Here is a 72,089-nt window from a genome sequence, read left to right as displayed (position 1 = left end):
GAGGTCGTCGTGCAAATTGGTGACAACGTGTCTGAATCTTTTTTTTAATAATTTCGGAGTTCCTCATGGTAGTACACTAGGTCCGTTACTGTTTTCATTATTCGTAAATGATGAGGTTTTCGTTCTAATACGTGGAGGGAAACTTTTTCGCTGATGACTTGAAAATATTTCTTGTCATAAGGAATGAAGCCGATTGCCGTGAGTGAGTGTCTCATCGATACATTTTTCAACTGATGTCAAAAGAAATATGTTGATTCTTAGTGTTTCGAAATGTTTTGTCATCAGTTTTCATCGTACAAGTGGCATGCTTAATTTCAACTACAATATTGCTGGAACTCAGTTACAACGCGTTGACCATGTAAAGGACCTAGGCGTTATTCTTGATGACAAAGCGATACGATTGCTGGGTTTTATGTTTAAAATTTTCAACGAATTCCGAGATCCTTTGTGTTTCAAGGCTTATATTGCTCACTTGTGCGCTCGTAGTTGGAATTTGCAAACATTGTCTGGTGTCCTTATCATGCAACGTGGAGTGAAACAATGGCGGATCCAGGGGGAGGATCCTGGGGGTCCGGACCACCCCCCCCCTGAAATTTTTTAACTTCTTGAGAAATTTTAAAATTGTTTCTATTTTAAATTCGTTCTAAACTCAAAACCATTACAAACCAGATTAGACCACCAAAACTAATGTTAATTAAATGAGGGTATTACATGTTACGTATTGTATAATGAACATTTCAAAATCGCAATTTCGGACCCCCTCCGAAATTTTTTTCTGGATCCGCTCCTGGAGTGAAAGGATTCAAATTGTCCAGCGCAAATTTATACGATATGCATTACGTCAATTGCCCTCAATGACCCGCTGAACCTGCCACCATATGAAAACCGTTGCAGGTTATTACATTCTTTGCAAGAGCGCAGACTCACTTCCCAGGCCATTTTCATAGTAAAGTTCATAGTTGGCTGAGTACGATGTACCCGTTCTTCTTGGACAAATCTACCTCTACGCTTTAACCCGAGTTCTTCGCCCTCGGACATAGCTACACATCGAAATGTGTAACACTAACTATGCTGCCAATAGTCCGATTATAGCGATGGCTCGTCGCTTCCATGAGTTTGCCGGGCACTTCGACTTCGATACGAATTCATCACCGTTTGCTGTTAGGTTAATTATTTTTAGTTTAGTTTTTAGTTGAGAAATGTTGCCACATCTACTATAATGTATTGACATCCCTGTGTGAACTTAAAAAAATCAAAATTCAATTGATGCCCGCCACGATGGATGATAAGTTTGGTTCGATCCCCTCGTCATTCGTTCTCCCGACACAGCGCATTAAGGTTTGGACATGTTCGGTTTCAGAAGCAAACTGAATTTTGTTTCCATTCTACCTATGAGAGGGATTATTGAGCAAAAGTGCACCAGATATATATTACGCAGTTCACTTATGCTCGAAAATGATAAAACGGTACTACTGGCGATAATACTAATTTAGTATTCTGTATCTACTTTTTGAATTTTCAGGACGAGTAGTCTGCAAATGCTTTAGAGCCTCAAAAAAACTACAAAAACTTCCTTCAATCAAAAGTTCCATCTCACCATTTTCACCCTAATATAACTATACAAATATGTTCTGAATTGAAACCATTAAATATTTATCTTTTTTTAGATTATAGTTGTTTCATTGCAGTCCAAGAAGGACTGCATTATTTTAATTAGGAAAAATAAGACGATCGGTATACTATAAATACCATAATTTTGGAGTACATCCGAAAACAATCAGTCCAGATTCATATAAATATTACGTGGAAAAAGCTCTCTATCAAAATAACTAACATTTTTTATAGATTTAATAAACCATCATATGGTTTAATAAGTTAAACATTCCCTATACATTTAACAAAGTGCCTTATACATTTCATTGGACCACCTAATGTTTTAATATGATATTTATCAGATAGTTATTATATAGTGCGCTGATAGATTTGGGTCTAACACTAGAATTTAAATGTTATATGGAAATCTGATAGAATTGAATTTGTGAGGAATGCAACATTCAACATGATAACCATATAAGTTTGATATACTTTTGAAAGTCTAATGTAGCAATCATTGGAAATTCTAATAGTGCTGAGTTATATGAATATCATATAATATGGATGTAGCGATTCCGCTCAGTGTACTATACATACACACGATTCCACAATTTCCCACATTCGTTGGCTAAATGAAGTGCACTAGACAAACAAAGTACAAGTGAAAACACACCAATTCCATATTAAATTTGCAAAAGGGCGAATAAGATTTTTAAACAAACTTTTATTTTGATGATTTCTCTTAATTTACTATAATTTCAAAGCAGAAAACAATTGAAATTACTTCTACAAAGGCTAAAAATTTACATTAACGCATATTTTTCATGAAATTCCACTCTGCAGCAGACTAATGAGCGAAACAAGTTTGTTTACAAAAAACAGTTTCGCCCTTTTGACGAATTAGTATTGAATTGTTCAAAAAACAATTTTAAGCTTAAACCAAACATGAACCGCCATGTTTGAAAAACGCGAAAAACAACCAAGTCCATTTCAGCCTCCAGAAAATTTATTTAAGTGTTGAAATTGCCTTTGAAATCACATTCGCAAATTGCATTTGTTCCGAGGGGCAATTAGCCCAGGCGAGTTGAGTCAAACGTCAAACTTTTTAAATCGCCTGACCCTATACACGCTCATGCAACACTACTCAAAATTTGAGTTCAGAGCACTCAATTTCAAAAATAGAAGCAATGTGTCAAAAAATGAGTTTTTATTTGAGTAGATTGAACTCAACTGGTGAGTAACCATTCAATTTTCAATAGTTCGAGTGAAAAAAAATAGTTAACTTCAAAAGAAAGCGAACGAACTTTGTCGTTGACTAAAAGTTTTATGAAAGATCAAGCCTCAAATCCTGTAGTTGTAGAGCCGACTTGGATGGTTCACAAAATTATATGGTAAGTTTCTCTGAGGTTTGTTGATATTCAAATCAAACATCCATTCGTATTTTTATAGTTTCTGTCATTACTATGAGGCGCCGATAGACATGGAATACGTGCAGAGAAACCTTTGAGGATTATATTTCCAGGCATTGCTAGCGCATGGAGGTTCAGGTAAATGATATGTGAAGTGCCGGTGAGATTTTTTGTTGTTATATAAGAAATACGGAATTATTATATTCCGTATTTGCTTTTTGAGTAAAATCTACTCAAATTTGACATTAGCATCCCAAACTCAAAACTGAGTAAACGAGGCAAACTCATTTTTTGACTACGTGCACTTTTTATGAAATTGAGTGGCTGGCCACTCAAATTTGAGTTTTTATGAATGAGCGTGTAGGGTAGGATAGAGTAGGATCCGCCAGCTCTGTCCCCTGTTTTTGAACCAATTCTGAACCAGCTCGTGATTGGACGAAAGTGACATAGGCAAACCTTCGGCTTGGAAACTAAAAGTACTAAAGGGCTGCTTGGAAGTGTTGTCATATTGTGATATCAAACATGAAACGACGATTGTTGTGTTGATTTTTTTGTTTTCTCGAGATACCGCTTTCTTCGAGGGGACCGACACTCCTTGATTTGTTGATAAAATGAACATAAAATTTATATTTCTGAACGGATTGATAAAGATTTACATTAGTTAGTTCGAAATAGATTCGCATTTTCAACATTGCCAAAAAAATAGTTTCAAATGATCGAAGATGGTTTGAAATGTGTCATGAAAAACAAAATGAAATCGACATAGATCTTTCATTAGGGCTTAAATCGCAAATGTAAACAAACTACGTTTTCGCTATTATGACATTATGCGACAAAAATACTACAAGATTGAGGTGAAAATTAGTTAAAATGGTTTTTAGTTCGATTTATAATTAAAGAAAACAAAACGGCGAAACATGCATTTTCTTCGAGATTTCGACTTAGGCCCTTCTTCTCATATGGAATATAAAGGCTAAACTTACATTTTTTGACAGAACCGGGCGTACGGTTATTATTCACAAAATTATTCTTTAAACGGCGGTTCTATTATATAAATGATAAGCAATATCTACTAGGATCATGTCTACTCGATAGTTGTTGCACATAAACATTCGAATATTTCGATATTTTCATGAAATTCGAAGAAAAGATGCACGCGCCCTATCATTTACATTGGGTTTCTATGCGCCCATTTGCTGAGCCCTATTAAAAAGTATACTGTCAAGCTCGCCCATTTACCCAGCCCTACCCAGCAAGACAGAGTCAGTTTAGCCCTTTTACCGCGCCCTTCTGAAAATTATGTACACCGTTTAGCCCTTCCGCAAATGGTGGTTGCTGAAGGGCGAAATCACGACTGGGATGCAAATTGGGCGTAAGCATTTTTTTAGTTTCTACCCACTAAAAGCACATAGGAATTAAATTCTTTGTTATATTGTCATAAGGTTTAACCAAAGATGCTTCCGGAAAAACATGGTCATAAAGTAATTTATACCTACAATAAAAACTACATTTAGAAAAGCATCGCCGTATATTGAAACTGATTTTTCTCCATTTGAGTACATTGCGACTTTGGCCCTATTGAAAGATCTGTGTCGAAATGCTCGAAATTCACGTTTTGACAGCTTCAGTGCTCGATGAAACCAAAACAAAACATTTCCGGCAGCAGAACTACATGACCAAATCAAAACAAAAACATAAATGTTGTTGCCAGAATTATTGAAAGATTCAAACATTGAGTATACAGAGTTGCCAGTTCCATCAAAATCGTCGAAATTCGAGCAAAATTTGCTTGAGATTGGATAGATTTTTTGTAAATTCTTCGATTTTTCTTAACAATGCTCGATTTGTTAGAAAATTGTCAAAATTTTCTAAAATTACCGGAAAAAGTACGAATTCGTGTAAAACTGAACGGAATAAAACAATCATTCTGAAGTGACGTTCCCCTCGGCTTTCTTTCTATAACATCCGTCTGTAATTATGAAGTGCAGGCATTATTTTGCAGACGAAATCAAACATATTATCCACACTGAGCGGAATCGCTACATCCATATTATATGATATTCATATAACTCAGCCAAAGATTAACTCAAGATTACTAGGTCCCATACAAAACATTCACAAAATATGGTTCAGTAACCGTGAACCGGTGAACTCAATAATAGTAAGCTTTTGCTGCCCCCTCGTTAATAGGCGTCGGTAATATTGAGAATGCGTCGACAAAATGCTATGGTTACGACCCAAATCAAAGTCGTAAACAATCTTGTTATGAAAAAAGTTGTCTATATCGACGTGTAAAATATATTACAGATATGCTTCCTATTAAAGGCCTATTTCTAGAGCATTGATAGCCACAATTATTGATGTGTGAGCTTGCCCGTTTCGAATAGTTTGTATCCTGAACCGGTGAATTTTGTAATAGAAGTAAGACAGGTCGCAGTTTAATTTCTCAGTGGTTTAATATTTACTTGACTTTACTGCAAAATATAATACAAAACATTGGTACAAGAGTTTGTTGCGGAGTTTGATGTAAAATATAGCAGTTGTTAGCAGACAAATTTACTGATCAATTTATCGATAGTGGAAAGATATATTACTTAGTTGCTTCAACTAATTGCTGCACTTTGATAATCTCAATGATGGTTTATTTTTCTGCCCAAAATTTACTTGTTATTTTCTTAATATCTAATTGTCATAGATACGACGTTGTTTCTTTATCGCAAAGCTTCGCTTCAGTTTATTGTGGAGCTGTCACTCTGACAGTGAACCGGGTTCATCGAGGGGTCGGATTTGGATGGTACATGGGAAACATCTGACTACTCTATCTTGAGTTTATCTTTGACTCAGCACTATTAGAATTTCCAATGATTGCTACATTAGACTTTCAAAAGTATATCAAACTTATATGGTTATCATGTTGAATGTTGCATTCCTCACAAATTCAATTCTATCAGATTTCCATATAACATTTAAATTCCAGTGTTAGACCCAAATCTATCAGCGCACTATATAATAACTATCTGATAAATATCATATTAAAACATTAGGTGGTCCAATGAAATGTATAAGGCACTTTGTTAAATGTATAGGAAATGTTTAACGTATTAAACCATATGATGGTTTATTAAATCTATAAAAAATGTTAGTTATTTTGTTACAGAGCTTTTTCCACGTAATATTTATATGAATCTGGACTGATTGTTTTCGGATGTGCTCCAAAATTATGGTATTTATAGTATACCGATCGTCTTATTTTTCCTAATTAAAATAATGCAGTCATTCTTGGACTGCAATGAAACAACTATAATCTAAAAAAAGATAAATATTTAATGGTTTTAATTCAGAACATATTTGTATAGTTATATTAGGGTGAAAATGGTGAGAAGGAACTTTTGATTGAAGGAAGTTTTTTGTAGTTTTTTTGAGGCTCTAAAGCTTTTGCAGACTACTCGTCTTGAAAATTCAATAAGTAGATACAGAATACTAAATTAGTATTATTGCCAGTAGTACCGTTTTATCATTTTCGAGCATAAGTGAACTGCGTAATATATATCTGGTACACTTTTGCTCAATAATCCCTCTCATAGGTAGAATGGAAACAAAATTCAGTTTGCTTCTGAAACCGAACATGTCCAAACCTTAATGCGCTGTGTCGGGAGAACGAATGACGAGGGGATCGAACCAAACTTATCATCCATCGTGGCGGGCATCAATTGAATTTTGATTTTTTTTTAAGTTCACACAGGGATGTCAATTTTTTCAAGCTCTCGTTCTCAGTACATTACAATACATTAGAATAGATGTGGCAACATTTCTCAACTAAAAACTAAACTAAAAATAATTAACGTAACAGCAAACGGTGATGAATTCGTATCGAAGTCGAAGTGCTCGGCAAACTCGTGGAAGCGACGAACCATCGCTATAATCGGATTATTGGCAGCATAGTTAGTGTTACACATTTCGATGTGTAGCTATGTCCGAGGACGAAGAACTCGGGTTAAAGCGTAGAGGTAGATTTGTCCAAGGAGAACGGGTCCATCGTACTATGAAAATGGCCTGGGAAGTGAGTCTGCGCTCTTGCAAAGAATGTAATAACCTGCAACGGTTTTCATATGGTGGCAGGTTCAGCGGGTCATTGAGGGCAATTGACGTAATGCATATCGTATAAATTTGCGCTGGACAGTTTAAACCCTTTCACTCCAGGAGCGGATCCAGAAAAAATTTTTGGATGGGGTCCGAAATTGCGATTTTGAAATGTCGCATACATACGTGACATGTAACACCCTCATTTAATTAACATTAGTTTTGGTGGTCTAATCTGGTTTGTAATGGTTTTGAGTTTAGAATGAATTTAAAATAGAAACAATTTTAAAATTTCTCAAGAAGTTAAAAAAATTCGGGGGGAGGGGTCCGGACCCCCAGCACCCTCCCCCTGAATCCGCCACTGTTTCACTCCACGTTGCATGATAAGGGCACCAGACAATGTTTGCAAATTCCAACTACGAGCGCACAAGTGAGCAATATAAGCCTTGAAACACAAAGGATCTCGGAATTCGTTGAAAATTTTAAACATAAAACCCAGCAATCGTATCGCTTTGTCATCAAGAATAACGCCTAGGTCCTTTACATGGTCAACGCGTTGTAACTGAGTTCCAGCAATATTGTAGTTGAAATTAAGCATGTCACTTGTACGATGAAAACTGATGACAAAACATTTCGAAACACTAAGAATCAACATATTTCTTTGACATCAGGTGAAAAATGTATCGATGAGACACTCACTCACGGCAATCGGCTTCATTCCTTATGACAAGAAATATTTTCAAGTCATCAGCGCAAAAGTTTCCCTCTACGTATTAGAACGAAAACCGCATCATTTACGAATAATGAAAATAGTATGGACCTAGTGTACTACCATGAGGAACTCCGAAATTATTAAAAAAAGATTCAGACACGTTGTCACCAATTTGCACGACGACCTCGCGGTGTACAAGGTAGGATCGCAGGCGGTGGTCGTTGTACATCCTAGTTTATCAAGCTTTGCTAGCAGTATCTCGTGGTTAACTGTGTCGAAATCGGCCTTAAGATCAGTGTTAAACGTGTCCACAGTGAGTTTCTTGAATATTTTTTCTATGCAAAACGATATGAAGCTAAGATTCATCTCAACCGATAGACAAGAGTAGAATCCGTGCTGACAAGTGCTTATGTAATGTTTACTAGCAGAAAACTTTGCCATTACGACCAGTATTCAGGTTATCTTTTGTGGCCCCTGTTTGTTCTACATGTTACAAATTGCGCGAATCCAATGTAGTTGGAAGCGAGTTGTTTGTTTGTCCACATGTGTCGTCCCAACTGGGTAGTACATTATTAATGTAGATGAAGATCCGTTTGGGACAGGTAAGCCATATCTCGTGAGGCGTCATAGGATGCCTTCCGAATTATCGCTCCCTTCGAAGAAATAGTACTGCACACTGGCAGAGAATATGTTCCGAGCTCTCGGGCTACGAGCAAAATCGACAAATGTCATCTTGACTTTTGCCAATTTTTTCTGATGATACTTAGCAGGACAATGTCCCGTAAATAAACCTGTGATTATACGTAAGTCTTTACGTTTTAGATCCATTAGTTTTTTGGCTATCGTTCTATCTGGATGTATGAATTTCTTAGCTTGTCGAGCGCCTTCTACGTTACGCCAGTCGTTTAGTAGTTGGTCTCTTGCCCAAGCCGAAAGTTCTAGTTTAATGGCACAGGTAGATATACCTAGAAATGGTTCTGGTCCAACAAACATGTTTGATGAACCACGCCTGGCTAATTCGTCGCCCACTTCGTTACCATCGATTCCTTGATGGCGGCCAGATGCCCAGAATATCATTACTTTATTCCGAGTTGCCAGTTGTAAAAATGTGATGCACTCCCAAACCAGTTTGGACTAACATTTCGATGACCTTAATGCCAACAGTGCTGCTTGGATGTCCGAAAAGATTGGGATTTTTGCATGTCTGTAGTTTCGTTTCCAACAGACCTCCGAGCAGGTATATATTGCATATACATCTGCCTGGTAAACTGTATGCCACTTTCCCATTGATATCGCTTCTTTAATTCTTGGTCCGTAGACTCCCGAGTCAGTCAGCTCACCCATTTTAGAATCGATTGATTTTTACGTTCTGTAGGCCTGGTAGCATACCCGTATAAATAAATACCATTCCAGAAATCTTCGGAACCATTTCCAAACTATTCGTAATATTCTCACCATATTGGGAATACTACTGATATATTTCACCATTATATTTGAACTGTTATACTACCATACCCATTTTGGTTACCATTTCCAATACCTTCCATGTATCCTATATTGGAGATTTGTATACTACATTGTCCTGTGGCGCCAGAGGTTAATATTGCTTTGGTAGGCTTTGTTATTCGTATATCTGTTTACCCTGCTCCCAAAATCTGTAGTTTAAGATGGTCAAAAATCCTCGTCTAACAATATTACGGAGATAGCTCAATTGGATCACGGCTTACATATACTAGGCTAGCTCGTTAGAGTGTAAACATTTGACGAGAGCGCGTCATAGAAATCGTCGGCGAAAACAATTACATGAAATTCATATATTGTTTGCTGCTAACGAATGATCGGCACCTGGTAAATCACAAGGAAGCTATGCGGATGTCCAAAACCTTTGCTATGATCAGAAAATTACGGTGGAATATGTTTTCTATGGCATGCATCCAAATTCCCGATGTACGCTAATAATCAAATAGATGCACTGATTATCCACTGTGTATAGTGTAATTATGGCGTAATTTACGTCAAAAATCAATTGCACACTATTTTTTCCACCGTAAGAGCTCGAATATTATCAACAACTTTCGAGAAATCCGTTTGTTTATCTCAACGATTTCTCTGACGTCACCAAAAACTGTCAATTCGCGGAATAGCAAGCCTCCTTTCTGTGAGCCGTGAATTGGATAAAGTGTCATCCACTTAGTGTCAACGAAGCATTTTTCAGAAGATGGCGAGAGCAAAATAATATTTCATCAATCGATAGAATTGAAATATGAAGGGGATAGAGATTTTTTCTTCAGCTAATATTTTATCCATCGCTAGACCTAAAATATTCATGCCACCATAATCTGTATGGTTCTTGAATGGTATGTTGTCAAAATGTATATGGAAAACAGCACATTTTGGTATGGTGACTGTTCTTAACAACCCGTTGTTTGTATGGTCAAGTATGGAAAAACAACACTGGTTATGTTCGATATTATACTAGGCAATGGTTAATCTATTGTTGAACGAACCATATTGAAAATGGTTTTGAAATGATTGAAGCAATGGTTGGCATATGGTACACATTTATGCGGGATACCCTTAGGGCATGTTCAGGAGCGTTTTATTTTGTATAGGAGTTTCAAAGTAGAACTGGAACTGAAACATTCACATCCCCAGCAGAGCGTTTTGTTTTTTAATTTCAAACAGATTTGTTTTAAAATTTAAAACTGTTATATGACGCCGTTCTATTTGTTGCTGATTTTAAAACACGTTTAGAACTGTGTTTTAAATACATTCAAAGTTTTAAGCACAGACACTTAGACCCGATAGACTGGGGAAAAATAAATTTGAATGCAGTAATTCTGAAGACATGGCGAGACATGAATTTTAAACTGTATAGAACACCCTCTAAAACTGCTGCTGGGGACAGCAAATTCTAGTTTTAAAATTTTCAGTTTTATATTATAGAACTGTCAAAATTATGAATCTGGAACTGAAACACTCCTGAACATGCCCTAATCACAGAGAACAGACGTCCATCTTCAGCATTCAACTTGTGTAAAATCTCTAACGGTTTCGAAGGTAGTTGGGATATCCAAACCAGGTGCGCTACTGTCATATTTTTTGTGGCTGATTTCGACAGAATTGACAGCAGTTATTCCTCTACCCAGTCAAACTAGTTCGGAACCGGTTCGGACTTCCAGCATGAATTCCAGCTCAAATGCATCAACCGATAGAGTCGGAATGGGTTGTTTTCTTTGAGCAAGATTCCATACTGAATCCATTCAGGATTTCTAACCGGTTCGGGAATGGATTTGACGGATAGTTAGGATAGGTTGGTGTGGCGGCGCAAGTGTTTATCGTATATTAATTCAAATGTTTACACACGTTTTTAAATATTTTTGTTCGATCATGGATGTCTGTTCTCTGTGGAATTACTGTGGAATTTTTTATTGGATTTTAAGTTTTTATTTCCGAGTTTCCCTATATATTACTATTGAAACTTGAAACCTCTTGTGGGTGAACTAGAGCTATCGGAAAAAGCTCATATTTAGCATATGATCTGTGCATCCAATTACCTACTAAACGAAATTGCGACAGTTTTGAATTTGGTGGTGATAGTTCAATTACCTTTGAACAGGCCTTTATTTTTTAAACAAATTAAAAGCTCGATATTGACGGCTGTTTTCTGTGGTTAGTTGTAGAAGAGAATACCAACACGTGTAATTTGAAACCACTACCTGATGGAAATAAAAAAAAAAAAGTATTAGAACACATCTTTACCATTTTAATTTTGATAAAAACCCTTACCAAACAAAAACATTTGCTTCCGGTCCACCATTTCGTTTTTCTTGTCAGGCTTCGTTTTACAACCCACTACTTACACCCACGAGATGGTTCAGCTAATTAGCTATTCACATAACTTGAATATGTTGTTCTTATCATATTCATATTGACCGCGCAGGATTCAAATTTATTGGATATCACTGAGGTTTAACATGAATTTTGTGTAACATTCATAGGAATTCATATAAATTCTACACAAAGAATAGTGGTATGATTCATATGACAAATCTAATAAATTCAAAAGATATTTTCATTTCAGTGCAGAACTGAAGTTCCCGAGAGATCCGGTAGCGCGGTTATCGTGGATTCTGTTCTCTATGCGGAATAATGCGGAAATGCCTTTTTTCGAAATCAACAGGCTGTGAAGCGTAAGTATGAAAATATTTTGAACTTCATGTATAAATTGTCTTTGTTCCAGTACCGAGTAAATTGAAAATACTGAGCAAACAGGGAGAAAGTTATCCCGGAAGTCGCAACTTACAAAAATGAAGAGGCATGAAGATATTTTTCGTAATGTCCAACAACGAATATACATTATTTTGTTTTGCTGTATTCCGATGGAAAAAAAACGTTATGATCGTTTAAATGCGGATATAAAGACTAAATCTTTGATTTTTCCAGAAGCATGAAATTGGTACACGGAAACGAAAAACTACCCAAAATTGAGTTCCTTTGACTCAATCTCGTGGTATCGTGGGGGAACTTAAAATTAGGTAAACCGTGTTGAAGGTAGTTTCCATTTAACCTCGGCAAAAATTAAAATTACAACTCATTGATAGGTTTTTTATACTCAAATTTAAGTTGAATTTACCTAATTTTGAGTATACCCCAAACAACTCAAAAGTACCTTCCTCCACAGAAGACCTCGACTGAGTCGAATCTCTCGTTTTGTTTTTGACAACACTAATAAGTGCGAAAGCGACGCACAACTCAAAAGTAAGTTAAAAGAACTTATGCTGCAGGTTGTTTTATTTAACCACAGAGAACAGACGTCCATCTTCAGCATTCAACTTGTGTAAAATCTCTAACGGTTTCGAAGGTAGTTGGGATATCCAAACCAGGTGCGCTACTGTCATCATATTTTTTGTGGCTGATTTCGACAGAATTGACAGCAGTTATTCCTCTACCCAGTCAAACTAGTTCGGAACCGGTTCGGACTTCCAGCATGAATTCCAGCTCAAATGCATCAACCGATAGAGTCGGAATGGGTTGTTTTCTTTGAGCAAGATTCCATACTGAATCCATTCAGGATTTCTAACCGGTTCGGGAATGGATTTGACGGATAGTTAGGATAGGTTGGTGTGGCGGCGCAAGTGTTTATCGTATATTAATTCAAATGTTTACACACGTTTTTAAATATTTTTGTTCGATCATGGATGTCTGTTCTCTGTGATTTAACCGTGTACATAATATAGAATATTTTAATCAGAACAAATATACGACCGAAACAAAACAAATATTTTGGCAACATTGGTCGAGTGGGGGTATGTCGTTTTCAACAGGGATTAGTAAAATATAAGAAGAAGCCAGCTGGCGGATCCTACCCACACTACTTTTACTGTGAACGGCAAGTTACGGCGGGTAGCCTAGAACAGAGTTTCAATGGCTTACCGATCGGCAGCATCTAGTTTAACCCGCCTAGCCGCCTCAAGGTTTACTGGGTATCCTACAGGCTCATTCAGAACTACTCAAAATTTGAGTTCGGAGCACTCAATTTCAAAAGTCATAGCAATATGTCAAAAAATGAGTCTTAATTTGGGTAGAACTAACTCATCTCTTGAGTAATCATTAAATTTTCAAAGTTCTGAGTGAAAAAACTACTTGTTCTCAAAAAAGTGCAGAGTCAGGCGTCGACTTAAACTTAAACAAGAGCTGATCGTTCATAAAACTAGAAGGTAGGTTTCATTGAATTCTCTTGCTTCCAAATCTAACTTCCAGTTGTGTTTTTGCAGTTTCTGCAATTTCTTCAAGATGCCGATCGGCATGAAGTAGACGTCGAGAAAGACCCTCGGATTATATTTCCTGTCATCGTAAACGCATGGACAACGGCCTGGAGGATCAGGTAAATGACATTTGAAATAACAATGAACATATTTGTAGTTTTATTAACACTCGGAATACCAAGGGGGTAAAAAAATGGGAACGCTTACTTTGACCGGTCATATCTCAGCTGTTACATAATCGATTTTAAATCTGTCTTCGCCAATATAAAGATATGTCTTTTGTGAACACGTCGAATTAAAAAAATAGAAGAATAGAGTTGTCTACCGTAAGTTACAGTAAAAAGAGTATAACAAAGTCAGTGAGAAAAAAAATGGGAACGCTTCTTTGACTTGCCATATCTTAGCTGTTTGCTCACCAATTTCAATTCTTTCTTCACCATTAGATAGGTAAATCTTTTATAAAAACAGTGAATAAAGAATGATGGAAAACAAATTTGTGTATCTGAAGTAACTGTAAAAACAGTAATTGAGAGTCAGTACAGACGAAATGAGTTTTTCTGTTCAAACAATCGTATCACGACCGTTTGTCAACCAATTTCAATTTTCCTTACACCAATACAATCCTTAGAGCTTCTAGACTTATAATATATGCAATAAATAGTAGATTTTCAAAAATTACTATACTTTTTCGAGTTTTTAGGAGATAGGATTTTTACAATGAACGTGGCATACGGTTGATTGAAATTCTTTGCGACTTGTTAGTTTTACGGTTTGAAAATTACCTGTTTACTCAATAGTTCTACATATTATACATGGATATTATTATATCAAAATGTTTGCACGAACGTGGAGAAACATATTATTGTATGTAAGTTACTAAATAATAGAGTGCGTTAGGACGATTCAGTAAATACTGTAACCCGTCAGGGTAACAATTTAGCACTGGGTGGAAATATACCATTTATTGGGTATACACTCCGTAGAGTGTATTGTTTACATAAAATTAGACTCACCGCTGTTCCATATGTTCGTTCATGTTTTGATGTAAATTTCATTTGTTTTTTTATCCATGAACGTTTTTGTTGACATAGCTAGATTAGATAATTTTTGTTGCATGTTTGTGAATTAACAGTAGGGTTTAGATAGGCTTCAATTTTCCACTTGCTGGCAAAAACGATTGCTGAATACGCTACTCAGCGGGTGACAGCGACGGTGGTGGTGGAAGGTGGAGTGGCATATTGACATCGAGGAAAAGGCGGCCATCGTAAAAGAGTAGAAAGTGACGAACCACGGCGATAGACAGACGTCCGCCAGATTACGTGTTTTGTTTTCGGGACAGTTTCCCGCCACGATAGTGAAGTGCGCGAGTGCGACGGTAAAATCACCCGCCGAGATTGCCGGCCCGTGGTTCGGGCACAGTGAAAATTACGGTGTCGGTTCGCCAACAGGGGTAAGCTAACAGTCAAGGAGTTTATTCGCTTCCCCGGCTAAATAATAAGGAACCGTGACATCGACCGTTCTCGCTATAGAGGATAAGTCGAACGAGCCTAGCTCTCCTCTATAGCTAATAGCCAAGGAGAACGAAGCAGGGCGGACCAAGGTTCCCCCTGGGAAGTACACTGCGGTAACTTCCAGGATCGCTTGCGGCGAGCAAGACGATCCGGCGATAATTCGCCAACGTCGCTAGGGAGGTTCCAACAAAAGAGCCAAGCTCACCTCCCTAGCTAAACGCCAAGGACCGCTGCCGGAGCAGCCAACGCCATTCCGGGAGAACTCGGCCGTTGTAGTCCCGGCCGGTCGGAAGAAACCGCCCGCCTTCCCGCCAACGGTAGCAGCAGATCAGTGAATCAACAGCAGTCGCAGTGAAGTGGAGAGTTGGAGGACAATAAAGTCGGTAAATTTAGTAGTTTATTTGCTTGTTTACTTTTTGTTGTGAAACGAAAATCCGAAATTCTGTAGAAGCACCTAGGCCGCCCTGAAAAGAAGGGTTCGCCGGGCAAACAAGAACCCGAGTAGTGGGCAAACCCCTACTTACATTTGGCGCACAGCGCAAAACACACTGAAAAAAATATTTTCCTATTTTGGAAAATATTTTTTTCTTCCGGAGTGTGGGGTGCTTCTACTAAATCAAGGATTTTCGTAGAACAGTGGTGAGGTTTCTTCCGCAATATTTTTCCGCGGTCGTATATTTATTATTTATTTACATTTTTGGTATTATTTTTTGATTTTTGCATTTTCCTTTTTTTGTCCGAATTTGTGGATTGCGTTGTTTGTGTTTGGTCTGCCGGACGAGTAGTTTGAAGGTTGTTGTCATTTATTCGGTTGCGGTGGCCAATCGCCTTGAATTCTCAACCCGGTTTGAGACATTTTTGGAGCAGCTTGATTTCCTGAAATTTTAAGGGAATCGTTAGTGGGCGAAAAATGAGAAATTTTACCGTACCAGTACTTACATGCTTTGTGTTTTGGTGATTTCTTCCAATATAGCGCAATTTATGATGGCGTTGGAGAAATTCAACCAAGCGTGTGTGTTCATGCGCGTCGATCATTTACATTTCGATGAGCTGGATTTTGAGTTGCTATCTCGAAGCATTTTTATCTCTCCTGATTCGGATCTTTCGGGTGTACAGCGGCAGCGGCGTCTTCGGGGAATTTTGTCGCATGAGCGGTCGTCTCGGAGGGAATTAGTCCGTAATTTTCGGGGTGACGTGGGTGAAGAAAAGGAGGTCTGCCTTGGTAAATTACTAACAATCAAGGAAGATCTCCAGTACCGGTGCCCAAACAAGGAGATTTACCGAACACGGTTGCTTCATTTGGGGTCTAGGCTCCAGGTTATCCGAAATTATGCGGCAGGGGAGGTCAACCAGGAAATTTCAGGGTTGCTGGAGGAAGTTCTAGCAGTTTATGCCAGTCATTTTAATGACGAACAGGCAGCACTTCCTCCCGACAACCAACAAGGGGAGGATGGAGAAATTTTGGGAGATTTGCTGAGTACAGACGTACCTGCAATTCCACAGGGATCCAATCCTTCCGATAACCAAGGATCTCTTTCTAAACAGCTCGTAGGGGACGACCTGTTGCGTGTCTTGTGCGAGATGAGGGACGAGATTCGACAATTGCGACAGCAATCCGACGATAATAAAGCCCTAGCGTCTCAGGGGTCTGATGCTTTTTCAAAAGCTACCGAAACGCTAATGGGCGGGATTGCTTCACTGACAACAATTTCGTCAGTTTTGAGAAAGACGGTTCAAGAAGTTGTCTCACTTCGTGAATCCGTGAATGAACTTCGGGCACTAGTACATCAGAAGGAAAGTGCTTCCGAGAAGGATCTGCAGACCGATCTGGAAGATTTGCGTTTGATGGACGTACCCGATTCATTTGATGAACCAGAGATTCCTCGCCCAACACTGGCGCCCAGTCCCGATCAATTTGTGTTGAAGCGAGGATTCTCGGGTCAACAAAATCTATGTCCATCACTTCCTATCGAGAAACCGAAACAGAATACTGGATTCACAGCCCCGTACCAAACTCAGAACCAGCCTTACGTTCCTGAATTGACCGAACAGCTGGCGGGACCATCATATCCGAACTTTTCGATATCCACCAATGCGGGAAACAGATCGATGGTGCTCCCCAGGAATTACTCGCGAAACCCGCAACGCGTCGCTGATTGGAAAATTCGGAAGTATGCTGGAACTGATGAAGGAACTGGACTTAATGAGTTTTTGGACACCGTAGCAAATTACGCTGCGTGTGAACAAATGTGCGAAGATGAACTTTTCAATTCTGCGATGCATTTGTTCACTGGCAATGCTTTGACCTGGTATCAGGCTATACGTGCGCAAAACCGGTTGTTTAACTGGAACCATCTTGTATGCGAGCTCAAGGTAAATTTTGTACATCCTGAACTTGATGCTACGCTCAAAATGAAGGCTCTCCTGCGCCGGCAGATGCGCAACGAATCTTTCCAGGAATATTTCCTGGAAATGGAGAAAATATTTCGTGCGATGACGGTTCCAATGGCACCGAGCGAAAAACTCGACGTGCTCAAGCGGAACCTGAAAGCCGACTATAAACAAATGCTAATCCTCAGGCCAGTGAACACGCTTTCAGAATTGATGAGTCTTGGTAAATCGATCGACGCCTCCAAGACGCCGATTTATCAGAAAGTTTTCGGTTCTTCTCGGGAAGTCGCTGCTTATTCTGACAATCCACCACAAAACAAACAAAAACATAATAATCAAAACCAAAAGGGAGGTGGACAGAATAACGGCAACGCAAAATCCAAAACGTTTTGGAGCAAGAATGCCAAACCGGCAGGTCTTGATTCAAGCAAGCCTCCTGACAACCAGAAAAAGAAACAGCAAGGGAATCAGGATGGAAAGATTCTCGAGGGAAACAATCAAAAACCCATAGAACCACCGCAGAAACCTATAATGTGTCTGGAGTATTTGGTGGAAAAGCATCGTCCTCCCGTGCTCGGCGTCTGCTACAATTGTGGAGACAAAGGACATGAATTTGAGGAATGCCGGAAACCAAATCGGGTCTTCTGCATCGTGCGTGGTTTTAAAGGATTTGATGTTTCTCATTGCCCTTACTGCCTAAAAAACGGGATCAGAACCAACTGAAGTCGCAGTTGGCAGTAAAGCAGCGCTCCAAACAACTAATAATTAATCCCCAGATTTACGACAGTTTTCGACCGGCTCGTGATGAGGACTATGATAATTCGTTGTCTGTCGAAACCATCGTCCTTGACGACCCGTTCGATAACCGTCCATTTGCAATTGTCGCAGTGTACGGCAAATCCTTCAAAGCCTTGCTCGACAGTGGTAGTAACGCCACAATTATAACTAAAAAGCTATACCGAAAGTTTTCGAAAAGTCCATTGAAAAGATTGGAACGACCATTCGAACTACGTTCTGCAAATGGTCAATCCTTACCAATAATTGGACAAGCGTATCTCCCGTATACTTTTCAAAATTTGACAAAGGTCCTATGCACTCTTGTAGTAGAGCATCTGACCGTCAACTCCATTCTAGGTATGGATTTTTGGCGCGCCTTTGGGATTTCTCCTGAGATACAAAACTGTGCTCTGTTGAACTCAGGTCAGGAATCGGAAGACGACGAAGAAGATGAAGTACCGCGTGAGTCGATACTCACTTCGGAACAGTTAGCGCGCGTAGAAGAAGTAAAGAAGTGTTTCCAGGCAGTAGAGCCCGGAAAGCTAAACCCAACCTCATTCACAGAGCACAGGATTGTCATCAAAGATGAATTCCAAGGTGCGGCACCCGTTTGCCGATATCCTTATCATATGAGCCCAAAGAAACTGTCTAAGGTCTGGGAAGAAGTTGACCGATGGCGGTCTATGGGAATTATCGAGGAGTCTGATTCGGATTGGTCGCTTAATATTGTGGATGTCACGAAACCAGACGACTCAATTCACCTTTGTCTAGACGCTAGGCCTCTCAATGAGCGTACTGTACGGGATGCATACCCTTTGCCCCACCCTGGGCGAATATTGGGCGGCTTACCCAAGGCGAAGTACCTGTCTACCATAGACTTGAAGGAGGCCTTTCTCCAGGTACCCCTGGCTAAGGATAGTCGCAAATATACCGCTTTCAGTGTTCCCGGCAGGGGTATGTTCCAATTTACCCGTCTACCATTTGGTCTCGTCAACAGCCCCGCTACTCTGGCGCGACTGATGGACCAGGTTCTAGGACGAGGTAAATGGGAACCTTACGTTTTCGTCTACCTAGATGACATCATCGTGGTAAGCGAAACGTTCGAGCATCACATACAGTTGCTCAAAGCAGTGGCCGATTGTCTAGCAAGAGCCAATCTAACCATCAATTTGGAAAAATCCCGTTTTGGAGTCCCCGAACTAAAGTTTCTTGGTTATTTGTTGAATCGGGACGGACTCAAGGTCAATCCTGACAAAATTCAGCCGATTCTCGACTACGAGAGACCGGTTACCGTGACGAAACTTCGTCGTTTCCTCGGGATGTGCGGTTATTACCGCCGTTTCATTAATCGGTTCAGTGAGGTCACTGCTCCCTTGACCGATCTGCTCAAAACGAAAACCAAGAGCTTAGTTTGGAACTCCGAGGCAGAACTCGCGTTCCTTAAAATTAAGGAACTTCTAGTCACTCCTCCAGTTTTAGTCCCACCAGACTTCTCCAAAGAATTCATTCTTCAAACAGACGCTAGTGACGTAGCAGTCGCTGCTGTTCTGGTGCAGGAGTATCCCGAGGGTGAGAAAGTAGTTGCTTACTTTTCGCACAAACTGACCACTCCCCAAAGGAACTATCATGCAACTGAAAAGGAAGGTCTGGCGGTGATAATGGCGGTTGAACACTTTCGAGGTTACTTGGAAGGTTATCATTTTCGACTGGTCACTGATTCGTCAGCGATTACATGGATACTGAAGACTAAATGAAAAACCAGTTCACGTTTGAGTGGTTGGAGTTTAGAATTGCAACTCTACGACATGTCTATTGAGCACCGGAAAGGCAAGGACAATGTCGTTCCAGATGCGTTATCCCGGGCCGTAGCAGCCGTTTCCGCTTTGTCCACCTCAGACTGGTACTGTTCCATGAAGTCCAAAGTTATCCAAAATCCTGACGACTATGCCGACTTCAAAGTAGAAAATGATCAACTTTTCAAGTATGTAAACTCGAAAGTTGTTCCGTGCGACTCGCGGTTCAGTTGGAAACTCGTCCCAGCACCCGAGTTCCGTCAAGATTTGATTCAACGTACCCACGAAAATTTGCTTCACGTGGGATACGATAAAACGATCCACGAAGTGCAGTTACGATATTACTGGCCTCGTATGGGATCTGAAGTACGAAAGTTTATTCGAGAATGTGGGACGTGCAAGGAAATCAAAGCTCCTTTCGTCCCAGTCCAGCCCGAAATGGGTAAGTCGCGTGCGACTAATGCACCATGGCGAATGGTTTCTGTGGACTATATTGGTCCTCTTCCAAAAAGCAAACGTGGCAATCAACACTTGCTTGTCGTCCTCGACGTCTTCAGCAAGTACGTCATGTTAACCCCCGTTCGCAAAATCGCTAGTACGTCACTATGTACGATACTGCGCAAACAGTGGTTCAATCGCCATGGCAGCCCGGAAATTCTGCTAAGCGACAATGCCTCCACTTTCACCTCGAAGGAGTTCAGTCAATTCATAAAAGAAACCAACGTCAAACATTGGCTGAACTCCTGCTATCATTCGCAGGCTAACCCAGTGGAGCGAACAAATCGCTCGATAAACACCGCAATCCGGGCATATGCTCGAACCGAGCAGCGCAACTGGGATGTCCACATCACCGATGTGGAGCGCATCCTAAATACTACCGTTCATTCCTCCACTGGGTTTAGTCCACATTTCATTATACACGGGTGTGAAATGGCATCTGCCGATGACTTCAGCAGGATTTCCGGTGAGGGTGACCTAGAAACAAGACACCAACGGATAGACAAAATCCGGGAGATTGTGGTCAAAAGTTTGGCAAAGGCAAGCGAGGGCATTCGACATCAGTACAACTTGCGTCATCGAAAGTTCTCCAAACCTTTTGAAACGGGACAAATGGTATACCGTCGAAACATGAAGTTGTCGAATGCACTCGAGTCTTACAATGCTAAACTTGGACCACAATACTTACCGGCAAAAATTGTCTCAAAAAAAGGTGTATCCTCCTACGAGCTGGAGGATTTAGCAGGTAAAAATCTCGGAGTTTGGCCAGCAAATCTCCTTAAACCAGCATAAAAACTTTTCCGTGCCGTCTGTGGACTGACGGTATGCTTTTATATGGATTACTCACTTGGGAGTTTTCCAAAAGCAGCCGTCAGTTCCCGACGGCAACAACACGGACTTTGGTCCGAATAAAAAAAAAACAATAAACATTTCTCCGTCTTCTCTACTTTTATTGTGGAAGACCAACTCTGCCGCGAGAAGGTTCTTCAACACCTTCTTGCAATTTTTCAGAGCCACACTCACGCAGTGTGGTAAACAAACACTCGCACGAAATCTATGCTCCGGCCCCGATGACGACTACGGTAGGGTGGAATACTCTATTAAAAAAACACTAATCTTATACCGTGCCGTTCTCCCGGGCACCGGACGCATCTAAATACACTACCTGCCGTGTTCGGCAAACAAATACAAAAAAATTCTTTTGCGCCCCACTCGCGCAGTGAGGTAACCAAATTATCCACTAATTTGCTTTGCTCCGGCGGTCGAGACGGTTACGGTAAACAAAACTTTCTTACCAAACCAGTACCAGTGTTTGGAAGAAACAAAACGAACCTATCGTACCGTCTTTTCACCGCCGGATGCATACACATCATTCTTCTGCCGTGTTCGGCAACATAAATTTTTTCAAAAACCCCTTTCTGTGGGGAACACTCGCACCTACGGGTGCACTAAATTATATAAAATTTCTCCTTATTTGGGTCACTATATAAAAAACCACCTTTCCCCTCTTCGCCGGGGACACTTCGTTCGCGTGAGTGGTTCCACTACTCCGGGACCGACCGTAAACGGAATAATAAAAACAGTTTGCGAACCGATTTCGCGAACTGTTTTGTTTTTATTTATATTTTGAGGATGATTCATTCATCCATTCAGATGGATGAAAATATCATCATCAATTTTGACAGTTTCTCCGATGTTCACATCAATGCTCTGCATCATGCAGGTGTAGCCCGATTTGGATCAGAGTAGTGTGAGTGGAAGAGCGAATGGGGTAAAACGATACCGCGTCTTCGATTTCGAATCAAATAATAAAATTTTATTTCGCATAATTTTGGGTTTGTGGTTAAACCTGGGATGGTTCGTTTGATTCCAGCGGGAATCATTTCGAGATTTTTAAATTATGCGAAAGACATTCTTTGGTCCCTCTCAAACGTTTCTTTTCCAATGTACGAAGCGTTTTGAGGCGAAAAGGGACGAATATACAAACTTTTGTCCGGAATGTCTGTGAGTGGGAGAAATGATGACGTGTTAAGCGGTATTGTATGAGTGAATGTATGAGTGTGGAATCGAACAGAGTGAATGAGTGCATGTGTGAATGATAAGATAACATTGTTTTGGGGTCAATTAGAAGTGCTTATCGGAATGTGAATGATCGAGTAGGCCAGTGATTGAGAATGAATGAATGGGATAATTGTATGAATGTATTTGGATTGAAACCCCAGCACAAGCTTGTAGTACTGGTATCGTAAGGACACGTGAGACATTTCTGGACAGTCGATGAAAAGAACAATATAATGCCGACAACCGTTCCCCTGCAAGTTGGAACATTGAAAATTGTCAATGCCACTTACAGAATTTTGGGAATTTCGAGTTGTTACCGATCTTGTTTTCGGATTGAATTTAGGGTTCAACCCATAGCCGAATAATGCTAATGGCTGACAACCTCTCGCTTCGCGTATGCTGTCAGTATTATCAGACCCAACACAGTCAAACAGTTCACCGATGAGGACATCCGGTCGATTAGATTTTTGTGATGAATATTATTGATAAATTGCAGAAGAAATGATTAGGGTTAGTTAGTTTTTCTTTGTTTATTTATTTATTTATTCATTTCGTTATTATTATTGTATCGGTGTTAGGTTAGAAAAAAATTGTTGCCAATTTTTTTCCACCCGGTGTGGGCGAGATTGTAACCCGTCAGGGTAACAATTTAGCACTGGGTGGAAATATACCATTTATTGGGTATACACTCCGTAGAGTGTATTGTTTACATAAAATTAGACTCACCGCTGTTCCATATGTTCGTTCATGTTTTGATGTAAATTTCATTTGTTTTTTTTTATCCATGAACGTTTTTGTTGACATAGCTAGATTAGATAATTTTTGTTGCATGTTTGTGAATTAACAGTAGGGTTTAGATTGGCTTCAATTTTCCACTTGCTGGCAAAAACGATTGCTGAATACGCTACTCAGCGGGTGACAGCGACGGTGGTGGTGGAAGGTGGAGTGGCATATTGACATCGAGGAAAAGGCGGCCATCGTAAAAGAGTAGAAAGTGACGAACCACGGCGATAGACAGACGTCCGCCAGATTACGTGTTTTGTTTTCGGGACAGTTTCCCGCCACGATAGTGAAGTGCGCGAGTGCGACGGTAAAATCACCCGTCGAGATTGCCGGCCCGTGGTTCGGGCACAGTGAAAATTACGGTGTCGGTTCGCCAACAGTGGTAAGCTAACAGTCAAGGAGTTTATTCGCTTCCCCGGCTAAATAATAAGGAACCGTGACATCGACCGTTCTCGCTATAGAGGATAAGTCGAACGAGCCTAGCTCTCCTCTATAGCTAATAGCCAAGGAGAACAAAGCAGGGCGGACCAAGGTTCCCCCTGGGAAGTAGACTGCGGTAACTTCCAGGATCGCTTGCGGCGAGCAAGACGATCCGGCGATAATTCGCCAACGTCGCTAGGGAGGTTCCAACAAAAGAGCCAAGCTCACCTCCCTAGCTAAACGCCAAGGACCGCTGCCGGAGCAGCCAACGCCATTCCGGGAGAACTCGGCCGTTGTAGTCCCGGCCGGTAGGAAGAAACCGCCCGCCTTCCCGCCAACGGTAGCAGCAGATCAGTGAATCACCAGCAGTCGCAGTGAAGTGGAGAGTTGGAGGACAATAAAGTCGGTAAATTTAGTAGTTTATTTGCTTGTTTACTTTTTGTTGTGAAACGAAAATCCGAAATTCTGTAGAAGCACCTAGGCCGCCCTGAAAAGAAGGGTTCGCCGGGAAAACAAGAACCCGAGTAGTGGGCAAACCCCTACTTACAATACGAAGAAGTTCAGAATTTTAAAATATTCGTCATATAACTTTAAATTTGAAGCGATGACCTATACATTTTAATACACCAGTCGATTGTAATTGATGTCGGCTACAATTTCTGAAAAAACACATTTTTATATTTTCTCAAAAAATAGCCAAAAGTACGTAGAAGTACAGAAATTTCATTTAGTTGGCAAAAAACATCGAATTCAAAGCGATGGCCTATACCTTTTTATATACCAATCGATTATAATTGATTTTGGTTCGAATTCCTGGAAGAACAATTTTTATATTTTCTCAAAAAATAGACAAAAGTACGTAGAACTACAGTAATTTCATTTAGTTGACAAAAATACGTAGAAGTACGGAAATTTGTAGTTATGTGCCAATCAGACAAAATTTCTGTACTTTTACGTATTTTTGTCGTTTTTTTTGGGAAAATATGAAAAGTTTATCTTGCAACAATTGTAGCCGAAATCAATTACAATCGATTGGTATATATATAAAACTGTAGGCCATCACTTTGAATTTGACCTTATTTGCCAACTACATCAAATTTCCATACTTCTACGTATTTTGTCTATTTTTTGAGATCATATAAAAATGTGTTCTTTCAGAAATTGTAGCCGCCATCAATTACAATCGATTGGTGTACAAAAAAGTATAAATCATCCCTTAGAATTCGACGTTATTTGCCCACTAAATGCAACTTCTGTACTTGTACGTATTTTTGGCTATTTTTTGAGAAAATATAAAAATTTGTTCTTTCAGAAATTGTAGCCAAAATCAATTACAATCGATTGGTGTATAAATTGCATAGGTGATAGCTTTGAATACTTGAAGCTATTTGTCAACTAAATGAAATTACTGTAGTTCTACGTACTTTTGTCTATTTTTTGAGAAAATATAAAAATTGTTCTTCCAGAAATTCGAACCAAAATCAATTATAATCGATTGGTATATAAAAAGGTATAGGCCATCACTTTGAATTCGACGTTATTTGCCAACTAAATGAAATTTCTGTACTTCTACGTACTTTTGGCTATTTTTTGAGAAAATATAAAAATGTGTTTTCAGAAATTGTAGCCGACATCAATTACAATCGACTGGCGTATTAAAATGTATAGGTCATCGCTTCAAATTTAAAGTTATATGACGAATATTTTAAAATTCTGAGCTTCTTCGTATTTACTGAATCGTCCTAACACACTCTATTATTTAGTTACTTATATACAATAATGTCTCCACGTTCGTGCAAACATTTTGATATAATAATATCCATGTGTAATAAGTAGAACTATTGAGTAAACAAGTAATTTTCAAACCGTAAAACTAACAAGTCGCAAAGAATTTCAATTAACCTATGCCACGTACATTGTAAAAATCCTATCTCGTGAAAACTCGAAAAAGTATAGTAATTTTTGAAAATCTACTATTAATTGCATATATTACAAGTTTAGAAGCTCTAAGGATTGCATTGGTGTAAGGAAAATTGAAATTGGTTAACAAACGGTCGGGATACGATTGTTTGAACAGAAAAACTCATTTCGTCTGTACTGACTGTCAATTACTGTTTTTACAATTACTTCAGATACACAAATTTGATTTCCATCATTCTTTATTCACTGTTTTTGTAAAAGATTTGCCTATCCAATGGTGAAGAAAGAATTAAAATTGGTGAGCAAACAGCTAAGATATGGCAAGTCAAAGAAGCGTTCCCATTTTTTTTTCTCGCTGACTTTGTTATACTCTTTTTACTGTTACTTACGGTAGACAACTCTATTCTTCTATTTTTTAATTTGACGTATTCACAAAAGACATATCTTTCTATTGGTGAAGACAGATTTAAAATCGATTATGTAACGGCTGAAATATGACCGGTCAAAGTAAGCGTTCCCATTTTTTAGACCCCCTTGGTAGTCCGCGTAACTTTTTACCCCCTTGGCATTCCGAGTGTTAAAAAGCGGAATGATTATTTTTCGTTTTTGCCTTTTGAGTAAAATGTACTCAAGTTTGACATTTTTATCCCAAACTCAAAACTGAGTAAAAGAGAAAAACTCAATTTTTGACTACGTGCACGTTTAATGAAATTGAGTGGCTGGCAACTCAAATTTGAGTTTTTATGAATGAGCGTGTAGGCCTGACCATGTTCGTCCGCAACAGGGATGCCAGATTTGCAGACAAGTCTGCAAATTAGCAGACTTTTAATTTAAGCTGCAGATTTTTTCGATGACGCAGATATTTGCAGATTTTCTAGTTTGGTTGCAGATATTTGCAGATTTTTTAGATTTGTCGCAGATATTTGCAGATTTTTGAATTGAGTTCTTTGCGACCGGTCTCACGAACACTAATGAAGCTTCCTGGTTGAAAACAATCCCATTTACTTTTGCCGTCTTTGTTTATTATTTTCCACCAGCTTGAGATGTAGTATTTGTGTCATGTGGCGTGTACGTACACGAGCCGTAGAAAAGTCTATATAAAGGCTTTTGGTTACACTAGCTTTCCTGACATTTTTTGTTCTTCCCAGACTTTTAAAATTATTATTGCAGACATTTGAAAAAAGTACCTGGCATCTCTGGTCCGCAATTTTTTTTGACAGGGATGCCTTGTGAAATGTTGACGTCGATTTATGAATTACTCGCACTATTGACATTACTCCAGAGATGCCAGATTTGCAGACAAGTCTGCAAATTCGCGGACTTTTCATTTAAACTGCAGATTTTTTCGATGACGCAGATATTTGCAGATTTTTTAGTTTGGTTGCAGATATTTGCAGATTTTTTAGTTTGGTTGCAGATATTTGCAGATTTTTGAGTATAAAGCTTTTGGTTACACTAGCTTTCCTGACATTTTTTGTTCTTCCCAGACTTTTAAAATTATTATTGCAGACATTTGAAAAAAGTACCTGGCATCTCTGCATTACTCAAAAAAATCGATCCCCCAAAAGTTCGAGAATTTAGTTAGCTTTTTATAGAAAGATATGACTACGTTAGAGGATAAAATCTTGGGTGAGAGAATCCATAACTATTGTAGCAGTAGTGAAGGAGAAAGTGAAAATGAAGATGTTGGAAAAACTAGCACTAGCACGAAATTACGATTCGTCCCGGAAGATAAACTAGTGGAGCAAACTCATTGGTCTGGAAGCGCATCAAATACTGGTCCAAAAGGTGTTATCAAAGATTGGCAAAGGTACAAACAATTGGAATCAGAGAAACGCGAATGTCAAGATAAAGAGAAACTTGACTTGATAAAAAAACTCAGTATTACCACATGCACTGATTCTGCAAATGATAAGGCTAAAGAACAACAAATTGATGACGAGTTAGCGGAACTTTTAGATGAGGATTTTCTGTTGCAATATCAGAAAAAACGAATGGCGGAAATGTTGGCTATTGCTGGAAAGTTTCCTTCATTTGGCACCCTTGTAGAACTCCACAGTGGAGATGATTTCCTACGGGCAATAGATGACGAACAATCAGCTGTAACAATAATAATTCATATCTACGACCGCAACGATAAGGCTTGCAAGAACATGAATGAAGCCCTAATTGATTTGGCTGCAGAATATAAAAATGTTAAATTTTGCAAATTTTCGAGTTTAGCTGCAGGTGTAAGCATGACTTTCAAATCAAACGGGATTCCAGCACTTTTAATTTACAAATCTGGAGATATGATTGGAAATTTCGTTCGCGTTACTGATGAGTTAACTGATGAGTTTGATAGCTCCGACGTGGAAAGCTTTCTTACTGAATTTGGTATGCTACCAGACAAATTATTCATATCTGACACAAATATTATCTCGAAAACTAATTAATAATAAGTAATTGCAATATTAAAATGTTGAATAAATCTTACGTAATCTTCCAAGCTGATTCGACTCTGTACTTTTTTACTTTGCCTGTACTTTTTGATTTATGAATCACCGTACTCTTAACGAAAGCGAAGACAGTCACAAGCTAATTCGATCAAGTCCCAATCATGTTATCGAACCAGCTCCTGCATGACTGTTTTGCCAATCACAGGGTGTCGATTCCTGGAAAATCAGGGAATTCTATTTGACCTGGAAAAAAATGGAATGTTCAGGGAATTTGCAATAAAATCAGTGAGGAATTTCGGCCTGATGTTAATATAGTTTTTTTATAATTGCTACTGGGAAATATTTGCTCAACTATTCAGTTGAACGGGTATGCTCCTCTCAGCACATTTCATATGGAGAATAACAATATGCGATCTATCTGATAATTACAACTTCTCATAACAATTTTAACATATATAATATGGATGCCAAATTGATTTATCGGCGACCTTGTAGTAGTTTGTCTGACTCTGTAAGGTAAACACAGGCCGTTAACTTTGACTCGGCTCAATGTTTTAGCTGGGCCGAGCCGTGGGTATTTTTTAAATTTACAACTTGTAGACGAAACAGGTGGGTCAATAATTTTAGAGACAAAGTGGCCGGGCGAATGACCATCTGGTTAAAACCCTCAATAAACAAATTTCAAATACACAGAGTAGTGGAGTAATTATACCTGTTAAATGTGGTTGATAATTGCCAAAAAAATTTTTTTATACGCAAAATATCTATGCATAGTAAGCGAAAAACTTGTGTTAAATTGTATAAGCATAGAGAACAGACATCCATGATCGAACAAAAATTTTTTAAATATTTTTGTGTAAACATTTGAATTAATATACGAAAACCACTAGCGCCGCCACACCAACCTATCCCAACTATCCGTCAAATCCATTCCGGAACCGGTTCGAAATCCTGGATGGATTCAGCATGGAATCTAGCTCAAAGAAAACAACCGATTCCCATTCTATCGGTTGACACATTTGAGCTGGAATTCATGCTGGAAGTCCGGATCGGCTTCGGACTAGTTTGACTGGGTAGAGGAATAACCGCTGTCAATTCTGTCGAACTCAGCTACAAAAAAACATGACGACAGTAGCGCACCTGGTTTATATATCCAAACTACCTTCGAAACCGTTAGAGATTTTACACAAGTTGAATGCTGAAGATGGACGTCTGTTCTCTGTGGTCGTAATGTAAAAGCACAAAATATTCTCACAGTACTTATAATAAAGTTAATATAGTTATTAACTAACAGTGTTTCACTTACATATCGCAATACAATAAGTTGGCGACGAGGATAAAAACGTGAGTAGTCGCGCGTTAGTTCGAAGTAAAAGTCGCGAAGTGTGAAACGGTCGTTAGCACGTGTCGGTGTACGTAACCTTAAACATCAGCCAGATGAAAGATGCTGGTGGTAGCGGAGGAGTAGTCAAAACTGAGTCGAGTGGTGCTGTTCCTATCGTTAGAGCAGGCATGTTAGGACAAATTGAGCACTTCGTCGTGGGAGAGAATTTCGAAGAATACATCAACCGTCTAGAGATGTTCTTCCTTGTGAATGACACGCAGGACAATAAAAAGGTCCCCGTGTTGATTACAGTCGCTGGTCCTAGTTTGTACACGATCGCAGTCAGATTGTGTGCCTCGGACGATCCTCGTACAAAGTCGTATGATAATCTGGTCCGTCTTCTAAAGGAACACTTGGGCCCTACAACCAATGTCGTCGCGGAGAGGTACAAGTTCAGAAAATGTGAGCAGCATGCCTCTCAGGGCATTACGGATTTCATAATCAGTCTCAAAGCAACCGTTCAATCCTGCAAATTTGAAGCGTTTCTGTCGGATTCACTGCGAGATCAGTTCGTTGCGGGAATACGGTCCAAAGACAGTCAAGGCAAAAAGCCTAGTGGAAACAATCGGGTCGCAGAAATGTCGGAAGCCGTCGAAGATCTTCGCCTAAACATGCTGAGTGATTGTTTGCAGCCAGTAAAACCAAAAAACCTGTCGTCACCGAACTTCGAAACGAGGAATCAGTCGAGTGTCAGTCTATCGATCCTGGAGCAAGCAGCAGATTGCCCTTCTCGCGGATCGTTAAATAAGGTCGGTTCCCCGGAGTTCATATCACTGGAATGTGATGGTCAGCGAATAGAATTTGAAGCTGACTGTGGAGCATGCCGTAGCGTCATCTCTGTGGATACACAGCAAAAATATTTTGCCAAGAGTAAGTTGAAGAGTACTAAATTGGAATTTGTCCAAGAATTTGTCTCTGTTTCAGGCCAACGTATTGAGCCGTTGGGAACGGTTGAGGTCCACGTGTCCGCACCTTCGGGAATCCAAGGCAGTTTAGAGCTGGTGGTGATTCAAACCGAAAGAGCCGTAAACCCGTTGCTTGGTCGAGACGGCCTTGACCTGGTGTGTCCGAATTGGAGGAGGGTTTTCTCTGTTAAGCCAATGTGTAAGTTAGAACCATCTTTTGAATCCGAGCTAAAAACGCGATTTCCGAGGATAGTCGACGAGTCCGCGAATAGTCTAATTAGCGGGTTCACTGCGGAAATCATTTTGAAACCAGACACTATTCCAGTTTTTCATAAGGCCTATTCTGTACCGTTTCGTTTACGTGAAAAGGTCGGTCAAAGTATAGATAAGTTGGTCCAAGATGGTATTTTAGTCCCCGTCCGCTCTTCGTCTGGGGTAAATCCGATTGTCGCTGTGCAAAAAAAGGACGGTTCAATACGAATTTGTCTCGATGGGAAAGCTGCGTTGAACCGTTGCACTACTGTAGAGCATTATCCTTTACCCAGAATCGACGATATTCTAGCAAAGTTGGCTAATTGGAAAGTTTTTTGTAAAATTGACTTGTCAGGAGCTTATTTGCAAGTTCCACTGACTGAATCATCACAGTCATTGTGTACGATAAATACGCATCGCGGTCTTTTTCGGTACACACGAATGCCTTTTGGAATTACGTCTGCTCCCGCTGTTTTTCAATCGATCATCGATCAGATTCTGGTCGACTCCCCTGGCATAGCATATTTAGATGACATCATAGTTGGTGGAGCCACCTATGAGGAATGTCGAAAAAATTTGATTATGGTTCTTCACAAACTGAACGATCATAATGTGAAAATAAATTTGTCAAAATCTTGCTTTTTTAAAACTGAGATAGACTATCTAGGCTATGCGATCACGTCCGATGGAATACGTCCTAGTGAGTCAAAAGTAAAGGCAATTGTGGAAGCTCCAGCCCCTGAAAATGTGACACAGTTGCAAGCATACATTGGCTTGTTGAACTATTATCACAGATTTCTTCCAAATTTATCCATCGAACTTCGCCCTTTGTATAATTTACTGCAGAAGAACCACAGATTTGTATGGTCAACTGAATGCAGAACCGCGTTCGAGCAAACCAAAAAGTTGTTAGTACAAAATGATTTACTCGAGCCCTATGATCCCTTAAAACCAATAATTTTAGCAGTCGATGCCAGTCCGTATGGCGTAGGAGCTGTTTTGTCTCACGTTGTCGATAATACCGAAAAACCGATCTGTTTTGCGTCGTCTACTCTCACACCCGCTCAGATTAATTATGCTCAAGTCCACAAAGAAGCCCTTGCTGTCATTTTTGGAATTTCGAAATTTCATAAATATATTTATGGTGCCAAATTTAAATTAGTTACTGATAATACCGGCATTAAAGAGATTTTTAGTCCAACTAAGGGTACTTCTGCCATCGCTGCTGCAAGGTTGCAACGGTGGGCCCTTATGCTGGCCGGTTACCATTACACAATCGAGCATCGTCCTGGTAAATTCATGTACCATGCTGATGCATTGTCTCGTCTTCCGTTACCAACTCTAACAGAGGTAGAACATGTTGGTCTTGGAATTAATAATCTCTCACCGAGCAGTCCTGAAGTCATTGATCTTGATATCGTTCGCACTCACCAAAAAGCAGATAAAATTTTATCGCAGGTGTTTGAATATGTGTCTCGTGGATGGCCAAAGAACAGGGCCGGCGGAAAACATGGGTAGTATGGGTAGTACTACCCACTCGAAAATAACCGAGTGGGTAATTACCCACTCGAAATTTTGAACCATTTCAAAAAATTTAGATGCGCAACGCATGTATCTCGCACTACACACATTTGAAAACATCGATGTACCACAATTCCATTTGCATAAACGAACGTGATTTAATGTGAATGTAATGTAAGCGTGTGCATTGTGAAAAGAGAAACAATCCTCACTAATGGACCCCTCACCCTATGCTTTCTACCCACTCGGACGTAAAGTGTTTCGCCGCCCCTGCCAAAGAACATCGATCAATCGTTGAAACCATATTTTTTAATCAACTGTCATCTAGGGATTGACGATAACGTCTTATATTTCGACGATAGGGTTGTTGTCCCCGATAGTCTTAAACTAGCTATAATTGAGCAACTTCATTCGAATCACGATGGAATCGTTAGAATGAAAATGTTAGGTCGTATGTATATCTGGTGGAAAAATTTTGATAAGGATGTCGCTGAATTTGTACGAAAATGCAAAGTTTGCCAACAACGTCAAGCTGTACCTAAAGAAGTTGTTGAAACCAAATGGCCAATTTCTCAACGTCCTTTCCAAAAGATTCACATGGATTTGTTTTATTTTAAAAATAACACTCTGTTGATAGTTGTAGATAGTTTTTCTAAATTTATTGATGTACGCTTAATGAAAGGTTCGAATAGTCTACAAATAATAGAGCAGGTAGAATCGATTTTTGCATTTTTTGGAATCGCAGAAGAAGTTGTCACAGATAATGGTCCCCCTTCAACTCAGAACTTTTTATTAGATTTTTGGAAGCGAATGGTGTCAAGGTTTCGAAATCTCCCCCTTAACACCCCCAATCCAACGGGTTGGCCGAGAGAGGTGTAAGAACGGTAAAGGATGTTCTGAAGAAATATCTACTAGATGAAAAGCAACAGTCTCTATCGGTAACTAGGAAGATTAATCGTTTTCTCATCAATTATCGCAACACTCCATCGAGTGTGACAAACCGTACGCCTGCTTCAATGATATTCGCTTATACGCCCCGCACGCTAACGAATACAATCAATCCGCGAAAGGTCGAATTAGAGTCCGTACCGTCGAAGCCGATACTTCATCCAATTGAACAGACGCCCCCTGAAATCAAAAAATCATTTTGCGTAGGTGATAGAGTCCTATACCGATATCATTTTAAAGAATTAGTACGTTGGATTCCCGCGATCGTGCTACAAAAACTTAGTCCTCTAACGTATTTATTATTATTATTATTATTATTCTTTTATTGTTGCTCAAGTAGCGTAAGACGTTCATCTTTTTTATGCTACAACGATCTTACTTGGTAATGATTATTAACATTGAAAATTGAGTTTAACTAATTATTATTTGCTTCCTATTCAATTCAAAAATTCTGTGCATTGCTTCCTAAACACTTCTAATGATTGTATACGTTTGAGTGAATCCGGCAGAGAGTTCCACATACAAACACCTCGCACAAAAAAGAATTACCGTAGAAGGATGTAAAATGGGTTGGAATTGTGAAATTGTTAACCCTTGCGCTTCGAAAAGGTTGTAGTTTCTCAAACAAATAATTTGGACTTTTTGTATATATAATTTTAGGCAATAATATGCAACAACGAGCTGTTATGAAATTGTCAAAAGTGAAACCAATTAATGTAGAATGTAGATGAGCTACTGAATCTCGACGCCTTAGACTATAAACAAAGCCTTAGACTATAAACAAACCGAACCACAATAGATCTAAATATTGGTCGCAGTGGTCCGTCTCCAACAAAAAAAAATAAACAAACCGAACACAAGCATTCAATGCGATTCTAAGTCGTCCAAGAGTTTGGGCCGATACACTAGGAATTACAAAGTCGCAAGCAATGAAGTGTGGCAATATATAACTTTTAAATAGCTTAAGTTTTGTCTGTCTAGAGATCAAGTTGGCTTTTGAGTACAAAGAACGTAGGCTTGCGTAGATCTTACCACACTGACTTAAGACGTATTTGTCCCAACCAAAATTGCTTTGAATAATAAACCCAAGACTTGTCGCATGTTCTACAAATTTTATTGATGCTTCTCCAATTTTTAGCCGGGGATAGTCACTAGTTCTATAGCGCGAAATTAAAAGTGCTTTTGTTTTGCCAGCATTTAATTTGAGTGAGTTAGATTCAGCCCAACGTCTTATATTATCTAAATCCTCATTGATTAATTTTTCAATTGTGAAATTTTTCAAACCACTGCAGTAAAAATACAGCTGCACGTCATCTGCGAATAAGTGTATGTAACAATGTTTCAAAATGCATGTCATTAATGTACATGCTGAATAAAACGGGTCCGAGCACGGATCCTTGGGGAACCACTGATAGAACAGGTAAAAAATTCGAGAAACTATCACCCACATGAACTGCTTGCTTTCGGTGCTTCAAATACGATTCAATCAAGCTAACTCAGAGATGCCAGGTACTTTTTTCAAATGTCTGCAATAATAATTTTAAAAGTCTGGGAAGAACAAAAAATGTCAGGAAAGCTAGTGTAACCAAAAGCTTTATACTCAAAAATCTGCAAATATCTGCAACCAAACTAAAAAATCTGCAAATATCTGCAACCAAACTAAAAAATCTGCAAATATCTGCGTCATCGAAAAAATCTGCAGTTTAAATGAAAAGTCCGCGAATTTGCAGACTTGTCTGCAAATCTGGCATCTCTGAGCTAACTGCGTTCATTTTGAAACCAAAATTTGTTTGAAGTTTTTGACATAACTTTGAATGAGACACAGTGTCAAATGCCTTTGAAAAATCGAGCAGTAACATCACTACTTTGCCACCTTTATCGACAATGGCACCAATATCATCGCAAACTTTTAACGTCGCAGTTTTCGTACTATGAACAGTGCGGTAACCCGACTGATGTTTATAAATTAAATTCTTATCGTGCAGATATGAACATATTTGTTTTTTTTATTATACGTTCGAAAACCTTCGACAGAGCGCAAAGAATACTTATTGGCCTCAAATTATCTAAAGAACATATATTGTTGCGTTTTCTCAGTGGTAGGATTATTGAGTATTTCCAGGCATTTGGAAATTTGCATGACAAAATTATTCTGTTGAACATATGAGTTAAAGGCTGCAATACTAATGGTAGCACAAGTTTCATGAATTTGATTGGAAGTTCATTTAGACCAACGGCATTTGAGGTAACTTCATAGATAGAATTGACTATTTCAAAGTCCTGGATTGGTTTAAATTGAAATCCATCGGTGTTTTGTAAATAATTCATCGTATCAGAGTTATGCGTTGTGGAAAAATTGTTTTGAAATGATAAGTTAATTTCATCTGCGCTAAAATTAGTTTCTGTGCTATTTGGAGGTGTATTGAAACCCAAGTTACGCAGCCTTTTCCAAAAAACCTGTGAAGGTAGGTTTGTTGATAATATATTGTTATAATATGTTTGTTTTGCTTCTATTACCATGCAAGTGACTTGGTTTCGTGATCGTTTTAAAACGCTAAAGTCGTCCTCGTTGTGCGTAGATTTCCATTTATGATACAACAAATCGCGATCAATCCTGGCTTTTTCAATAAGTGGGCTGTACCAAGGGTTGCAACATTTTGAGTTTTTTCTAAATTTGCGAAGTGGGACGCAGGTATCGTGGAGTATCTTCAAGTTTGAATTAAAAATATTTACAAGAACATCAGGGTCGTCAATCGAATGAAAATGGTTCCATTCGAATTTGTTAAATTCATCCAACATAAAATTAGGATCAATATTCTTGTAGTCACGATAATTCAAGTCTGTAGATATATTGTCTGTGTTAAATTCGATGGAGGAAAAAATCAAATCATGATGGGAAATATTGGGAACACTGATTTGTCCAAACCTTAAAATAGTTTCAATTTTATTGGTTATGATGAGATCTAGCTGAGATGATCCATTTGTGTGAAAGAAGGTGGGCTCAATTCCAACATTATGCATTGACAACGAGGACATCATATCCCCAAAACGATCATTTTGTATTCTTAGTTAACATGTTCGTATTAAAATCACCAGTTAGTACTATTTTATCATCGAAAGCTCCGTACTGCGATAATTTTTCGTGAATTAGGTCGGCGCAATCTAGATCGGGGTGGTTATAAAAGAAGCCGATCAAAATTTTGTCCTGTCGAAAGCCAATTTCTATGAACATGTATTTCAACAAAAGACATTTCTAAAATTTTATACAGAAAATTCTTTTTAACATACATTACAAGACCGCCACCAAGCCTTCCTAGTCTATCGCTCCTCACTGTATTGTATCCATCGATGAAAATAAGGTTCGAGTCTTTTCTATCATTGAGCTACGTTTCACACACACATGCGACGTCTACTCTGGAAACATTCATAATCTGACGAAGCTCATCGAATTTAGTCATGTTTCTTGCGCATAAACTCTGAGCGTTAATAGAGAACATGGACAATTTATTTTTAAAAAATGCCGATTTTAAAACAATTCCAGGAATGCAAATGTTTGTGGAGATGTTTGGTTGTGTTGAACTAGCCATAGTATTTTTGAAGAAATGTCGAAAAGCAATGCATCTGAATAATCGTATTTGAACAAGAACTACTCTGAATACTACACATTATAAACAAACAATCAAAATCTATCACTGACAATCAATTTTACACAAAAACAACCTCGAAAAACTTTCATGAAATATAAAATATCGTGTTTACGTACTAAATACAATCTTCTTAGTAATACAATATTTATCAATCAACTTTGTCACCAAACAGTAAAACATTAGCCTTGAGCACCACAACGCACGACCAGAAGCAACAAAATCAGCAGTCCCATTAGTAGCATCATCAGCAACAACAGCAACATCAGCGTCATAACAGCAGCCACATGAGCAGCAACATCAGCAGCAACAGCAGTATTTTCAGCAACGACGGTATTCGACTTTCAGGAGTGGTACCAAGGATGTAGAAGGATGGAATGGAAGGATCGAGAGCACTTGTAAGGACAGGAGCACTACTATGCAGTAAACAGCCAACTTTCAGGAGGGGAGTCACGGGAATATTTAATTAGTATCGAAGGAAACGTTCGAATGGAACACATGAATCAAATCCGTTACTCCGACTTGGCAGACGAATTTCATCCCTCCATGCCGGTACACCAACCAGTATCGAACCAACTTGATCAAAATAATGATGACAGTCTTCAAACCACAAACAGCATAGCTGATCAAAACATCGATGATAGTTCTCCCGTGGAGTCGAATAAGGATTCGCCGCTCCCAGCAAAGGGTAGCTCGTCGAAGAAAGTTGGTAAAAAGGGAAAAAATACAAAACGTCGTCGTAGCGAGTCAAAATCACCAAAAGTGCACCGTTCTAATCGGTTGAAACGACAGCCTAGATTGAAATATCCAAAATAGTGTATACATCGATGTAATTTATATTTATATGACTTATCTTGTAAGAGTATGCAGATTGTAGTAGGTTTAACAAATGTATTGTCGTACATGCCAGATGCGTAGGGAGAAAACGTTAAAGCCAGGAGAGATTGTAGTGTACTTATCTAGATACGATAAGGATTATTATAGTAAGTCTCAGCGTCAAAGTATGCGCCTGCTTTTGCGTATGCGTGCGCGTTTAGGTAGTAGCATTTTTATAGCAGATAGGGTTAATGCGAATCGCCTTACTTCCGATCGGTCTCTTTTCCATCCGACCGTCGTAGTGTACGGAAGCACAAAATATTCTCACAGTACTTATAATAAAGTTAACCGTTGTGTGTCCGACGCGGTACCCGGGTACCTTTTTCAGTTTCAATTAATGAAATTCCTATGTTTTATCCAAGCTGGAAATTGAAACTTTGTGACATCTTAGAACTTCACTAAGTCAAGCTTTTGGATTAGTAATATTGTTGATATAGTTAGGGTGGGAGTGAGGAGGGGCTCCTGAATTTTTTACCACGTAACAGGCCGACGTGGGTACCCGGGTACCCACAAAACTAAAATGCCCATAACTAAGGTAATATCCAACCGATTTCGATACTTTTGGCTGTTTTGGATTCAGGAACTCATCCACTTTTGGACTTGGTAAAAATAAATCGGGTTACTTCATTCGGTTCTCGGGAATCCGGATTTCCGGAAGCATGTTCCTGTGCAGGGGTACTATTTGCGAACTTCAATGGAATACTAGCAATATGGGTATCAAAATTCTTGGTATTGCATCAGTAGGCTGTATCTCCTCTCCTGGTTTTGGAACCATTTGGTGATTTGACCCCGGAACGGACATTCCGGAGCAGGTTCCCGTGGGGCCGTGAGTGGCCATTCCATTCCAATTCTATTTTTCAAATTGCCATAGGGTCCCGTAACAATAAAAAACAGACTTCCGAGACAATTTGAAGAGTTTTGATACTCATATTGCTAGTACATTACATATGGAACCATTTGGTGATTTGACCCCGGAACGGACATTCCGGAGCAGGTTCCCGTGGGGCCGTGAGTGGCCATTCCATTCCAATTCTATTTTTCAAATTGCCATAGGGTCCCGTAACAATAAAAAACAGACTTCCGAGACAATTTGAAGAGTTTTGATACTCATATTGCTAGTACATTATTAAAATTTTCAAATCATATCGTAGTACTGGAACATTACTCCGGAAAATCCGGATTACCAAAAACCAGATTCATTATTCCGATTCTATTGTACAGAATCAAAAAGTGGACGAGTTTCTGAATCCAAGACATCCAAAAGTGTCGAAATCGGTTAAAGGAAGCCATAGTTTTGAGCATTTCAATTTGTGGGTACCCGGGTACCCTCGTTGGCCTTTTAAAGGTGTTTTTTTGTTGGACACATAACTGTTAATATAGTTATTAACTAACAGTGTTTCACTTACATATCGCAATACAATACGGTGGTCTATACTATTTGCGGACGATCAAAGAATTAAACAAAGCCTCATCGGGTGAGCATAACGTAAATTGCCAGCATCAGTGGCACCGGCGGTTGGGCCACAGAGATTGGGCCGCTGCTGAGCGAGTCGTTAAGGAGGGTCTTGCTACAGGTATCAAGGTAAGCGACTGTGGTTTACGTCTTGTGTGAGTGCTGTATGGAAGGAAAGTCGGCCAAATTGCCGTTCCCTTCGGTCACTGAACGGAAAGCAGATCGAGTTCTTGACATCATGCATACATGCGGACCAATGAAGACAGCGACATCGAGCGGCAATCGTTATGTGATGCATCTGATCAACGACTTTAGTCGCTTCACAGTTACATACTTGCTCAAGAATAAATCGGAGGCGAAGGAGCTGATTATAGACTACGTGCGATGGACACATACCTTATTTGGAAGGAAGGTTCGAGTAATCCGTTCCGATGGTGGCGGTGAATTTAATAATAACGAGTTAAAAGCTTTCTACCGAGCAGAAGGAATCAAACCGCAGTTTACAGCACCTTGTTCGCCTCAACAAAACGGCGTGGCTGAGCGAAAGAATCGGTCAATAACGGAGATGGCTACCTGTATCCTTATCGACGCTGGTAAGGAAAAGCGTTATTGGGGAGAAGCTGTTCTGACTGCAACGTACCTGCAGAACTGTTTACCGTCGAGATCACTGAAGCAAACTCCTTATGTGGGGGCGAAAACCGGATTTGGCACACCTTCGAGTGTTTGGTACAGACGCCTATGTCCATGTTCCAGAACCGAAGCGTAGCAAGTTAGACAGTAAATCACGTAAGTTAAAGTTTATAGGGTATTCTATGGAACAAAAGGCATATCGATTTGTAGACTGCGACATTGATTTGATAACCGTAAGTCGTGATGCTCGCTTTCTCGAGTTGGGGAATGGTACTTCGACAGTCGAATTCCCGACGTCGAGCTCTACAAGTGAAGAACGTCCTGTTTCCCGTGAAAAGAAGATAGAGTTGATCCCGCTTAAAGAAGATGCTTCCGATGCTGAAGATTTTGAAGATGCTGAAGATGTGGAGCCTTCGCAGCAAGAAAACTGCCGACGTTCGCAACGACAAACACGTGGCGTTCCACTACAACACCTTGAGGATTACGTACTGGACTATGCAGTTGGCACTGCGGCGTGCGCTACACAGGAACCGGTTAATTTGAAAGAAGCGTTGAAGAGTGTTGAATGGAGAGCCGCAATGGAAGACGAGCTTGCATCGCACCATCGGAACCAAACTTGGAAACTTGTACCGTTGCCAAAGAGGCAAAAGCTGGTAGGGTCCAAGTGGGTGTATAAGCTAAAACGCAATGAGGATGGAAACGTTGTAAAACACAAGGCTAGAGTTGTGGCTCAAGGCTACTCGCAAAGACCTGCTGAAGATTTCGGGGAGGTTTACGCTCCAGTTACCCGTCACGCGACGTTTCGGACGTTTTTGACAATAGCATCTAAACGCAAGATGATTGTGAAACATTTGGACATAAAAACAGCTTACCTTTACGGAGTACTTGATGAGGAGGTTTTTATGCAACAACCACCAGGATACGAAGAAAAAGGGAAGGAGAAGCTAGTATGTCGACTCCAGAAAAGCATATATGGACTGCGCCAATCAGCGCGCTGTTGGAACAAGCGCCGTAACGACACATTAACTAAACTTGGATTCAAGCAATCAAGCGCTGATCCGTGTATGTACGTGAAGGACTGCGGGAACATCAATGTCTTCTTATTAGTATATGTGGACGCAGTCCCGTAGCCAGGATTTTGTTTCGGGAGGGGCTTAAAAATTATTGCATAAATGTATTAATTCTGATAATTTGAGATAGCCACTGGAAACTGAAGGTAATTATGAAAAGTTTTTAGTGAAAACAATTCCAAAACTAAGACAATAGGCACTAAAAACCTTAAAAATGTGTTGTCTGTTACAAGAAAGGCTATAGTGCATCGACGAATTAAATTTGATTATTATTAATTTACAAGTTAGAAATTTCTCTAGTTACAAAAATGAATATTCAAGAGTTTAAAGTATTTACGGCTGCTTGAAAATACTACGCATTCTAGACTACACGTTTACAATTTGTAGAAGACGCCAAATTAGAATGAGTAGAAAAATATGCAAAAACCCGTTTCACGAAACTTTACACGCATCTGCTAATCATGAGAACGAAACCATCGTCAAGGTTGTCCCCATGTATAGGAATATATCAGTGTGAAATCCAAGTTTACCGTTGCAAAGAATGTCCGAACAAAGTGAATGTCGAAATTTGCTTCAAATCTTCTGATAAGGCAGGTGATTTGTATTCGCGGAAAATAGGTTCAACTCCTATTTTCATGAAATTTTCAATTTAAATGATACTGATCATGTCGTAATCATAACAATCTTGACAAAAACACATGTTTTTTATTTGACTCTCGTGGGGAATGGGTTAGAGCCTATCTTCGACAATATTATCAGACAACTGAGAATAACTATCTATTTAAGTAGATTCTTTTTAGATATTTTTAATATCATTGAACTTTCGAATTAAAAATATCGTAGACTAATTTTCCTAGATCCCTGAAACTATAGTAAAAGTCAAAATGTAAAGTGAGTGCAAAAGACTATTGATTTCACTACAAAGCAAGAATAGTAACCTTAGCTCTATTGACTTTCAGCAATCTTGCAAAACAGTTGGAATTTGAGAAGATTACCTAGCTTAACCCTAGAACGTTGCACTGGGGTAAAAATGTACCCCCCGCCTTCTTTGGAGCCGTGCGAAAACGAGAATTCGGCATTTACCGACCTGGGACACTAACCATAATTCAATTTAGAGTTCCTAGTAAGAGTAGGAAAAGGTGGTATAGCCAGTTTGCTTATAGCCTTTGTGGAAGCAGGTGTCCAAGTTGGCGTGGGGTACATTTGTACCCAGTGTACGGTTGCCGTTAGTGTTTCGTCGGGTTTCGTGCTGTCAGTGGAAATGTGATTCGTGACAATTCCAGTTTAAATACTGGTCGTTTTACTACGTAAGTAACAATTAGTATTATATAATCGTTTTTAATCATTTATTTAATTTATTTAATTTAATATTGAAGCGGAACAAAAAATCGTTCTCATTTTTGCTAATTTTTATTGTTTTATTGTTTATAGCAATGGCTCGCAAGTATAATTTGCGCACAATAACTGTTGTAATAGTAACGTTGCGTGTTACCAATGTATTACTGGTCAGAAATATTGTGTCATTTCAATTTCCACCCCATTTCGTGGTATTTTCCAAAACTCGATTTTTAAACTTTCACTCCTCAAAATAATTGCACTTTTTCAAAAATATCGAAATTCTATTTTATACCGTTTCCAGGTCGTTCTTTCAAATTTTTTGAACTATTTGTTTTTTTTTTCAAATCGGTTGAAAATTCGCAAAATTTTAGTAATTTTTGTAAAAAAAAGTCTAAAACGCGAGTTTTTCACTATTTTTTGGTTCAAACCAATTTATGTATCATTGATTCATTGAATTACTTACTTTCACTTACATAGCTGTTTTCGCAATTAAAAAACGAAGAAAATTATATATTATACATTTCTTTTGTTTGCATTTTTACCTGCGAAAATTGCGATCAAATGAGTGGGGTACATTTATACCCCAGTGCAATGTTCTAGGGTGGAAAACGCAAATGCAACGTTCTAGGGTTAAGTAAATATATTTAAACATTTGAAGGTTTCATTTCGGAATTCATGGGTTTTTGGACAATGTAAAATATATATTCCAATGATTTAATCTACTAATGGAAACTACCCAGAATTTAATCTACTGAGCGAAACTGCTCAGAACATGTTCACTAATTACTTTAAATTAAATTAATTACTTAGCACTGATTAGTGAATGCTACTAATTTACGTAAAATTTGGTAAATATAACATTGATGACACCACCACTAGAAACTATAAACATAGGTGAGTTTAATAATTTCAGCATCACTTGCTTCCGACACATGAAAGAGAACACAACGCACTTACATCTAATTTGCCGAAGAGGCTTTCTTTTAGAGTTGTCTGTTTTTAAATTACAGCAAATTATCCATTTCCTGTGAATCTTTTGCAAAACTTTATGTCAATTCGTTAAACAATTATGTGGACACTAATCTGCTCAGTAATTGGTTTGTTTTTTGAATAAAAATAATTAGCTCTCGATTTTTTTACAATCGTCATCAAGATTGGAAGAGATGTATGACTTCTTGAAGAAAGTTGTAATGTTTGTCTGATTACAGGTTTGTTTTACCACTATTTGGGAACAAGTTTCAATTAAAGTTGTTGCACCAACGCATCAAAGTTGTACGGATAAAGAAATTATAAGATCATAGCGCAATTCCGAAACCACTCGTGTTGAGTGTATAGAAAATAAAGAAGAGTGATTTTGAGTTCATTTCGATTGGTTGATTTTTTCCTCTCATTTCTCTCTTATTTAAGATTTTCTCTCTCATTTTATTCCATGACGAGCAAAAACAGAACGGAAGACTGTCACATACTGAAGACATAAAATCGAAACACTTATCCTAACTTATTGGCTAATAAATTCAATCAGTCCCAACATTTTAGTCGCTCTTCGTGATAGCCTATTGTTTTATCACTTTTTGACCCGTCCACTTTCAAAAGAATTTTCTTTAACACGTTTGTTGCAGATATCACTGATTTACTTATGAACAGTGTATTAGTGCGGAACGAATTCCTCGTAAAAATGAAATGAAGTGTCAATAAAAATGGTATTGCATTAAAATGACTCGAAACAAAAACTGTCTTCTCGGCTGAATCGTTCTCAAACAAATTAAAATACTTTTTGTGTAGCACAGTACAGAGTGCACAGTGTGCACTGACCTAATACAGAAATTCAAAATTGTGTGCAATTCAAAAACTTATCATTTAAAAATAACAAACGGGGTCGTGGGTCTTTTATATATTTCCTTATGTAAACAATAAAAATAATATAACGAGTTTAAATGGCAGTCCGGCAGATCTAGAGACCTGTTTACGATGCGAGGAAATATTTTTTCCTCACCAACTATGTCTTGGGGGGGGGGGGGGGGGGGGGGGAGTTGCTTATTTCTGTTTCGCTATTGTACATTCCCGTGTCATCATCGTAGTTGCTGCCTTTATGTTCGCGAATATCTGATTTCTTTCTTGCTTCTCGCCCTCAATAATTGCCCTTCCGAATGGATTCCATTTCTCCAAATGTGACATTAATCTGCGAGTAAGCGGTATCCGATCTTGTAGCGGAACATTGATTTTCTCATCGTCCATATACTGAAGGATCTTAATTATAGCATTGTCACACACAACTATGTGTTTTAAGTTGTGCGAAATGAATAGCTAATATGTTGAGCGTCAAATGCCTGACATGATAGAACTCGATAAAGGCGGCTTCCGAAAGTCTAACCTCCATTTACACCTTCAGGAAATGTTCCATATTATGAATGATCGGTCCTATGGGAATCATCAATAATTTTATAATCATCGTATTTGGCTGGAGCACAGCTTCTTGCTGCTGCTACTCACTGATTTCGACAATTATAGTAACAGTTTCTTTTATTCTTCGGACAAGGCACACAACATAAAAGCTACTGTTTTTGTCGCTCGCTTCGCACTGGCTCGAGCAAAAGCATAAAGAACACTGAATTTCGTGACCAATGTCTTTGGTGGTTAGGAATAGCCTTCTTCAACTTTTTCTCAATAATTTGTTCAAATCAAATGAGCAACAAATTTTGTTAAAAGTCGCCGGTTTTTTAAATTCATCTTTGAAAAATTTCGGGAGGGGCTTTAGCCCCCTAGCCCCCCCCTCTGGCTACGTGCCTGTGTGGACGATATACTTGTTGCTTCAACCGATGTCAACGAACTGCAGAAGGCATTTCAGAGTCTCGAAGAGGAATTTGAACTAACAAATTTGGGTGATGTACGCCACTTTCTTGGAATGGAAGTTTCTCGAAAAGAAAGTGTATACATGATACGTCTGCAAAATTACATCGACGAATTGTTGAAGATTAACGGACTGATCGAAGCGAAAACTGCAAAATCCCCGATGGATCCGGGATATTTGAAGGTCGAAGACAAGAGCAATGTGTTGGATGATGCTGAAAAGTACAGAAGCTGTATAGGAAGCCTGCTGTATCTGTCTGTGGTTGCAAGACCTGATATAGCGAACAGTGCTGCCATTCTCGGGCGAAAGTTTGCTGCTCCCACAGAATCCGATTGGACCGCTGCCAAACGTGTTATGCGCTACCTCAAGAAGACGAAAAGCTACAGTTTACGTTTAGGTGGTGCATTCGATGAGCCGATATCAGGCTACTCCGACGCTGATTGGGCTGGTGATCTACAGAGTCGCAGATCAACATCTAGGTTCGTGTTCATGTTCAGTGGATCCACAATATCGTGGGCCAGTCGCGGACAAACGAGTGTCACCTTGTCCTCCATGGAAGCCGAATACGTAGCGCTCAGTGAGGCTTGCCAAGAGGCCATCTGGCTGAGGCAACTTCTGGCTGATTTTGGAGAACGTCAAACAAAACCAACGATGATACGAGAGGATAATCAAGGATGTCTCGCCTTTGTTCGGACCGAGAGATCGAGCCGCAGATCCAAACATATCGATACTCGGGAGAAATTCGTGCAGGAACTCTGCCTTAAGCTAAGTATGCACCTCTTGCGAAATGAAATTTCCTATACAAAACCTATGCATAAAAAACGCCGCGAAATGCTCGCGGAAAAAAATTTCGTTTCGATTTCGTAAGCGGTACGCAGTTCTCGCGAAAACAATAACGAAAAATGCAGTTAGCCGAGACACGGTTAGACAAACGATTAGTTTCATAATACTTCCGCGAGATAGCGCTGCTTTCTATGCGCTGTGACCAAGGCAAGTTTTTTCCTTGCGAAATAATGGTCAGTGGTATTATTCCGCACGAAGGCTCGCGAAATTTTGACGGCTTGTAATGAAAAAAGTACAAAAAACAAGATTGTGTATTTTTTGTCTACAACATTGCAACCTGACGAAATTTTTTTAGTAATTTGTAATGGTGAGTATTTAAATATGCATCTAGTTTAAAATGATCATTTTATATGTAACGATTATGTACAGCATGTATATAATCGTTACATATAAATGCAGGTGAAGAGGAGGTTGAAAAATTATGAGAATCGTTTTTTTTTCAGCGGTAGCAGCAGCAGCCACCGACCTGCCTCAGCTCAGTGTCGTTGCACAAAAAGTGTAAAATTCCGCTGTCTGGAGTGGCAAAATTTTGTCGGAAACCTATCTATTGAATTGGATTTTGATACAGTCAATAGATTATCCAAAGATGCCCGGCCTGGAATGCCAGTCTTATTATTGTGAAAATCCATGTCATGTCACATTTCATAGACACAAGCCCAGCAGCTCTCATCGGTTAGTGTTCAGTTTTCCGCGTCGCCGTTCGTAAGCTTCTACAGTGCAATGCATGGTGTACATATTTGCAGCTTTGGCAAAGTTTCATCCACCGGGTGTATTTATAATATCGTTAGTAACAGTAGTTTCTTTTCATCTCCCTTTCGACAACCAACTGGATTATGATACAATACTATTACAAGGTAGATTCTGGGTTCGTTTGATTGCCAAACAAAGCTCCACGGAATGGTTTTCACCTTTTACAACACATCGTCCTATTAACCGCTAAACAATGTTCCCACCTCTAACACCGCCGTCAGCGGCATCCGTTTTCTGCGGACGTAGCAGCCCAGCAATGCAAACACTGGGAGCACCTCCTCTCTCAAAGTAGTCTCCGTCAGTGAGTCCGTGGCCTTCCGCCCAGTGGTCCATTTGAGCTCCAACAGTTATTGCGGTTACGTGCCGGTTGTCTCAATGCCGAAAGTGATGTCAACAGGAACAACGAACAATCATGATGTCATCGGCGCCGCCAATAGTGTTGGAGTGAGTGTCTTATTGGATTCCCCTTCGACCACCGTAGTTGCTGCCGAAGACTCGATACTGGATTGCGCGGATAGTGAAATGGAAAATAACCATCCACCACCACAGCACCCACGAGAGCGGAAAAATTACAGCGCACAGAAGGATATGAATGTCAAGCGACGGAAGACTTGGATGAAACAGCATCAGCAACCAGGTTTCAACACTTCCAAACTGGAGCACACCGCAAATTCACCGGATGGAAATTGTAGATCAACAACAGATGGACCCCAGCAGATCGTCAATGGTTTCTGTCCGCCAACTAACGGAATATTCAGCAACGGCTTTTACCATCAGTCATCGGCACAATCAACGCCAATACTACAGCAGAAAAATAAATATTCCAAGACTAGTCGCTGCATGACGTCACATATTATCTAGAACCACAGCTCGCGCACGCCGGTTGAACTCTTTCTTACTTTCGAATCTAGCTGCATCCAACAATAATTATTTACGGTGGAATTTGGACCGACCAGGCGAGCCTGATTTACGAGTAAAACGTCCCTTTGGCAGCAATTGTCAAGAATGACACGATTTGTTTATAAGCTTTAATGGTTTCGGTTGCTTTCTGATAGAATGACACTGCCGCGAGACATATTTCCTTTCAGTTTGAAAGACCTTTGGAAAACTATAGTTTCAAATTTCTTGACTAATACTTTTAATCATTTATCCCACCAACGAACCACCTTTTCTAGTACATACGAAACACTTAAAGCAGTGACCTATGTAGGCTATAAGATATCGCTGTTAATGTTCAAATACCCAACGCAATGAATTGATAAATTTTTGTTTAGGTTTTTTCAACACCCTGGCTGGTGAGCCATTGTGTACAAGTGCATAAGTACTGAAAATCTAATAGACATTTTTACAATTATATTAAACGTATTCTGTCATGGAGTCCTAGTTTGGAGAAATGAGATAGGTACAATTGCAACACTAGGTGAATAAAACAGGTTTTTTGGCATCGATCCATTTATTTTTAAGGTCATTTGTTTATTTTCGATTTCGTATCTGACCTACGCTGCCCATAATCGCATATTTGTCTCATATTCTATAGAATTCCCTGTCTACATAGGAGTTCAAGTAGTTATATTTTATATCAGAACCACACAACTGAGTTATCGTCTAAGCATGTTCCAAAAGCCATGTAATGTAATAGTTATTGTATAATATTTAATGTGTGACCTTTATTATTTAATATTTTCATATTTGTATGAAATATATTTAAACCCTTGGTTTCCTATGCGGGAGGTGTATACTCAACGTGGCGAATAAAATGGCAGATCCGAGCAAGTGCTGGATTTGTGATTTAAAACTGCCATGGTCGTTACAGTATTTGATTTTCCTCGTCGCAAATAAGTTTTTGCTTTTTAATTCAGCACAGCGAAAGTTATATGCATTCAAAGACCGGGAAACCATCCCAACAAACATTTTTCAAATGGCCTGCATTGAAATGTAGAAGTTCATGCGCGAATCAGTTGTTACTAGCATTAGAAGATTGGTTTACAGTTTTGTTGAAGAAAAATACTTCCATATAACACTTGTCCACATGTGACAACTCATGAACAATCCACAATTTTAAATAAACTCACTATTGGTATATTTTTCAGCATTATTCTGTGATAAGTACGAATTTGCTGCGGTTAGTATTTGGAATGTAACTGAAGAATCGATCGAATCATGACTTATTTTTGTACCAACCTACTACTTGCTGTGTATCAACCTACTCTGAACTCGAGTTAAATTGGTCGGTGTTAGGTCAGACCGAACTAAGTGACAATTTATTGATTTCGAGAAAAACGAGTTTAAAGTTTGAATCGCAGCACCTTTTACATTATAATTGGAAATTATTTTCGCCATAATTCTTGCTTATTGTTACATATTTCAAGTCTGGCTAAAGTCGAATGTAGCTGAAGAAATTCTTTATCAAGTGTTATTATTGTCTTATTTTTTATGTTTTGCGATTTAGTACGGTCTGACCTAACACCGACCAATTGTTACAAAAATGCAAACATTTTTTCTCTACATTTTAGTAAAACGGTAAACCCAAAATTTTGTGTTTTTAGTTTCAAGACAACAGTCTTATCTGAGACTTCCATCCCCAAGGTTGACGGGTTTGACGGTATTGCAAACATCATCAAGCAGCATATGACAGACAACTGCTTTAATATGGTTATTGCATTACGCCTCGATAGTGGTGCATCGAGGAGACCGAAAGGGCTTGAGTCTTTTATTTTTTGTGTTCTAATCCCTTTTTTGCTCAAGAACAATTTAACGCTAAACCATCATTAAATTTTAAAATCTCTTTGGGACCATTTATAAACTATATAACGCTTTTAGGGGGAGGGGGTACGACAAATTGTGACATGTTGTGACATAGGGGAGGAGGAGTAAGCTACTACGTTACGTAACCTGTTTTATAAAGGATTTTTAAACTCAAAATATTTACATTACTTGTAAATTTTTCTATTTGTTGCCCAGAGCAAACCACGTCAAACACTTTATTCCTTCATAGCGTACCTGGCAGCCTTGACGATTATAAAATTTTTATTCAAGTTTTTATTTTTTGTATCTGGATGGCAAAAAGATTGGTCAACTGCTTCAGACGAGCTACCAATTCAAGAACCACCGCTGTGCCGGCTATGAGTACAAAGGTTATCGGTCTGCTCTACGTATGTTTTCCGAATGTTTCAGCATTAAATTGAGAATTATGTTTGCCAAGTTGAGGTGATCGTTATCATCCGGAAAATCATTTCAACGATCGCTTTTCGAGTTATGCCCGGAACTGTAGCTTGCTTATTTTGTCTCCATTGGCAGGATAATCAACCTCGGGACAAATTGGGAATTTTCCTTAGTACGCCATTTGATTGCACGTTCTCTGGTGGTAATAAATTAGTTTCGATGAAGTCTTGAATAACGTAGATTGTCAACTGTTCGTCTTTTCCATTTAAAATTACTTCACCCTTTGTGTGTTCATACGCTGCTTGTGTAATCAAGGGCTGTGCTTCCCATGCAACCGTTACTTGAATTCCACTGTTCACAAGGGCAATCGCCGTGTAACAATCAAATGGATCCGGGAAGAATATCCCCTTAGCTGGAATCTGTAGTAGTCTGTGTAGTACTGAGAACAAATTCGACTACCAACACCTCGCATTTCTTGTTGATTAACAAAACGTATTTGAAGAACACGATTTTCAGATATTCCATCAACTGGTCATAGAGCTCGGACACGTTGGCGCAGTCGAGCAGTTTTCTCCGAGCTTCTGACTGCACGGAATTTCTCGATTTATGTTCCAGCGCTTCATATGGAATAACACTGCGAGTGCGGAATTCACCGATACATCCAAACCTGTAGATAGAAAACAAAACACGAATAAAAATGCATTCTGCTGAGACAATGAATCATTCTTCTGTCGAAGAGACATTGTTTTTAGAAAATATTTAAAAGAAAATCACTAAAAACCCACATTGGAAACCAACAATCGCAAAAAACCATGCCAATTTGAATCTTTGAAGGAGTCAACTCCTCGTATGAGTGTCAAACTGGTGCCCAGGTGTTTTGAAATGGTTGGATGGAAGCTAATGATTCTCCGTATCACACATTTCACACAAAATATTCGAATTAGCTACCCCCATATCATCATCGCTATGAAAACTGATAGTACTGATAACAATTAACTAATTTCTCCAGATATTTCAGCTGTTGATAGCGCTTCAGTTTGTCCATTAAATAGTCGATCCCAGAAATGATATATTACAGTTTCCGTAAATTTGTTCCAGTTCTGCCAACGGCCAGCAAGAAGAAGCTTGTTCAAGCCGTCATAGTTCCTTTCGTGGCCTACTGTGATGTCGTGTATTATCCGGGTCTATCAGTAGCACAAAAAGAACAGCTTAACCGTTGCTTCAAAGCGTCCGTTCGGTTCGGTTTGTTTACAACTTGCGTCAAAGAGAATCTGCCGACACGGTGCGTAGTTCAATACTTGTACATGAATTCGATACAAACTATCAACACCGAATCCTGTTTTATGTAATTGTAATTTATTTAGCATTAACGATATCCTGGTGGTTGTACCATTTGTCAGGCCAGGACAAGGATACTCGGGAAATCAACCAGAATATATCCAACAACATCTCCAAAGAGGCCAACTAAACCGTACGAGAAAGTTCATCACCACTTCGGAGACGTTAAACTAAACTGCTTATTTCTTGTTACAACTAGTTTTCAAAATGTATATATCGCAAACGTACTTTCTTTGACCTGACAAATGTAACAACCACCAGGGTATCGTTAATGCTAAATAAATTACAATTACTGTTTTGTAGAATAGCAGACAGGCTGTTCCAATTTCTGCGTCGTTCAAAATCGGTAGGCATCATAGATTGAATCAGCCAAAAGTTACTATTCAGCAGTCGCACATGTCACGAAATAGGCAAAAGATTATTTAAAAATCTTTTATTGGATCACTTTACGACAAAAAGTCTATTATTGAAATTCGATAAAATTTATAGAATTACGATATTTTGACTTAAGTATGTTTACAAATCGACACAGATCTTTCAATAGGGCCAAAGTCGCAATGTACTCAAATGGAGAAAAATCAGTTTCAATATACGGCGATGCTTTTCTAAATGTAGTTTTTATTGTAGGTATAAATTACTTTATGACCATGTTTTTCCGGAAGCATCTTTGGTTAAACCTTATGACAATATAACAAAGAATTTAATTCCTATGTGCTTTTAGTGGGTAGAAACTAAAAAAATGCTTACGCCCAATTTGCATCCCAGTCGTGATTTCGCCCTTCAGCAACCACCATTTGCGGAAGGGCTAAACGGTGTACATAATTTTCAGAAGGGCGCGGTAAAAGGGCTAAACTGACTCTGTCTTGCTGGGTAGGGCTGGGTAAATGGGCGAGCTTGACAGTATACTTTTTAATAGGGCTCAGCAAATGGGCGCATAGAAACCCAATGTAAATGATAGGGCGCGTGCATCTTTTCTTCGAATTTCATGAAAATATCGAAATATTCGAATGTTTATGTGCAACAAGTATCGAGTAGACATGATCCTAGTAGATATTGCTTATCATTTATATAATAGAACCGCCGTTTAAAGAATTTTGTGAATAATAACCGTACGCCCGGTTCTGTCAAAAAATGTAAGTTTAGCCTTTATATTCCATATGAGAAGAAGGGCCTAAGTCGAAATCTCGAAGAAAATGCATGTTTCGCCGTTTTGTTTTCTTTAATTATAAATCGAACTAAAAACCATTTTAACTAATTTTCACCTCAATCTTGTAGTATTTTTGTCGCATAATGTCATAATAGCGAAAACGCAGTTTGTTTACATTTGCGATTTAAGCCCTAATGAAAGATCTATGTCGAAATAACAACTGATCTGTTGCCAGAAGCGACATCTGACAGTAAACAAACATAAACTGGTCTGTCAGAATTTCGCGAACAAATGTCAAAATTCCGCACGGAAAAATATTTCGCAAGCTCATTTCACAAGAGGTGCATACTAAGCTTTAAGAGAAAAGCTCAGAATAGTAAGCGGAGGTGGCAACCCTCAAAGAGAATAGGGAAAGAGACGAAGAGTGAAAATCAGTCAAAACGGCAACACTCCCTTTTCGATGATTTCAACACTAGAATTTTGGCAACCGCTTCCAAAGGCAGCACTTTAAATGACTCCTATTATATTTTGAAAACGTACCGTAAGTCGATCGTTGGATTTGTTTATCAAACGATGTGCATTTCGAAACAAAGAGATGAAATAATTGTAAAGCTTGTTTTTACTCATATATATATACTCTAGAATGCACCTTACAATCACGATTGCACTAAATTCTGACGAAAATTCAAATTTCTTTTTTGATAGATGTACAATACTTATCTCCTCCAACTCAGGCATGAGTAATGTTTATTTACATTGCACGATTGGTCTGTTCAATAAGGTATTTTTGGCTTCACACTATTCGTCTCTTTCCCTATTCTCTTTGGCAACCCTATGTGGTAGTGAGTCTATTTATGTCCTGTTTCTATTACCATCTATTATCCAAAGAGCGTACCCTACTGATCCATCGGCAGGTCGAAGTTGATGACAATGGTCACCTGTTCGACGTCGATACCTAAAACGAAAGAATCTCTCCGTAACCTGGTGCTGTAGCCAGAATCAAGTGGTGGAACTTACCCCTGGACAAAACGTTCGTTATAATCTGTACCTTCTCTAGTCCGGTTCGGAATCGATTCAGAGCGTCCAACCGTTGCTCCACCGTTAGATCACCGGACAGTACCGCTACTGAGTGATTATCCTGGTCCAACCGGCCGTTTTGCGTGCCTGTTTCGATCGATTAACAATGCCGAAAATAAGTTTACTTGGAGTTTACAACTGTCCTATACATCATATGACAGAAAATGATCGCTTGTCCGACGGTAATCACACAATTTCTCGTCCTGGTTGCGGAACTTGACGTAGTACTGTTTGATGTTATCGAGTGATTTTTGCTCCCGCGCCTGTCGAATGACTATCGGATTGGGTACGATGTACTCGGCAAACTCCATCACCTCGCGCTCGTACGTGGCCAAGAAGAACACCGACCATAACACCCGCCTCGTCCAGTACAAAAAGGGAAAACTAGGTCGTACGTCCTGAACTTTATACCCCAGTCCATTAGCTTGCCGGGTGTTCCGATGATGATATGATTAGTCAGCTTCGCCCCTTTGATGATCTCCTCACCGCGAACGGCGTAAGGAAGTTTGATTTCCGGACAAAACTTTGCCATTTTGGCAGCTACTTCCCCCTTCTGAATTGCCAGCTCATACGTGGGGGAAAGGCAAATCACCTGCAGATAGTTTTTTAACTGATGGACTCAACTGAGCATTGCCAGCACGAAGGCAGCGGTTTTTCCTATTCCCGACTGACTCTGGGCGATTATATTCCGTGGCGGACCAGTCAACAGAGTTGGTAGAGCCATCTCATGAATCTTGGAAGGGGCGTTGAAACCCATCGTATAGACTCTCTGTAGTAATTCCTGCTTCATGTGCAAAGCTTCGAAAGTTTCAACCAACCAATCCTTCCGCTGCACCTCCAGATCCAGCTTTGATTCTACTAGACCTTAACGAACATCTTTCATTAGCAAACTTGCATCCGCCGGGCTAAAAGATTAGTCATGGATAATTTTAAAGCTGATACTGAATATTTCGGGAGAAAATTTAGAATAGGACGTAAGCAACAATGAGATTCTCTTTGGGGTCTTTCTCTTCTGTTTGTTACTCGGTCGTTTCAATATTTAGTACTCAACTCTTTGCCTAATATTTTAGTAAAAACCATCGGCAATGTACTGGAAAATTAGTGCAAAGTGTTATAGTGACGTCATAATAATCGAAGGAGAAAGTAAACAAAGAGAGGCTCTCAATGTTCCTTATGTCCTAATCAAAATTTTCTGCAGATTTCGACTTACTTGAATGCCTCTGCATCTTCCGCGGAGGAAGCCATTTCTCCATTTTCTCTTGAAGCTTGTTTTTCTTCTGGAGCTGCTAGAGTCAGAATTTCCGTAGCTACCGAACTCCAAACATCAGGTGCAGCTTTGGTTCTACTGCCGGTGGACTAGTTTTTTCCGCATTCTCTTTCTCTGGACTGCCAGCCGCCGGCTCTGAATCCTTATCCTTGGTGATATGTACTCAGTTCGCTAACCTATTTGTATTAAAAAGAAAAATTCAAATCCCATCCCAATGATCGCTTCAAAAATAGGTTATAACAAAAAAACACTTACCGAGTGCAGAAATTTCTTGATCCGTCGTCTTTTTGACCCAGTTATCGGCAGCGCTTGCCATCGTTTCGATCGGGTATTAAAATTCAATAGCAAGGTACAAAGTATGGAAAATCGGGTGGTTTATTCCCTGCAATTCGCTGAAATTTTGACCAGAGCAACCTTGCGGAAAAAACGATGCCTTCTTTTGTCTGCTCACTTCCCTGCCATGAAACCGATGATGATCGCTTATTCCAAACGGTTAGCCGATTGAACATGACGTGCCATTATGTTTGTTCTGTGAATTGATAAGGACATCTAGATATGCAAAGGAATGTTTGGAGGAGGGATGCTACTGGTAAATACATACCGAAAGAGAAAGTCCTTTCCGAGCATATTGATGTTGTGTTTTCTGTTGATCCATTATCACTGCGTTCTCTTGCTGGGTGATTACCATGATATTATGTTGTTGGTGTTCGATCTGAAAAAAAATCATAATAAAAAATATCCGTAAATGAGTGAACTCGAGCTTTTTAAAGAAGAATAGGGTATTACATTACAATGTACTAAACACGGTACTGATCCTTTCGAAATAAAAAAAGGCAATAAAAATGTCTCACCTTGCCGCACCAACTGAATAAAAAAGTCCTCCTGCACACCGCATGGTACAGTATAGTATGCTGCTGCTACTGTGTTTGAATGTGCTGTTGCTATCTTTTTTTGCAGTTGGTCAATGGTCTTCTACATTTGGCTTGGATCTATTGCACTAATTGCGGTTGCTGACCAGGTTGTACCGTCGGCTGAACGTTATTGCTACCGACCTTTAGGATGATGGTCATGGTCTGGAGGAAATCTTAATTTTCTGATGTTATGGTTGAAGGTGGTTCTGCTGCTGAGCTTGCTGTGAAATGTTGCCGATAAGCACTCGAATAGTGATTGCTTGCTGCTGCTGGAATGGAATCACGAGCACTGTGGAGGCAGTGATATTTTCATGCAAGGAACTGGTAGGAACCAAGGCTGGAATATGACTTTTGTGCTTGACTCCGATTTCTCTAAATCAGGAACGCAACCGCTGGTAAAAATAGTGGCAGACAAGTTTTAATGTGCCGATGAAATGTTTTCCGATGTGTCCATCATTCGTAAACTCCTGTTGTTCGTTTGAGCAGTAATTGCTATGTGGTCCTTTTTTGAGGGGTTGTTGGCTATTGCTGGATTTGGAGTTGTTGGACTGCTGCGGTTGCATCGATTTAATGTTGATTGGCTGATTGCCAGATCCAGGATGTTGAGACAAGTTTAGTTGAGCTGATTTGCTTTGTTCGGGTGTGCTGCAAATAATATTAATTATTTAAATTTAATTGTTTAAAACTAGAAACAATCACGCTTCCAATAATATTTCTAAACTTACCATTCAAATTCAAAATATTGAATCTTTAAAACTACGAAATTTTGACAGGTTGCGATGAAAAAAATACAAAAAATTGCCAATCGTGTTTTTTTATATTTTTTCATTGCAACCTGTCAAAATTTCGCGAGCCTCCGTGCGAAATAATACACGGTTAAATAAAACAACCTGCAGAAAAGTTCTTTTAACTTACTTTTGAGTTGTGCGTCGCTTTCGCACTTATTAGTGTTGTCAAAAACAAAACGAGAGGTTCGACTCAGTCGAGATCTTCCGTGGGGGAAGTTACTTTTGAGTTGTTTGGGGTGAACTCAAAATTAGGTAAATTCAACTTAAATTTGAGTATAAAAAACCTATCAATGAGTTGTAATTTTTGCCGTGGTTAAGCTTAGTATGCACCTCTTGCGAAATGAAATTTCCTATACAAAACCTATGCATAAAAAACGCCGCGAAATGCTTGCGACGCAGCTCTCGCGAAAACGATAACGAAAACTGCAGTTAGCCGAGACACGGTTCAATAAATGATAAGTTTGATTTAACTTCCGCGAGATAGCGCTGCTTTCTATGCGCTGTCACCAAGGCTGACTTTTTTCTTGCGAAATAATGATCGGATGTATTATTCCGCTCGGATGCTTGCGGAATTTTGACAGGTGGAGATAAAAAAAAAACAAAAATGACGTTTGATTATTGTTTTGTCTTGCGCTGTTGGCGGAACAGAGATTCCTAAAATTTTAGCTAGTTTATTTAAAGCTAACAGCAATCGGAATAGTAACAGTGCTAACATTTTGTTTCTCACAAAACACGTAAGTACAACTAAACGCATTTGCAGCAACTTCAGGTTCCAAGGCAATAGTATGACGAGCACAACCACAATTTCACGTGCTCCAGCGTCAACAGCGGTTCTGGTCTCAACAAAAACAAACTTAGCAACCAACCACCCCTACTAGAATCATTAACATAAAGACCCAATTCCTAACAACAGTCAGACCCTACAAAATATCCTTCCACCCAACATCCTGAATCTGTCAATCTGCCAACTGTGTTCATTGTATTCAATCGGTACTACAGCAGCCAACAGCCCCTCAAAAGTAAACTGTAAGGTTACAGCGCAGCACCCACGAACACATGATTCAGATTCAGAAACAACAGCAACTGTTCCAACTACTTCCATTATGACGGGAGACACCTAGCATCACAAATACGCCCTGGTGATAATATCTAAAAACAGGTTATAATGAATCCAACATTCGCAGTGTATTGAATCAAACAAGACTATTTTTTGAATGGCGGATCTTTCGGGGTACACCGCTTATCAGCTAATACCAGGTTCGTTCCAGTACACGGAAGATGCTCCGGAACAAACAGGAGCAAAAATATTAGCTCCTTTTTACTTCGGCTTGCTGTCAGAAGATAAAAAGAATACAGGAACGACCTTTTCCTTATTTGCTCCGTAGGAGGTACTTACAGTTTCTCCTGGTACTGCAACAAACTTACCATTGCAAATCGTATCTGACATAGCTTGTGTTGCAATTTCTTAGCGGTGGTCCTCCCGGTTTAGTGAAATCCGAACCAGACAAAAGCGCAGTCAAATCCCAGCCGTGGTTCCTACCAGTTCCTTGCATCAAAATATCCCTGCCTTGACACCGATCGTGATTCAAGCACCCCAACAGAAGCAGAAGTAAGCATTCACTATTCTAGCGCTTATCAGCAGCATTTCACAGCAGGCCCAGCAGCAGTACCATATTCAACAATAACAGCAGCAAATTAAAACTTCCCCAATACGATGGCCATTATCCGACCGGTGGGTAAAGATGAAGATCAAACCATGGTTTTTCCCCCGGGGTTGACCTGATTCAACGACCTGGTTCACAACCGCAACTAGCGTAAACGATCCAAGTCAAACAGGGTCAAACATAGGAGACCATTTTCCAACCAGGACTATCATCACCCAGATTGCACAGCAATCCCAGACGCACCGCGAACAGGAGGAAATTATATTGTAATGTAATATCCTATTCAGTGGGAAAAAACTCATACTTGTAGAATTCACAGCTCGATCAAGATTTTTTTTTGGTGTGTGTTATATCTGAAGTAAACTTTTTTTCAGATCGCATGGACCAACAGTAAACCACAGCAGATACAGATCCAGCGAACATAAATCTTCCAACAATAACAACAAGGCCCCACAATCACCATTCAGCAGCAGAGCGCGGTGACAATAGATCAACAGCAAACACAATATGTAGGAGCTCAAAAGCTACTTTCTCTTTCGGTAAGTTTTAATCACAATCGTTCCTTTCATCTGAATGACGATTTACAGACAAACATGTTATGGAAGTTCACGACATGTTAAAACGGGCTAAACGTAAGCCAGGTAATGTCGCAAATTTTATCAATTAACCTAACCGACAATCTGTACTGATTTCGAATTTTCTACTTTTGCACAGGAAAAGGTCCTTCAGACAGATAACATTCAGGCGGCGTTGGTGTTGGTGGCATTTCGAAGGTACCGAGGGCTAGATCCGACCCTATCAGCAACACGAAACGAACCCCGGCAAGAATGGTGGGGCGCAAGGTGCCAGTGAACACACGACACCCCCTACATAATTCAATAGTTCTGGGGAAAGTTTTCATTGGGACGTATATGACATTATCTTTGTTTACTTTCGCTTCTGTTTATTACTCGGTTGCTTCAACATTTACCTCTTAACTCTTTCCTTAATATTCTAGTAAAAACTATCGGTTTTCGAAATGTACTGAAAATTAACGGAAAGTAAATTAATGAAAAATTAAATTATGTAGTTAAAATTAGAGGAAAGTTTATGTTACTTAAGCCCTATTGAAAATTTTCTCCAGAGTTATTTAATAGTTAGCTGCACCGCGCTAAAATGTCTATCGAATTCCATAAGAACCACTTATGAATTTGCGCCAGAAGTATCCCATACAGAAATCATAAGCGTGTTTAATGATTTAGAGGGGAAGTTGACCATCGAGCCGCTTACGAATTTCATAAGTCATATTTAAAGATTTCTGAGGATGTTCTTAAGATTTTTGTGTGAATATACTTATATTATGCATCATGGTGAAATGTGAATTTAAGATAGGAATTGTCATAAGGTCTAATAATTGTGAATAAGAATATTTTTTTGTCTTTTTTCTTGTCATATTTTTAATATCATTAAACATTAGTTTGCATACATGTTCAAATAAGTCTCCAATTGGAAAAAAAGATCACCTGCTTGGAAACATTTCTAGATTCACAAGCACTATAACTCTTCTAAGTATACATCGTCAGATTTAGTCATGTCACAAGATTGTACAGGTGCTGCAAAATATATATAAAGAATATGAGGCAATAGTCCATAAACTTTAAATAAACACTTACATTTACTCTCCCTCATTTGAAACAGAGCTAGTGTCCAATTGCAACACACCTATAGCTTACAACTAATGCCATTAATTTTGTTCCGATTTTTGACTTTTCACAGTACTATTCTTTATAATAATCTTAAGACTCGTCTATTAGTTACCTACGAAATTGATATATTCGCTTATGAAAAATGCATAAGCGTCTAATGAAATCAAAATTATGCATTTCACGAAGTAAAACCATTTCTGTCAAGGACATATATACAGTACATGGATAAATAAACAATTGAAACGGACAGGAAAATAGTTTGAGTGTAATTTAAGCAACGGTCAAGGCATTGCGTTGGAATAGTATTTGGCTTTCCTACAAATATTGACAAACTGTAACATGTAACATGCAATATGTAATATAATAATAACTAACTATTTGCTATTTGATGTTTGATATTTATTATTCAATATTTACTATTTAATACTCATTAATATTTAATATTTAGTATTCAGCATTTAATATTTAAATTTGAATATTAATTATGTAGCATTTAATATTTAATATCTAATATTTAATGTTAATTGTTTAATGTTTAATGTTTAATCACAGATAACAGACGTTTAGGCTAGAACAAAATTTCTTCAAAAACCTGTGTAAACTTTCAAATTGATATACGTTGAAAATCCGTGTTTCACTATTGCCATCTGCGCAACTGTTTGCTACACGTGTGTGACAGCTGCACTCTAACCAGCGATGCCACATGTCTTTGTGAAATGTCTGTAGAAGAACAATTAAAATGTCTGTAAAAGTCTGTAGATTGTTGTGTAAATCCTATTTACACTAGGTTATTACTTTAAAAGTAGCTTGAAATTAATAAACTATTGTGAAGGAATCACTCATATTCGGATCAAATTATTCTAGTGAAATTTTGTTAAACACTGTTACTCTTTTAAAAGTCTGTAGATTTCTGATTACGTCTGTAGGAGACCATCAAAAGTCTGTAAATTTCAGTAGCGGGTATTTACACACGATTCAAATCGAGCCTAAACGTCTGTTATCTGTGGTTTAATGTTTAATGTTTAATGTTTAATGTTTAATGTTTAATGTTTAATGTTTAATGTTTAATGTTTAATGTTTAATGTTTAATGTTTAATGTTTAATGTTTAATGTTTAATGTTTAATGTTTAATGTTTAATGTTTAATGTTTAATGTTTAATGTTTAATGTTTAATGTTTAATGTTTAATGTTTAATGTTTAATGTTTAATGTTTAATGTTTAATGTTTAATGTTTAATGTTTAATGTTTAATGTTTAATGTTTAATGTTTAATGTTTAATGTTTAATGTTTAATGTTTAATGTTTAATGTTTAATGTTTAATGTTTAATGTTTAATGTTTAATGTTTAATGTTTAATGTTTAATGTTTAATGTTTAATGTTTAATGTTTAATGTTTAATGTTTAATGTTTAATGTTTAATGTTTAATGTTTAATGTTTAATGTTTAATGTTTAATGTTTAATGTTTAATGTTTAATGTTTAATGTTTAATGTTTAATGTTTAATGTTTAATGTTTAATGTTTAATGTTTAATGTTTAATGTTTAATGTTTAATGTTTAATGTTTAATGTTTAATGTTTAATGTTTAATGTTTAATGTTTAATGTTTAATGTTTAATGTTTAATGTTTAATGTTTAATGTTTAATGTTTAATGTTTAATGTTTAATGTTTAATGTTTAATGTTTAATGTTTAATGTTTAATGTTTAATGTTTAATGTTTAATGTTTAATGTTTAATGTTTAATGTTTAATGTTTAATGTTTAATGTTTAATGTTTAATGTTTAATGTTTAATGTTTAATGTTTAATGTTTAATGTTTAATGTTTAATGTTTAATGTTTAATGTTTAATGTTTAATGTTTAATGTTTAATGTTTAATGTTTAATGTTTAATGTTTAATGTTTAATGTTTAATGTTTAATGTTTAATGTTTAATGTTTAATGTTTAATGTTTAATGTTTAATGTTTAATGTTTAATGTTTAATGTTTAATGTTTAATGTTTAATGTTTCATGTTTCATGTTTCATGTTTAATGTTTAATGTTTAATGTTTAATGTTTAATGTTTAATGTTTAATGTTTAATGTTTAATGTTTAATGTTTAATGTTTAATGTTTAATGTTTAATGTTTAATGTTTAATGTTTAATGTTTAATGTTTAATGTTTAATGTTTAATGTTTAATGTTTAATGTTTAATGTTTAATGTTTAATGTTTAATGTTTAATGTTTAATGTTTAATGTTTAATGTTTAATGTTTAATGTTTAATGTTTAATGTTTAATGTTTAATGTTTAATGTTTAATGTTTAATGTTTAATGTTTAATGTTTAATGTTTAATGTTTAATGTTTAATGTTTAATGTTTAATGTTTAATGTTTAATGTTTAATGTTTAATGTTTAATGTTTAATGTTTAATGTTTAATGTTTAATGTTTAATGTTTAATGTTTAATGTTTAATGTTTAATGTTTAATGTTTAATGTTTAATGTTTAATGTTTAATGTTTAATGTTTAATGTTTAATGTTTAATGTTTAATGTTTAATGTTTAATGTTTAATGTTTAATGTTTAATGTTTAATGTTTAATGTTTAATGTTTAATGTTTAATGTTTAATGTTTAATGTTTAATGTTTAATGTTTAATGTTTAATGTTTAATGTTTAATGTTTAATGTTTAATGTTTAATGTTTAATGTTTAATGTTTAATGTTTAATGTTTAATGTTTAATGTTTAATGTTTAATGTTTAATGTTTAATGTTTAATGTTTAATGTTTAATGTTTAATGTTTAATGTTTAATGTTTAATGTTTAATGTTTAATGTTTAATGTTTAATGTTTAATGTTTAATGTTTAATGTTTAATGTTTAATGTTTAATGTTTAATGTTTAATGTTTAATGTTTAATGTTTAATGTTTAATGTTTAATGTTTAATGTTTAATGTTTAATGTTTAATGTTTAATGTTTAATGTTTAATGTTTAATGTTTAATGTTTAATGTTTAATGTTTAATGTTTAATGTTTAATGTTTAATGTTTAATGTTTAATGTTTAATGTTTAATGTTTAATGTTTAATGTTTAATGTTTAATGTTTAATGTTTAATGTTTAATGTTTAATGTTTAATGTTTAATGTTTAATGTTTAATGTTTAATGTTTAATGTTTAATGTTTAATGTTTAATGTTTAATGTTTAATGTTTAATGTTTAATGTTTAATGTTTAATGTTTAATGTTTAATGTTTAATGTTTAATGTTTAATGTTTAATGTTTAATGTTTAATGTTTAATGTTTAATGTTTAATGTTTAATGTTTAATGTTTAATGTTTAATGTTTAATGTTTAATGTTTAATGTTTAATGTTTAATGTTTAATGTTTAATGTTTAATGTTTAATGTTTAATGTTTAATGTTTAATGTTTAATGTTTAATGTTTAATGTTTAATGTTTAATGTTTAATGTTTAATGTTTAATGTTTAATGTTTAATGTTTAATGTTTAATGTTTAATGTTTAATGTTTAATGTTTAATGTTTAATGTTTAATGTTTAATGTTTAATGTTTAATGTTTAATGTTTAATGTTTAATGTTTAATGTTTAATGTTTAATGTTTAATGTTTAATGTTTAATGTTTAATGTTTAATGTTTAATGTTTAATGTTTAATGTTTAATGTTTAATGTTTAATGTTTAATGTTTAATGTTTAATGTTTAATGTTTAATGTTTAATGTTTAATGTTTAATGTTTAATGTTTAATGTTTAATGTTTAATGTTTAATGTTTAATGTTTAATGTTTAATGTTTAATGTTTAATGTTTAATGTTTAATGTTTAATGTTTAATGTTTAATGTTTAATGTTTAATGTTTAATGTTTAATGTTTAATGTTTAATGTTTAATGTTTAATGTTTAATGTTTAATGTTTAATGTTTAATGTTTAATGTTTAATGTTTAATGTTTAATGTTTAATGTTTAATGTTTAATGTTTAATGTTTAATGTTTAATGTTTAATGTTTAATGTTTAATGTTTAATGTTTAATGTTTAATGTTTAATGTTTAATGTTTAATGTTTAATGTTTAATGTTTAATGTTTAATGTTTAATGTTTAATGTTTAATGTTTAATGTTTAATGTTTAATGTTTAATGTTTAATGTTTAATGTTTAATGTTTAATGTTTAATGTTTATTGTTTAATGTTTAATGTTTAATTTTTAATGTTTAATGTTTAATATGTAATATGTAATATTTAATGTTTGATATTTAATATTTATTATTTAATATTTAATATTCAATACTTAATATTTATTATTTTATGTTTTAGATTTAATATTAAATATTTAGTATTTATTTAATATTTATTATTTTATATTGAATATTCAATATTTTATATTTTTTTATTTCGATTATTGAGGTTTTAACCTTAAGGTCATTCGCCTCTTCGGGTTAGAAAAATCTCTTATCAAAAATTTTTAATCCCATGTCCCGACCCCGCGGGACTCGAACCCAGATGCACTGCGTTCAAGGAAATTGATTTACCAACTACGCTTCGCCCACCCCATTCAACATTTTATATTTCATATTCAATATTTAATCATTTTATATTATTCAATATTTGATATTCAGTATTGCATTTTTTTTGAACCATGTTGATGCAGTGTTTTATTTCATTCCAACAAGGGTCATGCATAAATGAGGTAGCATTTTGGGTTCACCAAATTTGTAACGAAGTTTGACGAGGGGGTAGGGTAGGGTCAGTTGTTGGGCGACGTAGCATTAAGTTTAAATATTTTTTGACGGACGTCAAATCCCCATTTATTGAAGAAACAATTTAATGTGACACCATTTCCAAGGAAAATAAATTTAAATTTTCACAAGTTAATTTTTTTGTGTGGTAAATTTTTTGATTCGCTGAATTGCGTAAATATTTTGTACGCTGTTGTAAATTTATGAGATCGTACTAGTTACAAGATTTAGTTTGGTAGCTGCATCAAATTTTCTCTTCTGATTCACCCAAACAAAATGATGAACGTGTGGTTTTTATAATCATAAGCCTCACAACTAGCAAACCAACTGCAGGATTGTGAACTGAGAAAACTTCTCTTCATTTTTCATGACATCAAATTTAAAACAAATCTATCAACGCGATATTTGTAATGAAATGGACTTATTTTGCATACAAATTTGCTGATATAATGAAAATGTTAATACAAGCGTCAAAAAATTTGTAAGGATGTGTATTTAAGAGAATCATACAAAACATATTTGATTTGTTCATCGGTCGGCTGTGATAGGGAATGAGGGGGGGGGGGGGGGGAGCTGTTCAAAATGGCCGGAAAAAGGTACATCATTTGTCGACGGCCCCACATATGTTTGTAACAATACTATTTTTTACTCCAGCAAATGGTAAATGAACCGATGAGTTATTTCTAGAGAAAACTAGTTGATGAAAAAACCAGAAAAAATATGAGTAGATAAGTAAATGTTTAAGCGATATATACATTGGATTAAATTAGTTTAATGATTAATCTCGTATGCTCTGCCGGAATGAAAGAAATATAATAAGCAAAAACGTTTTGATATTGGTATTTTGCACCAAAGATAAGTGAATGATCTATACTGTTTGTATAGATCATTCACTTATCTACAATAAAATTGTAGAAACACCGAAAGAGGAGCATTCCGTTGTGCATCCAGCATAGCAAAATATATTGTCCTCTGCAGTGATATTAGCAAAGTCCGGTATCGCAACATCAGTGGAGAGTGCAAGAGGTCGCTCTGGCAATGCTTTTGTATTCGGTTGACTATCCGCCGGATTCTCTTTTCAATGCCACACATTAACAGAAGTCATAAATAGTTCATTATTCTTCTAGTGATTTTCACAGTTTACAATATACTTCTTTTCAACTTTTTTAGCTTTCTAACGCACCGTAGTCATCATAATTACAGAAAAATTCACAAAAACCATGATACGTATCTTGTGATTTTCATTTATGATTAGATGAACGATTATCAATTCCGTAAGATAATAGGACTCTTTGTTTATGATTACAGTCTTCTCCAGGATTGATTTATACTGAACATGAATCAATACTCCAAGGGATAGCTTTTGAACACGGCCAACAGTTACACAGTTGTCTTGGTCATCAGTGACGAATTAAGAAAAACATTAACAATTTATTCAAAACATTCAAAAAATGAGAGCAGAAACATGAAAAAGAAATAAACAAACAACAGCTGATGTCTTTTTTCAGTTATCAAATTCGACATCTGACGGCAAACGCACAGACTAGTTTTCGCGAGCAAATGTCAAAATTCCGCACGGAAGAAGGAAAAATATTTCGCGACCTCATTTCGCAAGAGGTGCATACTAAGCTTTAAATGGAAACTACCTTCAACACGGTTTACCTAATTTTAAGTTCCCCCACGATACCACGAGATTGAGTCAAAGGAACTCAATTTTAGGTAGTTTTTTGTTTCCGTGTACCTCTGACCATTCCCACTGAGACGTCCAAAAAATTGTTTCAAAATCGTTCAACACGGGTCCAACGATGGACGTTTGTTGAACGGTTATTTGGACGTTGTCCAAATTCGTCCAACGAACGTCCTTCATTGGACAATTTTGAAACCAACCGTTCTTAGAGGGTTATTTCGCAAGGAAAAAGTTTGCCTTGGTGACAGCGCATAGAAAGCAGCGCTGTCTCGCGGAAGTATTATGAAACTTATCGTTTGTAGAACAGTGTCTCGGCTAACTGCTTTTTTCGTTATCGTTTTCGCGAGAGCTGCGTACCGCTTACGAAATGGAAACGAATTTTTTTTTCGCGAGCATTTCGTGACGTTTTTTTATGCATAGGTATAGGAAATTTCATTTCGCAAGAGGTGCATACTTAGTTTATCGGAGCTTGCTTATATTGATTCGTAATTTATACTTTTCTAGCATATCTTGAACGATTTGCATTCCCGCTGAAGTACAAATTTTGGTTTAATTCTTAATGATAGAACAGCAAAAAGTTGAATACTGAAAAATCGCCAAAATCGTGTCGGAACTTAAGGGGGGTTGTGTAAAATATTATCGGCAGGTATTTTCGATACAAAGATTGTCTTTTCAGTCAGGCGCCACATCGAAAACTTGTTTTGCGGTATACAGTATAACTCAAAATCTACTGGACCAAACCTAAGACAAGAGTGACAATCGGCTTCTTGTTTTTCATTCGACATTCTTCTTTTCGCAGATTTCCACTCTGCCCAAATCTTCCAAACAGTGTTGCTATTTTTTAAAATGAAAATAGATTCTTGTTAATTTATTTTATGCCTGCAATATTTTGTATCTTGAATCCATTATATTAATAATGGTTTTTCAATGTCATGGATGTTTAGTAAGGTTTGATGAAACCATTTTCTGACAAATTTTAGATTAATTTATTCATTTTTATTCTTTTAAGCTTAGTATGCACCTCTTGCGAAATGAGGTCGCGAAATTTTTTCTCTTCTTCCGTGCGGAATTTTGACATTTGCTCGCGAAAACTAGTCTGTGTGTTTGCTGTTAGATGTTGTTTTTGATAACTGAAAAACGACATCAGCTGTTGTTTATTTATTTCTTTTTTATATTTCTGCTGTCATTTTAATGTTTTAAATGATGTATTTTATTAATTCATCACGGATGTGTATGAAATCGGTAACAATTGTAAACCTATTTGCCATTCATGAAGCTCTCAGGGAAGTGACGTACTCAGCGTGAATCATGTTTCGAGCATGATTAATTATAATGCTTATTTGTGACGGTTCCGGATGACTCGGGGAAGTTCAGTCTGACCAATTTAGACAGCACAATTCCTGCAATCGGAAAATTAAATCATTGGCTGGCCATTTTCTATCTAAATTGGCTGCTTCTACCAGTTCTAGAAGACCCAGGGAAATGATCGAAATTCGCTCAAACCAAATCTTTTGTAATCGTAAGTCTAAATCGGCGTTTGACCATTAAGAAGCAAATCTGATTGCCTTGGCCGCCTTTACCGCTTTCACAAGTCTCGGGGAAACTACCTTTCGAAACACGTTTCTGAATCCGGAATGGATTCCAGCGCAAATATAACAACCGACTCCGACTCAATCGGTTTCAGGTCGAACCAAACTCTAGGCTTTAAACTTTGGCTGACGTTAAAAATCGATTATGATAACAATGGCTACTACTAAAGGTTCTGGAAGTCTCAGGGAATGCTACCAATAATCAGTACGGATACAAACCTATTTTTGGTATAACAATTGTGAGAATCGTAATTCAAATTTATTGCCATAAGTAATTCGTGGTAATTCTTATTGCATGAAACACTAGAGAAGGTTTAAGGAATCCCGGGAAAGTGTTTCATGGTCTGAATCGTGATTCCAAATTACTGGATTATATTATATAACTAAATTGGTCACTTAACAAAACCGAAGGTCAAACGAATCGTCAACCAATCGGATCAACAACTGCTGTACTTCAAGAATACCGTATGTGCTATAGCACGTTTACTTAATCACCAGGCTGCTTTTTTGTATGCTAGACGGTGGGTACCGGTGTGTGTGAATGATCACGTTTGCGACCGGGTTTGTATTATCGCGAAGTTCTCAAGCGTTGCTATGTGATGCGCGCATTTATGTGACGTTTGTGGGACGAGTCTAGTAGAGCATTCATCATCATTGAGTATTGTATATCAAATATAAAACATTGATCATTAAATACTAAATATCACGCATTGAATATGAATATTAAACATTGAATATTACATTCTATATATTAAATATCAAATATTAAATATTCAATAATAAATATTAAATATAAAATAAAAAACATAAAATATTAAATACACTAAAGACCCGATTTTATCAGCCCCCTCATATGAAAATTGATAGTTGGTAGTTTGATGGGCTCTAGCAGTCGAACCAAGTTGAATTCGAGTAAATCCTTTCTTGGGCATATATTTCTTGTCTTAGGGATCCAAAATATCCAAAAATAAAAATCTGATTTTTTTTTTAAATTTTGCACTGTCAGACCCGCTTAAGGAAAATTTAACCTAAATATTCAGAAAGGATTGTGAGACATCTACACTGATAAAATATAAATGAATAATAAATATATAGAGAAATTAATACACCAATAAGTAATTAAATTGGTAAATAAATGAATAATTTCTCGGTTTATAGGCATTAACATAAACATTTCACATATGTTTCAGCACATATCGAAGGACGATGGTTTCGTCTAGCACATTATGCAAAGAACGAAGGGGCGAATGTTTAAGCGGCTTGGTTTATTACAGAGTAAAAAGTAAACAAAAAGAGTAACATTGTTACTTACGATACGACCTAATGAAAATTTTCCCCAGAAATAAATGAACATATAAGTAAATAATGAAGGAATAAATAAATGTAAAAATATACTAAATTCAAACCCAGTCGCTTTCGCCTTGAATCGCTTCAAAGCATATATCAGTTAAGATATCTTTTTGTGTTTTTATAGCTATGTTTTGTCTTCTTGGAATTTTGATTCACATGATAATGAGCAAAATATTTTTCATCTTCTGCTTCAAGGTTAGTCTTTCGGATAATTTTTCCACCGCTTTCTCTACTGGCCGTTCAACGACAAAATAAAATAAAAAACAAAATCGGGTTCTTAAAAGTCCATTTAACTGAAAGTTATAACCATTAACTGAATTCTAAATTGATGGTCAGATTGACCCCACTGAACATCATAAAATCAGATTGGCCCTGTATGTAAATTATGGAAAAGATGTTAAAAGCCTTTTACAATCAGTTATAATACAATACGTTATAATCCATTTAAAACGAGTGTATTGTTAGTTAGGCACTTTTCAATAAGTTAGGTCCTTTCATAATCAGTTCGGTCATAACAATCAATTAGGCCCTTTTATAAATTGTTGTAAAATCGCTATCAAAATTCTTCATAATCAAATGAAAACATGAAATTTCAATTTGTTACATTTTGCAGTTAGGCCCTTTTCAATTGTTTGTATAGAACTGGGTAGAGCTAAATTGTAATTGTAATTGTAAATTTATTAGCTTACACTCAGCGGAATCGCTACATCCATATTACATGATATTCATATAACTCAGCACTATTAGAATTTCCAATGATTGCTTCATTAGACTTTCAAAAGTATATCAAACTTATATGGTTATCATGTTGAATGTTGCATTCCTCACAAATTGAATTCTATCAGATTTCCATATAACATTTAAATTCTAGTGTTAGACCCAAATCTATCAGCGCACTATATAATAACTATCTGATAATTATCATATTAAAACATTAGGTGGTCCAATGAAATGTATAAGGCACTTTGTTAAATGTATAGGGAATGTTTAACTTATTAAACCATATGATGGTTTATTAAATCTATAAAAAATGTTAGTTATTTTGATAGAGAGCTTATTCCACGTAATATTTATATGAATCTGGACTGATTGTTTTCGAATGTACTCCAAAATTATGGTATTTATAGTATACCGATCGTCTTATTTTTCCTAATTAAAATAATGCAGTCATTCTTGGACTGCAATGAAACAACTATAATCTAAAAAAAGATAAATATTTAATGGTTTCAATTCAGAACATATTTGTATAGTTATATTAGGGTGAAAATGGCGAGATGGAACTTTTGATTGAAGGAAGTTTTTGTAGTTTTTTTGAGGCTCCAAAGCATTTGCAGACTACTCGTCCTGAAAATTCAAAAAGTAGATACAGAATACTAAATTAGTATTATCGCTAGTAGTACCGTTTTATCATTTTCGAGCATAAGTGAACTGCGTAATATATATCTGGTGCACTTTTGCTCAATAATCCCTCTCATAGGTAGAATGGAAACAAAATTCAGTTTGCTTCTGAAACCGAACATGTCCAAACCTTAATGCGCTGTGTCGGGAGAACGAATGACGAGGGGATCGAACCAAACTTATCATCCATCGTGGCGGGTATCAATTGAATTTTGATTTTTTTAAGTTCACACAGGGATGTCAATTTTTTCAAGCTCTCGTTCTCAGTACATTACAATACATTATAGTAGATGTGGCAACATTTCTCAACTAAAAACTAAACTAAAAATAATTAACCTAACAGCAAACGGTGATGAATTCGTATCGAAGTCGAAGTGCCCGGCAAACTCATGGAAGCGACGAGCTATCGCTATAATCGGACTATTGGCAGCATAGTTAGTGTTACACATTTCGATGTGTAGCTATGTCCGAGGGCGAAGAACTCGGGTTAAAGCGTAGAGGTAGATTTGTCCAAGAAGAACGGGTACATCGTACTAAGCCAACTATGAACTTTACTATGAAAATGGCCTGGGAAGTGAGTCTGCGCTCTTGCAAAGAATGTAATAACCTGCAACGGTTTTCATATGGTGGTAGGTTCAGCGGGTCATTGAGGGCAATTGACGTAATGCATATCGTATAAATTTGCGCTGGACAATTTGAATCCTTTCACTCCAGGAGCGGATCCAGAAAAAAATTTCGGAGGGGGTCCGAAATTGCGATTTTGAAATGTTCATTATACAATACGTAACATGTAATACCCTCATTTAATTAACATTAGTTTTGGTGGTCTAATCTGGTTTGTAATGGTTTTGAGTTTAGAACGAATTTAAAATAGAAACAATTTTAAAATTTCTCAAGAAGTTAAAAAATTACGGGGGGGGGGGTGGTCCGGACCCCCAGGACCCTCCCCCTGGATCCGCCATTGTTTCACTCCACGTTGCATGATAAGGACACCAGACAATGTTTGCAAATTCCAACTACGAGCGCACAAGTGAGCAATATAAGCCTTGAAACACAAAGGATCTCGGAATTCGTTGAAAATTTTAAACATAAAACCCAGCAATCGTATCGCTTTGTCATCAAGAATAACGCCTAGGTCCTTTACATGGTCAACGCGTTGTAACTGAGTTCCAGCAATGTTGTAGTTGAAATTAAGCATGCCACTTGTACGATGAAAACTGATGACAAAACATTTCGAAACACTAAGAATCAACATATTTCTTTGACATCAGTTGAAAAATGTATCGATGAGACACTCACTCACGGCAATCGGCTTCATTCCTTATGACAAGAAATATTTTCAAGTCATCAGCGAAAAAGTTTCCCTCCACGTATTAGAACGAAAACCGCATCATTTACGAATAATGAAAACAGTAACGGACCTAGTGTACTACCATGAGGAACTCCGAAATTATTAAAAAAAGATTCAGACACGTTGTCACCAATTTGCACGACGACCTCGCGGTGTACAAGATAGGATCGCATTCGGTGGCAGAATCTCGTGGTACATCCTAGTTTATCAAGCTTTGCTAGCAGTATCTCGTGGTTAACTGTGTCGAAATCGGCCTTAAGATCAGTGTTAAACGTGTCTACCTGGAGTTTCTTGAATATTTTTTCTATGCAAAACGATGTGAAGCTAACTAGATTCGTCTCAACCGAT

At 37.4% G+C, this 72,089-nt stretch overlaps 1 protein-coding gene, 1 long non-coding RNA gene and 1 pseudogene across 4 annotated transcripts; 2 read left to right on the top strand and 1 right to left on the bottom strand.

Moving 5' to 3' along the window:
• Positions 1–27,180: 27,180 nt before the first annotated feature.
• Positions 27,181–28,204, top strand: LOC131682896 (phosducin-like protein). The gene has a single exon (XM_058964701.1). The coding sequence runs from the start codon at positions 27,318–27,320 to the stop codon at positions 28,149–28,151; it is 834 nt and encodes a 277-aa protein (XP_058820684.1). The 5' UTR covers positions 27,181–27,317; the 3' UTR covers positions 28,152–28,204.
• Positions 28,205–52,899: 24,695 nt separating this feature from the next.
• Positions 52,900–55,677, bottom strand: LOC131680057 (DEAD-box helicase Dbp80-like; annotated as a pseudogene).
• Positions 55,678–56,938: 1,261 nt separating this feature from the next.
• Positions 56,939–65,905, top strand: LOC131682897 (uncharacterized). Of its 3 annotated transcripts, XR_009304239.1 has the most exons (6): positions 57,691–57,713; positions 57,776–57,915; positions 58,345–58,509; positions 58,558–58,611; positions 58,685–58,743; positions 65,675–65,905. It is a non-coding gene; the product is annotated as an uncharacterized LOC131682897 (long non-coding RNA). The 3 variants fall into 3 exon arrangements; XR_009304237.1 differs by lacking the exons at positions 57,691–57,713; positions 57,776–57,915 and adding an exon at positions 56,939–57,040 and having other exon boundaries at positions 65,675–65,897; XR_009304238.1 differs by having other exon boundaries at positions 57,674–57,915; positions 65,675–65,897.
• Positions 65,906–72,089: the final 6,184 nt, after the last annotated feature.

The sequence above is a fragment of the Topomyia yanbarensis genome, chromosome 2 (genome assembly GCF_030247195.1).
Source record: "Topomyia yanbarensis strain Yona2022 chromosome 2, ASM3024719v1, whole genome shotgun sequence".
In the NCBI taxonomy this organism is placed as follows: Eukaryota; Metazoa; Arthropoda; class Insecta; order Diptera; family Culicidae; genus Topomyia; species Topomyia yanbarensis.
The sequence above is the reverse complement of the archived record's forward strand: the minus strand, read 5'-3'. Positions and strand labels throughout refer to the sequence as shown.

Excerpts from the sequence above, each read along its gene's own strand:
- LOC131682896 (XM_058964701.1), top strand. The coding sequence starts at position 27,318 with ATGACTACGTTAGAGGATAAAATCTTGGGTGAGAGAATCCATAACTAT.